Source organism: Eupeodes corollae, chromosome 2, assembly GCF_945859685.1.
Source record: "Eupeodes corollae chromosome 2, idEupCoro1.1, whole genome shotgun sequence".
Lineage (NCBI taxonomy): Eukaryota > Metazoa > Arthropoda > Insecta > Diptera > Syrphidae > Eupeodes > Eupeodes corollae.
This window is the reverse complement of record NC_079148.1, coordinates 42879101-42950454: the sequence shown is the minus strand read 5'-3', so window position 1 is coordinate 42950454 and position 71354 is coordinate 42879101. Positions and strand designations below refer to the sequence as shown.

The following is a 71354-nucleotide window of genomic DNA, read 5'->3' as shown; positions in this document are numbered from 1 at the left end:
GGATATTATCGTTGGAGTAAACAAATGTGCAAAACACATATAGTGGAGCTCTTAGTAGGAGCTTATAGTGTAGCATAGAAGTTGTCTTAGAACATATTTTGAGTTCTTGTTCAAGGCAAATTTTGAAAGCTGTAAAAAAATATTAAATTTTATTGAATTGTTTGTGCAAAGTTTATGTTTTATGAGAAAAGCTTACAGTGGGGTAGATTATTTTTTAAATTGATGTTAAAATGCATAAAAAGATCTCAGATATGAAGATCACTTTTTGACAAAATTATAACTAGGTAAAAGAGAACTAGGGCCTAGTGGGCGATTCATTTCATTGATGGAGGAGACCTACTTTTTTTATACCGAATACATTATAAGTGGCAAAAGCAGGGATTATACTTAAGACCTTTGGCATGACGAACTACTTATGGTTATGTAAAGGGTTAAAAGACTATTCCAGTGAATACATTTACGAGCAGGTACTACTTATAATAAACTGCCAGTCTTATTTATATACGCTGTATAGAAGCTGCTTAGACTTGCAATGTTTTTAAATAACACAAAGCTATATTTAAAATGGTTATGAAACATTAAATATAAACTATTCATCCGTGGAGACTTGATAAGTTTTTAAGGAAATTTCAATGAATATGATTTTGAGCCTCTTACAAAGTACCGACAAAGCTTTAATCACTAGAATTTCAGCAAGAATTTCGCAAACATTTGGTAGATTTTATATTCAGTCGAAATAATTGAGTTTTTTTCCAATTTCATAAAAGAATGGAATTAAACTCCAACTAACCAGTTTATATAGGGTCTTTCAATAAAAAAGCTTAATTTTGGTGTTTTGAAACGAGAATTTTTAGGTGATGGTATATTTTGGCCTCGTCTTTAGTAGGCAATCCTTATAAGTTAATTTTTAGATACCTTTTCGAACGACTTTGATAGCTCAATTCAAATAGCTGTCAAAAAAAGTAAAACCACTTTAAGCTGTTCAAACAAGCTAAACTAATAAAAGGGTTTACAGATACCCTATCTACCTGATATTTAATGTAGTCAAGTGGCTTTCATGATGGCTACAGCACCATACCTTTTTCACGAATTTTTCTATAACCCACTTGCAGATTTGCTGCTGAATATGTCTTTGATAACTTTACAAATTTCATTATTTTCCTTAATGTCTTGAATCAATTGTGGAGCATTGGAATACATCTTCTATATGTGCCCCAAAAAAAAGGAACCGTGACTGCAAAATGTTCATCATTTATAAAATTAATTTTAACGATTTCCATGCGTTTTGAAAATATGACAATTTCAAAAATTACAGCCACTCAAATCAAGTTTTGATTGGAGAACCCACTAAATATGAACTTACTTACTTACTTACTTACAGTGGCGCTACAATCCGGGGCTGACCTGGGCCTCAACCAACATGCGTCTCCAGCCAGCTCGGTCCCTAGCTAGCTGTCTCCAGTTTCGCACGCCAAGTTGGTTGAGGTCCTCTCCCACCTGGGTACGCCACCTGAGTCGCGGTCTTCCTCTACTGCGCCGTCCCTCGGGATTGGATTCGAAGACCTTCCGGGCTGGAGAGTTGATGTCCATTCGCTCTACATGACCTAGCCCTCTAAGCTGTTTGACTTTAATTCTGCTAACTAGGTCAGTGGCGCTGTACAGCCCGTACAGTTCGTCGTTATATCTTCTCCTTCATTCTCCATCTATGCGTACGGGACCAAAAATCACCCGAAGAATTTTTCTCTCGAAGAATCCTAAGACGCTCTCATCTTTCTTTGACAGGGTCCAGGCCTCAGCGCCATAAATGAGAACCGGGATGATGATGAGTGTCTTATAGATGGTGATTTTACATGCTCGAGAGAGGACTTTACTTCTTAACTGCCTTCTAAGTCCAAAGAAGCAGCGATTCACAAGAGTTATTCTTCGTTTGATTTCAGCGCTGGTGTCGTTGTCTGTGTTAATAGCGGTACCTAGGTAGACAAAGTTCTTAACTACCTCAAAGTTATAGCTGTCTGTAGTGACGTTTTGTTCAAGACGTCGTTGTTCAGTGTTCTTTTTTGATAACAGCATATACTTGGTCTTGCCCTCATTGACCACTAAACCCATCTTCTTCGCTTCCGTCGCAATGCTCAAAAACGCTCCACTGACATCACGCTTTGATCTTCCAATTATGTCAATATCATCTGCGTGTCCGAGTAATTGGATGGACCTTTGGAAGATTGTGCCTCTAGTGTTGACGGTTGAGTTTTGCACAATTCTTTCCAGAACGGTGTTGAAGAAGTCGCATGACAGTGTCTAAAACCTTTTTTGACATCAAATTCAGCGTGCATTCTGAATCGTCATTCTGCACAAACGGATAAGTTTGACAGGGATGCTGAAACTAGACATTGCTCTGTAGAGCTCTTCCCTATAGATGCTGCCATACGCGGCTTTAAAATCGATAAAGAGATGGTGGGTATCGATTTGAAGTTCCTGGGTTTTTTTCCAAGATCTACCGTAGTGTGAATATTTGGTCGATAGTGTACTTTCCTGGTCTGAAACCACACTGATAAGGACCAATTAGGTTGTTGACGAATGGCCATAATACGGCAGAGAGGATCTTATACGCAATGTTAAGGAGACTAATGCCTCTGTAGTTGGCGCAATTTAGAGGATCTCCTTTCTTATGTATACTATTCGGGTATACTATTCTGAGATTCCACTCATCGGGCATGCTTTCTTCCGACCATATTTTGCAGATGAGTTGGTGCATGCTCCCTACCAAGTCATCGCCTGCTGCTTTGAATAGTTCGGCAGCGATGCCGTCAGTTCCAGCAGCTTTGTTTGACTTCAGATAAGATATAGCTATCTTCACTTCGTCAAGGTCGGGTAGACGGAATTGTTGATCTGCGTCGCCGAGGTTGAGTGGTTCTATCTCCCTTACTGCGGAATTCAGTTCGTCATCGCCGTTATATAATTTGGAGAAGTGATCTTTCCATATTCTCAGCATCGACTGAGGTTCTACTACGATGTTCCCCTGATCGTCTTTACAGGCTTCGGTTCGTGGCTGGTACCCTTGGGAGGTTTTTTTACCTTTTGGTAATATTTACGAACCTCATTCCTGTTGTGATATCCCTCTATCTCCTCGATCGCGCGCTTCTCATGCTCTCCTTTTTCCCATCTAAGAAGCCGGTGTTCCTCTCTCCTTTTCTGCTCGTAGAGCTCGCGAGCAGCTCTAGTCCTTTTGTGCAGCGCCGTTTTGTATGCCTCTTGTTCCGCTGCGTGCGCTTGCCGGCATACGTCGTCAACCTAGCACATCAGAGGCGGCATCTCTGATGGCTGCAAGGCAATGTTGTCACTGGTTTTCATTGGACTCCTTAAGAGGTTATTAGAGACTCGATCGGAAAAGGACATGGCAGTCTCTTGCGATTGTAGCCGTCTAACGTCGAATCTTCTCACAGTACTTCCTTGTTTTGGCTTGGATCGGGATATCCGTAGCCGTACCTTGGCTACAACGAGAAAGTGGTCCAAGTCAATGTTGTCCTCTCGGAATGTTCGGATATCGTGTATACTGGAGAAGTGTCGTGCTTCGATCGCAATGTGGTCAATCTGGTTGACGGTTGATTGATCAAGAGATTTCCATGTCCCCTTGTGGATATTAAGATGTGTGACCTGCGTACTAGCTATGAACTGCTTATGGCAAACTTCACGTTGATGATTTAACGCTACTAGCCCTTCTGTAGGTTTAGCAAAAATATGGAGCAACTTTTGAACTTGTTTTTTTTAAATTGTGTTCATTTTATCGAATTTTTTAATAATACTTATTTAGTTCCTTTGACAAAAAAAAATATTATTGAGGTTATTATCATTAATTAACTATCATTTTATCCTCCAAACCTTCAAATCTGCAAGAAACTAATTTTAAGAATCTATGTCTAGTATGTCAATGCGGAGAACGCTTTATTTCTTAAATGTCTGTGAACAAGTATTTTTTGAGTTAGTTTTCCGTGACAAATTTTGAATGGGGTTTCCATAAGTAAATCTCAAATAAAAAAATAAATCAATTTATTTTGCCCCATGGAGTGCAAAAACAGGTGAATTTCGCGTTTTGACAGATCTAGATCAAGAATAAATAGATTTATCTTACCCATGAAAACCCGCATAAATCTCAAATTTGACACTAAAAACGCAATAATTGCATACTTATAGGAAATGAAAGTAATTTTAATTTTAAATACAGTCACTCAAACTTTAACCTAATACAGTTTGACAGGCATTACCTTCGCCGAATCCAGTTTTCGAACGCAGCCACTGAACAAAAACATAAACGTCAAAATCGTCATTTTCATTAAATTTCGCAAAAAGTGGTGTAAACGCTTCGAAATTCAACAAAAAAAAAGTCCGTAGTAGTTTTTCGTTTCTTTTTTTACGTTTTTAATATAGTTAATTATAAAGTTAAGAAGGTAAATACCATTGAAAATCTACAATCTCCCTTATGGGTTGCTCATCGAACAAAATGTGTTGTGATTTATCAACAAAAACCCGTCTGTCTGGATCGACCATCATCCGTCCCAACTTCTTTTTTGTTTTGGAAAATAAAAATAAAATCTAAATTCTTCCCCAAAATTTCCTTCATTTAAATGTTAAGTGATTAGAAAATCTACAAATTTTGAATCTTACAAAAAAAATCAATTAATTTTCTTTTTCGTTTTCGTTTGTGGTATTTCAATCAGACGAATGGGTCCTATGACATCACAACAGCACAATACAGCACACTGCCCATCATTTGAGTCATTCTTATTCGACGAATATAAATTATTGTACTCTACATTAACAACAACTTTTCTAACCTTTTGGTATGGATTTTCTTTTAAGATCATCAACCAGATAAATGGCTGCTGGAACAACACTTCAAAAAGCTATCGATTTGGTGACTAAAGCTACAGAGGAGGATCGCAATAAGAACTATGCTGAAGCATTACGCCTTTATGAGCATGGAGTGGAATACTTTTTGCATGCAATCAAATGTATGTGGTGGCAGAGGAGTTTTAATGGAATGTCTCTTTTTTATTCTTTTTGTTTTGTTTTTTTTTTTCTCTCTAGATGAAGCTCAAGGAGAGAAGGCAAAGGAATCGATTCGGGCTAAATGTCTTCAGTACTTAGATCGTGCCGAGAAACTAAAGGAATACCTTAAGAAGGGCAAAAAGCCCGTTAAGGAAGGTTTATCTGCTTCAAAGTAAGTAAATTCCTTTTTTCTTTAAAAGTTTAAAGGAATGAAAATGTTCACAACAGTCCACTTAGAATTAGGGCTAAGTGATTTAGAATTAAAACTGATAAGTCATAGATTTTTCATGTGTTGCTTACTTACTTACTTACTTACTTACTTAAGGTGGCGCTACACTCCGGGGCGGACCTGGGTCTCAACCAACATGCGTCTCCAGCCAGCTCGGTCCCTAGCTAGCTGTCTCCAGTTTACCACGCCAAGTTGGTTGAGGTCCTCTCCCACCTAGGTGCGCCACCTGAGTCGCTGTCTTCCTCTACTGCGCCGACCCTCTGGATTGGATTCGAAGACCTTCCGGGCTGGAGCGTTGATGTCCATCCGCTCTACATGACCTAGCCCTCTAAGCTATTTGACTTAAATCTGCTAACTAGGTCAGTGTCGCTGTACAGCCCGTACAGTTCGTCGTTATATCTTCTGCTCCATTCTCCATCTATGTGTACGGGACCAAAAATCACCCGAACAATTTTTCTCTCGAAGCATCCTAAGACGCTCTCATCTTTCTTTGACAGGGTCCAGGCCTCAGCGTCATAAATGAGAAACGGGATGATGGGTGTCTTATAGATGGTGATTTTACATGCTCGAGAGAGGACTTTACTTCTCAATTGCCTTCTAAGTCCAAAGAAGCAGCGATTTGCAAGAGTTATTCTTCGTTTGATTTCAGCGCCTAGGTAGACAAAGTCCTTAACTACCTCAAAATTATAGCTGTCCATGGTGTCTTTTTGTCCAAGACGTCGTCTTTCAGTGTCCTTTTTTGATGTTACTGTGTTGCTATCAACAATAAAAAATACTATCTTATTACAGCCCCGTCTAAGAAGATCATATCTAGCCATATCTTTCATAACCTTTCATGTGTGCGAGTTATGTTGTAAGGGATATAGGTGACCTTCAGTTTAAAGCCGAATTCGAACGGTTAATTTGACAAAGCACTTCTCGCGACAGGACTTATTCTTGGAGGATTTGTCAGTTCCTCGCAAAAGGCAGTACCCATGAAAAAGAAACTTTAGATGGCAGAGGCAGGGTTTGAACTCAAGCTCTCTGGCATGCACTAACCATCAAGTTATCTTAAAACCGAATGCTACTTTTAACGAATCCCAAATTCTTGGGCAAATATTTTAATTTGGATAAAATCTCTGAAACTTTTTTGTTGTAACTTAAAATACGAAGGTGCCTGTGATACCTGTGACACTTTCATAAACATCTCAAAATTCTCAGTATATCCATCACCAACCATCGCTTGTGAAACAGTAACATACGATTTGTATCCAAAAGCTGTTTAGGTTTTATAAGATGATACAAGTAGTCTCTGATTTGCCTATTATCTTTAAAACTTTATATGGCCAAAGCCTGATTATAACTCCCACTCTGGGCTGTTGCCCATAATTACCTTTGTAATTCTCTTTTCTACCCTTTTCCAACGTATTTTAAGGGATTTTTCTTTAGTGAAATTTGTCGCCTTAAATAATGCAACTGTAATACTCGCGCTTTCAGAAGTGCTCATCAATATACCACACGTGTGTCGTGTATGTGCCCTCAATCCCAACTCTGTTGTTTCTGTGAAAGATTGTAGGATGTATTACTACACTTTATCTATCCCTACCATTGCAATCTTCAAAAATTCAAAACCAATGTGCATCTTTTTGAGTATATAGCACAGAAAGGGCACTAAAGACCCTTTCACTGCGCAAGAAGAATTTCGTTATTTGCTCTAAATTTTAATTTGGCATTTATTACTTTGGAATTTCTGTAATGGATGGTCACAGTTTAAATAACACTTTTTATAATGCTTTGTGATTGAAAGGCGACACTCCCAGCTTTGCCATCAGTTCTTCCAGCTTACAAAATATTGAAAATATACAAAATTGTAATCAATATGCTGTATATAGGAAAGATCGTTGTTCAACGAAAACTGGTCTTAATAGAGGTGGTGGAATTATTATCGCCATTCAAACTAATTTTATTTCGAACCAAATTGAATTGTAATCAAGCAATAACGCCACTTGTTTTAATTAATTGTTAAAGTGCATCTTAGAAAAAATGTATATTTATAGATATCCGCTAGCTACATTCCACCTGGAAGCCCATTAGATTTATATAATATTCACACTGAAAATTGTCGTAATTTGTTTAATTCCTTAAATCCATCTGATCATATAATTTGTTTGGGGGATTATAATATCGGTGATGTAAACTGGAAATTTGATGCTGAAGATAAATGTTTAATTCCTTTTAACGTTAAAACTGAAATTGAGTGTTCTGTAATAGATTTTTACAGCCAGTTTAATTTATTGCAAAAAAATAATGTTCCTAATTTATTGAATCGCATACTAGATTTAGTATTTGTTGATAATGAGCTAAAAGTGAGCGTTGACAAAGCTCTTTCACCGGTGGTTCAAAATTCTCAGCATCATATTAGCCTAGTCATAGATTTTAAGCTCTTAGCCTATTTTCAAACCACTAATGATATCGACTATTTTTTTGATTATAAGCATGGTAATTTCGATGCAATGAATTTATTTTTAAATGCATTACCGTGGGAGTTCATAATAGAAAGCCAAGATCTGACCCAAGCGTTCGTATCTTTTAAAACTTATTTAAAACAAGCATCTGAAAGTTTTATTCCGAAAAAAAATAAGTAGAAAGAATTCCAACCCACCATGGTATAATGACAGACTTTCTAAGCTCAAAAATAAAAAAATTAAAGCATAAACGCTACAAAAAAGACAAAAATAATTTGGTTTTCATATATTTCTATGTACAATATATGCAGGTTCTGTGAAATAAGGTACTTATGGCTTTGATGATTGTGAGTTAAACGTCGGTGCTATCGAGGATTAGTTCATCTTAGACTTGGTACAATTCAGAATTAAAATAATTTATATTCCATGGCGCAAAATTTTAAACGATTATTAAAAATAACAAAATGGCTACTTTAACTTTGACATTTAGTAATTTGTTAAATCCATATGATTTCTGAGATTTTGACATTTCTAATTGATAGATCCATTCCGTTTAAATTTAGGTTTGTTTGCTTTGGTTCTTTTCACGATCTGTCATTGTTAAGACGTGTTAAAATGCACCGGTTTTTTGGTTACAAAAACCTTTATTGCGAAAACCAACCCATTGGCAGATGCTATAGAATTTATGAATTGCAATACAAATCGGTATTGCGAAAGTGAATTGATAAAATACCCTATTGTGAATACATCCATTTTATAAGTGTCAATGTGCATTTTATTTTCCTTGACGTTTGTTTTTTTTTTTTTTTTATGAATTTTGCATTTTAGATCGACCCATACTTTTCTGAAGTTCGTTCTGAAGAACCTAAGCTCTAAAATAACTCACAATTAGCTAAGCTAATTGAAAAGTATTGAGAGCAAAAATTATCCGAATCAGTTCAGACAATCTTAAGGTTTTGAAAATTAAACGCACTGTTATTATTTTTTTCTTCGGGGTAGGATCATTGATAAATTTCCTCCTGGTGATTTCTTGACTTTTTTAGAAAAAAGTATTTTCCCTTTAACGAGTATTAATAGACCTATCAAAATTGCATAGTATCATCTCATTCTAATACAATATTTGAGCGATCAGAGCAAAACTTTGAGCTGATTATATTCTATAAACCACTTGAGGAAATTTGCTACTTTCTTTCTTAACAATTCAAATCACAAAAAAAATAAGTGATGTTGACTTCGATCAGCGATTCGATCCTAAACAAATTGATTAAGCTCTGAACTACCTCCGAGCTTGAAAAAAAAAACATATTTTTTCAAAATCCCGTGGTCTGCTCAGATCTAAAAAAGGAAACTCACATTTCTGACATTTCAATTTAATATATCTGCTCTGTTTAAATTTAGGTTTGTTTGTTTTGTTTTGTGTCATGAACTGTCAATTACATATTCCTTTGGGAATACGACCATTTTATGAGTGTCAATATGCGTCGCAGAGAGATATAACAATAGTTTAATAATAATTTGTTTTGTTTGCCTAAAGTAGATTGGCGGCTGTCTTCAAAATCAATTTTAAATTTTTAGTTCAAATGAAAAAAAAAAATAAGTGACGTTGACGTCGATTAGCGATTCGCTTGTTCAAGCTCTGAATATTCAAATTTTGTGCTTCAACACATTTGATCTAAAAATTAAACATATTTGTTCAGATCTGCTGAGAGCTAAAAAAGGAAATGCCACATATGATTTCTGACATTTGAAATTAGTAGATTCCTTCCGTTTAGATTTAGGTTTGTTTCCTTTGTTTTTTTTTTCTATGAACTGTAACTTTTAAGACGTGTTCTAATACAGCGGTTTTAATCAAATGGTAACAATAATTATTTCACTAAAAAGAAAAAAAATAATATTTTAAAAAGCCCTTAGAATAGATCTTTTTTTATATTTAACGGGCACTCAAGGGGTTATTAATACCCTTAACATGTTTAAAGTTTAAACACAGTGTGAGCTTTAGGAAAATAAGGAAGGATCAAAAAGGAGATACCGATGCACATTGGCCTTAAAGTTTTGAATCACAAAATGATAGGGAAAAGCATTCCACATTCTCGATGTGCGGTTAAAAAAAAATCTCTATTCTTGAAAGTACGTCTGAAATTGAGCTCAAGTTTAAACTGCTGTGTATTCCTAGAAGTACGAGTATTGCTGCTGAATTGTTTGAAAGAGGGGGGGGGGGAATTCAACTGACTAATTTGACAGAACACTTTATAAAATATCGGTAGAGTAACGAAAGGCATGAAACATTGCGGCGGTGTTCGAGTGGCGTAATTTGTTCGATTGTAGTTCTATCGCCTATCATTTCAAAGCTCTTTTTTAGTATTGTGTGACATTTTAAATGGTTTTTATTTGCCATTGTAAACGGAGTCATTAGAGCTCCTTGTTGTATAGTGGATGAGAAAAATCGTTGGTTCCAAAAATAATAAAAGGTGTGAAATTGTTTGGAAACATAAGAGAGACAAATATTTTTATTCAAGTAGATAATTATTTTGTATTCAAAATTCATCATTGTACACAAATAGTTGCTAAATACAGGATCATTGAAACCTCTTTAATATTAATTCACGCTTATAAGACCTTTTAACATCTCTAGGCTATCAAAATTCATCAGACTGGAATAAGGTGTACATTCAATTATTGTCGTCGTCGTCGGTCTTGTCGGTGAGTAGGTAGGATTAAATATTAAATCCCTCATGTTGTTTATCAAATGGGAAAGGTATTCAATATTTCCCTAAACACACATCCCCGATAAAATGTACCTACATACGAGTATCTTAATTTGAATCGAAAACAACAAAAATACAAAAAGAGTTCATAACAATTCCCATGCACATAAAATCGCTCGTTCGATTCCATGAACTCCCAACACCCGCTGGTTTCAATACGATCCATCACAGAACTATCTTGTAATCAAAAAGTCTTTTGATGTCTTAAACATGGTAATTATGTTTCAACAGTTGAATCCAAAGTTAGGAAGGACAGCAAAACCTTTTGGAATTTTATTAACTCCAAAAGAAAATTTAGTGGTTTACCAAATTGTATGGAGTTTTCGGGTTCTATCTATCTATCTGCAATCTTTTTGCAGATTTTTTTTATTCTGTTTACGCAGTTACGTCTTCTAACGAGCTTCCTGAATTTACTCCATCTAATGTAGTTGATCTAGGAATTATTCAGTTAGAAATATCAGAAGTACTTGAAGCGTTAAATGGGATTAATGAAAACAAAGGACTTGGTCCAGATAGTATATCTCCCAAGATAATCAAAAAATGTGCAACGTCCCTCGCGTTACCTTTGTTGATAATTTTCAATAAGTCTCTGAAGACAGGTAAATTTTTAAATGAGTGGAAAACATCGTACATATCTCCGATTTTTAAGTCTGGAGCAAAGCAAAAAAAAAGTAATTACCGACCAATATGTAAGTTATCTATTATTCCTAAAATGTTTGAAAAAATTGTATGTGATAAGCTCACTTTTCTTACTAAACAAATAGTATCCGATTCTCAGTATGGATTTGTTTCCGGCAGATCTACAGCTACAAATCTCACTATTTTTTGTGATTTAGTTGTTAGTGGATTTGAAAGTGGTCTCCAGACCGACATCATCTTTACTGACTTTGCCAAGGCATTTGATAGAGTTAACCATGAAATATTATTATATAAATTGTCCAAACTTGGTATCCTTTCCATACTTTTAGAATGGATACGTTCGTATCTTACAGATCGAACCCAATTCGTTAAGATACACAGATATGTTTCAAAATGCATCCCTCAAGGATGTCACATTGGTCCTTTGTTCTTTAATTCGTTTATCAATGATATTCCTGACATTTTCCAGCTTTCCAGGTATTTATTATATGCTGACGACGTAAAAATATTCAGAACTATACATTCTCTAAATGATTGTTATTTATTGCAAGAAGATTTATGTGAACTTGCATCATGGTGAAATAAAAATCTCCTTTTCTTAAATGTAGCCAAATGTCAAAGCTTTATATGCTAAAGGAAAATTGCACTTATAGTATTTGATTACACTATCAATAATATAACATTAGATAAAGTAACTGAAAAGAAGGATTTAGGAGTCATATTTGATAGGAAGTTCACATTTAGTAGTCACATTGACTATATGGTTAATAAAGCATATAAAATGTTGGGTTTTCTAAAAAGGAACACTAGAGAATTCTCCGATTCATATGCTCTTAAATCTCTTTATATGGCTTTTGTGAGATCTACCCTGGAATACTGTTGCGTGGTTTGAATCCGTACTATGCAAATCATTCATTGAGAATTGAAAGGGTTCAGATAAGTTTCACAAGATATTGTTTTTTTTTTAAGCTAAATTGGAACATTATTATGCCCGCATATAATGTGAGATGTTTGCTTTTTGGTATGCAAACGCTTGAGGTCAGAAGAAAGTATTTTTCTATTATGATGATAAAGGATATGGTTAGGTTAGGTTGGGGTGGCTGTCCAGATATCATTGACACACGTAGACCTCAAGGGTCCATTGTGATACCACTAATGAGGTTACTCATGGGAGAGTAATGAATTTAAACAAACCATTTTGTACTTTTAATAAAGTTAGAGAGACGTTTTGTGTAAAAAGCGCTACAGTAGCCTTTTTGACTCTTTCATCAATATTTGCTTTCCAATTTGTCTAAAATGAGGCCTAAATATTTAGCTTGGTCGGAAAAGCTTAATGGGTTTCCTTTAATCTTGGGTGGGCTAATCTGAGGAATTTTATATCTTCTCGAAAAGAGTATTAATTCTGTTTTGTGTGGGTTGACGTCCAATCCACATTGCTTAGCCCATTTAGTTAGCCTGTTTAGGGCATTTTGTAGGAGTTCCGAGAGAACTTGGGGGTGCTTCCCAGATACGGATATCGCAACGTCGTCAGCATATGCAATCACCTTAAAACCCTCTGCTTCCAATGCTGTAAGTAGGTCGTTTACTACCATGTTTCATAAAAGAGGCGAAAGGACTCCACCTTGCGGAGTGCCTCGATTCACCGATCTGGTGGTAGTAAAACTTCTCATGTTAGAAATTATTGTCCTGCTTTTGAGCATGAGACTTATAAGATCTATGAGTGACTTCTCTAATTTCAGCTTATCCATTGCTGTTGTGATCGCCTGGTAACTGACGTTGTTGAAAGCTCCTTCAATATCTAGGAACGCTACCAGGTTATATTCTTTGTATTCGAGGGAATGTTCAATAGTACGTACCAGCGAGTGAAGTGCTGATTCTACTGATTTTTCCTTAGAGTAAGCATGTTGAGCTGTGGAAATGAGACATGGTTTTAAATTATGTCTGATATAAATTTCAATCAATCTTTCCAAGGTTTTAAGAAGGAAGGATGATAGGCTGATTGGTCGTAGATCTTTAGGGTTAACGTGTGAGGGTTTCCCTGCTTTGGGAATGAAGACTACTTTTGCCATTCTCCAGGCTTTGGGAATATATCTCAACCTTACACAGCTTGTCAGAATGATTTCCAATGGTGGAGTAATCATGTCTGAGCATTTTTGTAGTTCGGCCGGAATGATTCCATCTGGTCCTGGAGATTTATATGGATCAAAGCTGTCTATGGCCCATTGCAGTTTTTCCCGCGATATTAGATCAACTAAATCGCTTGTAGAAGCTTGAGACTCTGATGTTAAGTCGTTGAGTATGTTAGAACTACCTGGAAAGTGGGTGTCTAGTAACAGATTAAGAGATTCTTCATCTGTGATAGTCCACGTGCCTGTTTCTGTCTTTAAAGCACTAGGTATTGTTGGACTTTTTGAGAGAATTTTCCTGAGTCTTGAGGCTTCTGAAGTATTTTCTATTTTACCACAAAAATTTCTCCAAGAAGACCTCTTACTCTTTCTTAATTCTTTTTTATATTGCTTTAGAGCTTGTTTGTATAAGTCCCAGTCAGAAGGAGATCTAGTGTACTTAGATCTGTTGAAGAGTTTACGACAGCTCTTTCTGAATGGTTCTAGTTCTTTATGCCACCAATGAGGTTTCTTTTTACCCTTTAAAATGGTTACAGGGCATGAAGTTCTCATTGATTCATTTAAGGCTTCGGTGAGATGATTCACAGAAAGGTCTAGTTCATCTTTACTGGAGGAGCTTTTAAGAAGGTTGTGATTAAGCAGTTGTGCTAGTACCTCCCTATAACGCTCCCAGTTTGTATTCCGGTGATTTCGAAATCCCGTAGATGTATTTGCTACATCTTTGAGCTCAAACTGAATGTATTTGTGGTCAGAAAAGGAATTCTCTTTTGAGACATGCCAGTTTAAATATGATTTAATGATAAAGGATATAGTAAGTAGTCACATTATGTGTCCTTACTTGCTAGAGGCAATACAATTTTTTTTCCCAGTAGAGGCCTTCGTATAGGCTTTCATTTAAGGGGGTATTCTGGTCTAGAGACATGAATTTTATGTAATTTTTGAAGTGCTGTAGAAAAAAGCAAGCTACAATTTTACCATCAATTTTTTTATACATTATTTATTCACATTAGAAGCATACAAAAAAAATAAAAAAGTAAAAAAAAAAAAAAAATTCCGTTAGTTATCAGCTGATAGAGTAGTGCGTCTCAAAAATTTGGTGCGTGACCATACCCACGATTTTAACTCTCCTAGAAATCTGAAATCAAAAACTAAAAAAGATTATTAATCTACAATAATGTCGCAATGTCTGGAACTACGGAAAAGTTACAAACATTTTTTTTTACAAAATGGCGGCTGTCTAAAGAAAAATACAAAAAATTTACCATTTTTTTTAACATTATTCGATTTGTTAAAAATAGTAAAAATAAAAATTTGGGGATGGCCGTAGTTCCGGACGTAGACAAGTCCCTAAAGAAGACTTTCTTAAAATTTCAAGTAAATCGGTTCGGCAGAACCTGAGAAATCGTGGGTATCAGATTCAAAAAGACAGTTCTGAGAAAAACGCGTTTAAAGTACCCCATTATGTCTTTTGTTCTATTAGTTGCAGCCCAACCGATTTGGATGGCTGCTCAGCAAAATACTTATTTCTCCGAAAATAATTTGAATTTGGGAAAATCCTCTAGTAGACATATTCTTAAATAGTTAAACTATGAGAATATGAAAAGAAAAAAAAATCGATTTTTTTTAATTTCTAGACCAGAATACCCCCTTAAGGGAGACTTTTTCTAGAAGTAATTATGGTAGAATGATGCGTTGCATCAGAGAAACCAATGCCGAAATTGAAAAGAGAAACCAATGCCGAAATTGAAAAGATAGATATTTGTATGCACAGTTCACGAGAACCTTTTAAAAAACATGTAATGTTTATTTTGTTATTTCATTAATTATTGTGATATATATGTCAAATTTATGTTTTCTGTACTTATTTTAAACATTTATTATATCTCTAAGTTACTATTTTTCGTTATTTTTATTTATATTTATGTAATCTAAAAGAGAATGTTAATCTCAGATTGATTGATGAAATAAACTTAAAACTTAAAACCTTTTACGATGTTAACTATATGGACATTTCTAACATCAAATAGTTCAGTGTTGTTCTTACCGATTGGTATGTCCAGCAAGATGTCCCTATTATCGTCCCGGAAAATCGGATGAGCTTAAAAGGGTTGCCGATTTACAATATGGCTTCATATAGGTTGTTTTTTACAAAATCGATGAAATATTGGTCGAACACCAAATGAATCTCCAAAAAATAAGTTGATAAAGGTTCAGTGTTTAAAAATCATTGACAGCAACAAAACCATCTTTTGCTATTTTAAAAACTCATAGTTCATTGTAACCATCTTTTTTATTCTCTTTAAAGGGAAGACAAGGATAAAAAGAGTGATAGTGATTCAGATGGCGAAGATCCGGAGAAAAAGAAGTTACAAAGCAAGTTGGAAGGTGCCATTGTCATTGAAAAACCCCAAGTCAAATGGTCAGATGTTGCCGGTCTGGAAGCAGCCAAAGAAGCTCTCAAGGAAGCTGTAATTTTGCCCATTAAATTTCCACATTTATTCACTGGTAAAAGAATACCATGGAAAGGTATCTTGCTCTTCGGTCCACCTGGTACTGGTAAATCATATTTGGCTAAAGCTGTTGCCACCGAAGCAAATAATTCGACATTCTTTTCGGTGTCGAGTTCTGATTTAATGTCAAAATGGCTTGGTGAATCTGAAAAGTTGGTCAAGAATCTATTCGAATTAGCCCGCCAGCATAAGCCAAGCATTATATTTATCGATGAAGTTGATTCAATGTGTTCGGCACGTTCGGACAATGAGAACGACAGTGTGAGGAGAATTAAAACAGAATTTTTGGTTCAAATGCAAGGTGTTGGTAATGATACAGATGGAATTTTAGTTCTTGGAGCTACCAATATTCCTTGGGTATTAGACTCAGCTATTCGGAGGCGTTTTGAGAAGCGTATTTACATTCCGCTGCCAGAGGATCATGCTCGATTGGTTATGTTTAAAATTCATTTGGGTAATACGACACATGTGCTCACAGAAGATGATTTAAAAGTTCTTGCCAGCAAGACTGATGGGTAAGGTTCATTTATAATGATGATGATGATAATTTTAATGAGTTCATGTATTGCTTTTGTGCATTATAGATACTCAGGAGCGGATATATCAATTGTGGTTCGTGATGCTCTAATGGAACCTGTCCGAAAAGTTCAACAAGCTACTCATTTTAAGGTAATAAATAATATATTTTTATATTGGAAAGAATTCAGAAACAGAGTCAACACTTAAAGACTGCCAAATATTCCCATGTTAGCTGAGGAAGAAACTTAACAGTTGCAATAAAGAAAAAGTGCGGAATTATAAATTATATTTTGTTTGTTGTTACAGAGGGTTAGAGGCCCATCACCTCTTGATAAAAATCTTATTGTTGACGATTTGCTAACACCTTGCTCACCAGGTGATCAAGGAGCATTCGAAATGGCATGGATGGATGTCGAAAGTGATAAATTATTTGAACCTCCCGTCACAATGGTAAGACTAATATAATTCCATTTATCCAAAGAAAAATGTTTCTAAAAATTGTCTTTTTTTTGTTGTTGTCTAGCGTGACATGTTAAAATCACTATCTCGTACCAAACCAACCGTCAACGAAGATGATCTTAAGAAATTAGAAAAGTTCACAGAAGACTTCGGTCAAGAAGGATAGTTGGTTTTTCTCGTTTTGTTTGTTTAATTAAAAAAAAAACAGTCCCTCTTATTGACAACAATTGTTATCCATATAAAAATATCAAGAACAAAACAAAAAAAACTTTATCGAATTCAAAACATTAAAATTGTTACAAGAACTTTTTACAATTATACTTTGTCCACATTTTAATTTTGTCTTTTTTTTTCTTTTGTATTCAATTTTTAAAAAATGTAGGTTTTTTTGTATGATATCCACATTATATGCCGAACCATGCAAAGATTTTTTTTTTATTTTTTTAAGTTAAACAAGAAAGAAGATAGCATTGATTTTTTTAAAATTAAATTGCAGCCTGTTTGTGAGCTTCAAAATGAAAAACTTATGTTAAATTTATGTATTAAATAACAAAAAGAAAAATCACTTAATTTTAATATAAAAATATAATACATTTATCTATTTTCGAATTTACACCAGATTTTTTCTTTATCAAGTGACAAATTCTCATTTCAGTAATTCATTTTTACTTTTTTGTTGTTATTTAAAAAAAAATCTTCTGATGAATTTTTCAAGAAGTAATATAGAACCAGAACCTATTAATTTTCTATATAGAAGAAGAAGTAGCAGGAACATTTTAGATTTAGCGGTTTCTAGCATCACTTATAATAATGTGTTGCCCGATGATCGCCCCTATCACAGAGTCCCTCGTAGCGAGTCCCCTAAAAATTTGTTACGTTACGAATACGAATACATTTACATCATAAGCCCCGAACGAAAACATGTTTTTAACATCTTGGATCTTGATGACAAAGTGTTGGACTAATCTATTCAATTTACTTTTCTCCAGCTTGAGGTGTCCTTAGAAGGTGGGCCTAGGCTATTTAACTCTGTGTCTATGTCTAGTTTTGGCATCCCTGTCAAACTTATCCGTTTGTGCAGAATGACGATGGAGAATGCACGCTGCTTTATCAAGGTCGGAAAAGATCTTACCGATGCATTTGATGTCAAAAAAGGTTTTAGACAAGGCGATGCACTGTCATGCGACTTCTTCAACATCGTTCTGGAAAGAATTGTGCAAAACTCAACCATCAACACTAGAGGCACAATCTTCCAAAGATCCATCCAATTACTCGGATACGCAGATGATATTGACATAATTGGAAGATCAAAGCGTGATGTCAGTGGAGCGTTTTTGAGCATTGCGACGGAAGCGAAGAAGATGGGTTTAGTGGTCAATGAGAGCAAGACCAAGTATATGCTGTCATCAAAAAAGGACACTGAACGACGACGTATTGGACAAAACGTCACCATGGACAGCTATAACTTTGAGGTAGTTAAGGACTTTGTCTATTCGCTATTCCGCTATTAATGCAGACAACGACACCAGCGCTGAAATCAAACGAAGAATAACTCTTGCAAATCGCTACTAATTATAAACACAAATAGAATTCACTTTTAAAGAAGTATCTGTATTTTTTTTTTTTTTGAAAAAATATTTTTGTTTTCAAAATATATTTTTTAAACTTAAAACAATGTTTCTCAAACATAACATTTATTTCATATGGTAGTTTCTGCGAAAACAGCGTTTATTGGTGGAAAACTAATTAGAAACAAAGAGAAAAATCATATCTTATTATAAAATTTATAACTTTATAATATCATTTACCTTATATTTATCTTTAATACCTTGTTGCGAAACCTTTTTGCTTCAAAACTTCCCGACATCTTCGTTCCATTGATGAAATAAGCCGCCTGCACTGCTCTACGGGTATAGCCTTCCAAGCAGCTTATTATTATCTTTAATACTTTCGAAAGAACATCATTGTTGGAGTTATTTTTGAGAGAAACAGCTCTTTAAACATCTGCCCTAAGATGTTCTATCGGATGTTGGTCTGCACTTGATGAAGCCCATTCCAGAACTGTTATCGATTGGTCCCTAATGAACTGTTTCGTAATTCCAGCAGTGTGCTTGGGGTCGTTGTCTATTTATTTTAGTTTCGTCACTCTACACTATGTACTTTCATTCGTTTGTTGTCCAGTTGGCGTGTGATCTTGCGAACTCTATTCTAAGTCTACGTTACCTTGCGGTTACTTATAGTTTCTTCCAAGAAACACGACCATACAACCCAACTTACACCAATCTTCTTCTGATTGTGCGTGGCTCTATCGGGACATGCTTCCAAAGCTCAAAAATCGCTTTCCTAGTAGGAAGATCACAACTCTTTAATTTTCCCATTGCAATCACCTCCAAAATTTAAAAATTATTCTTTAAAAACGTTTGCAGACAATTCAGAATTGTCTACTTACCAATGCAAAATAAAAAGATTATTTATATTTCACCCAAATCAAATGTAATTTAACTGTTTCTAATTAGGTGACCAGTTGAAACGAACACTTTTTACACTCTACCTTGATTTTATTGTGTACTTTGCAAAGACTTATGCAGAAATGATGCTTTTTCAAACAATTATGTAATAACGCTTGCATTACACCGTTTTGGATACCGCTATTCTAGTCACACTTGATAAAGTGAATGTGGAAATGAGAAGCACGTAATGTTTCTAATTAGTTGTCCACAGCTGTAGGTAAACACTTTCACATTAAAACAATACTAAAACTTACATGATTCTTTTCATATATTTTATTTAATTTATTTTTGCACGCTTAATATTTTTTTTCGTTTTCAATTGAGCTCCGATCAAAATAACCGTTCGTAGAAAAAAGTGCCAAACTTCGTATTCATTCGGGGCTAGTGATACCACTTTTCACGAACTCCGAATTTCGTAGCAATTTTTATTTTGAGTACGACGGAAGCAATGATACTTTTTTCGGGGTTCGTACTACGAATCTATTACGACGGGGCCTGTGATAAGGCTGGATATTAATATAATTTGCAATAACTGCGTCGTTTTTTCAATCTAATTTTATTGATCTCAAAATAGATTATGCCAACACAATAAATTCAAATCCTTTGGTTGATGTTGGTAATTTGCAGTTATCTATAGACAATGTCTCACAAGTACTTTTATATCTTGAAAAAATAGTTTTTCTATTCCACCAGACAACATTCCACCAATTCTTTTAAAAACTAATATACTTGCTACTCCATTTCCTATAATATTTAACTTTTCTTTAAGTAATGGTAAGTTATTAGATGAATGTAAATACTCTATAATAAATCCGCTTCATAATTCAGGTACAAAAAGTTCGGTTGGAAATTAAAAACCAATTGCAAAACTGCAGTTAATTCCTAATGTTTTCAAAGCTGCAGTAAAAAATAAATTTATCAATGTATTCAAATTTTTGTCTATCACAGATGGTAATACACTATTTACACTGATTTTTCAAAGGCTTTCGATCAACATAGTGTCTTCTTAAGAAGAATAGAGACACGGTTGTGTTCATAAAAATAGTTGTGCTGGTCACATTGTATTAGATTGTCAATTATTTTAAGAACGGAAGAACGGAAATTCTTACAAAAAAAATTGACATTTTACTTGCATGTAACGGTCTTTCGTTTTCATATTACAGACTTTTAGCTTGAAGTTACTTTTCTACTTTTCCCGGTGAACACCCATTATTTCAAACTCTCTGGATATAGAGTGTTCATAAAAATAGCAGTGCTTTTGATTTTATAATTAAAAAGTGTTAAAAATTCAATTTTTTTATTTTTCAGTAAGTAAATATTTCACTTTTTAAACTTTTAAGTATTTGTATCATACTAGCATATAAAAAATTAATAAATATTAGCTCAAAAATAAACAATGGGACGGTGAAGACTTTGCACCGAAGAAATTCGAAAACTGCATTTGGAGGGACAACCTACCAAAATATTCAAGACATCCTAGGCTGCTCAGCAAAAATGGTCAGTTACGCCTTAAAATGGCAAAACAAACCGAAAACGCGAGGCCCAAAAAGAATGACTACTGAAAGAGCTGACAGACAAATTTCTCAGCTAGCAAAACAGATCCCTACCATAGGCTCTTGGAAGATAAGAAATGGACTTCAAGTGTCTGTTAGCGCTGTCACAATACGAAGCCGTCATTTATAAGCGAAGCTACCGGCCCAAAGTCCACGCAAGGTACCATTCTTGACGAAAAGGCCTGTGGCAAAGACAAAGGAGCTTGTAAAGCACATAAAGATTGGGCAAAAGAGAAATGGAGGAATGTTCTGTGAAGCGATGAAAGCAAAGTCGTCCTTTTTGGGTCCAAGGGTCTTCGAGATGCGAATAGCGAAGTCATAGTTTATGGAGCCCTCGTTTAGGGCTAGAGGAGCCAAGGATTCTTCATTGAGTACCACAATAGCGCTCCTATAAAGACCCTTCACTTCCTCTAGCCTGCTTATCTTCAAGCTATGAGTCGGAAGGGACGGGTTGCAAACTTTGACTATCTCGAGAATGTCCTCGATACCAGCAGGTTCGATCGGTATCCAAATGCGGGCTCTAGGTCTGCTAGGAATTTCTTCTACAGCGACCACCTCGAGCTTCGCACCTGGCCAAACTTCACCTAACCGGCTGACAGCAAGCTTGTACAGGTCACAAAACCTCTGGTCGCCACAAACCATGAGTTTGACATGGCCTTGATGCCAACCCCATCGCTTGTGGAAGGAAGTGGTCCTGGAAGCTTCCTCAAAATGCTCAAAAAGCCACCCGAGATTTTGCCCTTCGCGACGTCACTGAAACTGGATTGTTTCCTGATGCTGGTGTTGTGCACCCGAGGCCGTTTTGGTGTCAGTGCGGCCCCCTCAAGAGACCTTTCTCTTTTGGACGTAGAGTCCTTATTGGACCTTGTGGTTGCAAATAGGTATGCTTTTAGCCCATTCGACGTTAGCGGTTTGCTGCGGTGTCCTTTCAGCCCCAGATGATACACCAGAGGCCTTTTTGAGAGTTTTCCATTTCTGGAAGTATTCTCATTTGTAGTGGTAGGGCCATTTTTCACAACCATGCCAAGCTGCTGCAGGCATACCGGTCTCAATTGTTTTTTTATTTTTTTTTGTTGGATTTATTCATTTTGGTCCCACGAGATGCGAAGAAAAAAGGTCCATCTGCACAGAGATTCGCAAGGCTAGTTAATCCGGAGGTCGCCAGGTATCCGGATACTCCGTTAGAGACTGTGCTATTTTTGAATTTGGCCCCCAGCCAGGCTGATCATCGGTACGTGTCGTTTAAAACCTAAGATCCAGCCCAATAAAGATGAGTGGTGGTTGGGGAGGAAGAGAAAGGGTGAGGAGTCAGTTGATGTTAATTCATCATTCTGATGTGTAAGGAAAAGATTGGGATTCGGTAACAGCAATTCAGCTAGGTTACCTAGAGTGAGAAGGAGCATAGGAGATAGGACCGCTGCTCAGTGTTGCCGAATCTCATGATTTATCATGATTCTCATGATTTTTCACCCCATCTCATGATCTCATGAATTTATTGAAAATCTCATGATTTTTAAATCTTCCTTAAAAAAAGGTATTGGTGCCGTTGGAGTTGCAGCATTGATGGGAGTGAACTCATCAGTTCGCACGTATTTACAAGCTAATTTCCCAAACTTTTTATTATTATAATGAAGTGTATTAGTCAATCTTTTCATCTCTACGCTTCATTTGCATGTTACAATTTACCCTCAAGTATTAAAGACTTATGTTGAGATGTTTATAATTATATTCAGACCAGTCCTAAGAGAATTGCAGCATTTAAAACTTTTCAAGCTATTTTGAAGATGACATGACTACTTCTGACGAGGTCAGAAGTTTTTAACAACGTTACAAAAAGTGACAACTTACTGTCAGGCAAAATTATTCTAAATATGCTCAATAAAACTGTTACTTATATGTATTTATGTTTTCTTAGTTTTGTGCTACCGTTTTTTACTAAACTTAACAAATGCATGCAACACTGAAAGAATATTTTCAAAAGTTACATTATTCAAAACAAAAATCAGGAAATGACTTGAGAGGATGCAATAATTGGATTTGTTCATTCCAATGACCTTACTAAAATCAAAGTTGTTTTGATTACAAAGTCACAAAACCATTAATCGACAAATATTTTAGTAAAGTTTATAACCAATAGTAATGATAATGGCATATGTAAATATAATGATATGTAATTTATTTATTTTTTTCCTCTAAAATATTACTAAATGTTGATTTAAAACTTACTAAAATCAAATGAAAATTCATATGTATTTTTAATTTAAAATTTGTGTGGTAAATTATACGCTAATATTCATTATTGAGTGCCGAATGAAGAATAAGCAATCTCATGATTTTTTTTAGGATCTCATGATAAAAACTCATGATACATTTTTTTTTGAATCGGCAACACTGCCGCTGCTAGCTTTTTCGCCATTACAATGTGGCAGGTGGGATGGGAGTTGGTGACATAAACATAGGCTGGTATGCCTTGTTTATGTGGGAATAGATGATGATTTTGGGAAGGTAGAGGGATAAGAACGTCCTTTAGTTTGAGGACTCATCTGGAGAAAATTCTCGAGAATCATTGACCTTACTCAGCTTCTACAACTCGACAAGTTCGACGTTCAGAGTAGAAGAAGACCCCTATACATTTAGAATATTGTACTGTTATACAGCTCCTCTTTACCACATTCTCGAAACTTGAATCCGCGTAATTGTAATTTTTTAAAAGTTCCTTACTACCTACGCTAAGCATAATTATATTACAAGAGCTTGTATGGATTTTTATAAATATGATTTTGCAATTGAATTTAATGTTCATAGAATTATTTTTGAAGCATAAATTAGTAAATTTAGTATAATGCTCTATGTATGTTATGTTATGTTAGGTTATGCATCATAATTATAGGTCCAAATAAAGTGTGTAACTTTTAAGACGAATAAATGAATGAAGAGCACTTACCCATAATTTGTTTCGAAAAATAATCTTGCTGAACTTCATTTACTAAGTGTCCTAGATTGTTAAGAGTGGTGCCATTTTAAAGAGGCAGACACATTTTTTAACATTTAGTTTCAATCATCATGATATAGGTAGACATCCGTTGAAAACCCCGTTTCTTAAGAACAATCCTTAGAATGGAGCGTGGGAATTTCCCTATATGTTTGGATTTAAAACCGAATTTGTACGTAAGTTTATGCCTTTCAGCATATTAAAAACGTGTCCGTGGTACGAAATGGGCTAACAACCATAAATGATGTCTACACGTAACTTGGTTATAGTCTTTTTGTGGTTACATCAAATACTTTCAAAGTTTGTTATGGACTTTAAACATTTGAATTGTTATCCTTTTTTAAATTTATAACTACATTAAAGAAATATGCGGACGCTGCTTCGATCCAACGGTCAAGATTTAAAATCAAGAAACCAAACCAAAGGCCGACAGTAGTAACACGTGTACTTGAAACTTGGACACTCTGTAAAAAAAAAAACTTTTTGAAGTGGAGGACGAAGGGTGCATAGCAACCCGGGAGATAATGGGGGTGCCTTCAGTAACAGCAAAATAACTTTTTGCACGCTACACAAAATATAAACACAAATAAAGCAATCTTGACTAAGACCCACAGCGTGTGAGTGATAGAAAATATTAACTGGTAGTTACTCTTCATATCCAAAGACTTGCATGATGAGATGGTTGGAATTCTTTGTCGGAAATTACATGTTCCTTGCACACCTATTTCTATGTCTAGGGCACTCAGGTCTTTTATAAAATATAATGATTTTTATAAAAATGCATTTTATTTATGTTCAAATTATTTTTTATCGACAAGGTACCGAGCTAGAAATTTCACTTGGCAGTATTCGACACCAAGTAGTGTGGGACTCTTAACCACTAAAAACACCTCTTCATCAGGACCAATCTTGAAGGATCGACTTCCGATTTTTCTTTCTTAATTTTGTACAATCACTTTGGGGGAAGTTTAAATTAATACTTTCCCATGTTTTTTAGACCATAAGCTCATGGGACTTGGTTCCTCTTAATCTCCGAACATGGTTTCTTATATTCAAGACGGACTCCATTTCAGAATTAGTATGACTTTGCAGTCTCTGGTTGTGCGATATATCGTATTTTTTAACAACTTCTGTAACCATTTCTATTTGTAAGTCACGATGTAGATCGGTATTTCTTATGTACCAAGGTGCATTAACTATTCCACAAAGGACTTTGTTTTGGAATTTTTGGATGATTTCGGTATTTGTTTTCTTTGTACAACCCCAGGCTTTAGTACTTGATTATACAGCATTATTTTGTTTTTGTTTGATAAATCAGAGTTGTTACCAAGTAGGTAGTATTTTTTGATTTTTTTTCATTGAGTTTGATACGCCATTTTTCAGTTCAAGCTCTCACTGTGTCGACGGCATTTTGCTGCCTTAGAGACACATTTGTCGGCTACCAAAATTGCGGTATCATCTGGAATAGTAGCCATTATGGTGTGATTGCCAACTGGAATATCCCTTGTGTATAGTAAATACAGGGTAGGACCTAGGACACTTCCTTGTGGTACACCGGCTTCTGTTTTCTTCAATTCCGAGTATTCTTGATCGTACCTTACTCTAAACAATCGGTCTGAGATGTACGATATTAATATTTCAAAGTACTGCCTGGGAAGATCATTTTGCAGTTTGTACTCAAGTCCCTCATGCCAAACCTTGTCAAAAGCTTGAGAAACATCTAAGAAAATAGGTGAACATACTTGTTTTTCTTCTAATGCTTTTTCTATTACATCCGATATTCTATGAACTTGGTCTATCGTGGAATGTTTATTTCTAAAGCCAAACTCATGGTTTGGGATTAACCTTCTTTCTTCTATGATTTTGCTAAGTCTTTTCAGAAGCAGTTTTTCAAAAACTTTTGCCATAATTGGTATAAGCGATATTGGTCTGTAAGCCGTCACTTGTGTAGGTGGTTTACCTTGCTTTGGTATGACAATTACTTCAGCAATTTTCCAATGGTGCGGGACATACCGTTGCTTAAGGCATGCATTTATTATATATTGGAGTTTTCTGAAGGCTTTCAATGGCATTTCTTTCATAACCTGAGCAGTAATTAGATCGTAACCTGGTGATTTTTTATTTGGTAGTTGATGTAAGCACATACTTTTTATTTCTTTAAGTCTTACAATTGGTATTTCACTTTCATCTATCTTATCAACAAACTGTAAGTTATTTTCAGCCGCATTTGATGAATATGGCTTAAAAACATTCGCAAGATGTCCAGCGAAAAGGTTAGCTTTTTCTTTTGGGTTACCGATCCATTTCCCATCTTGAGATTTCAAGGGTTAGTTTTGTAACTGCGGTCTTTTCAGGCGCTTGGCTGCTTTCCATAGCGAAAAATCGGTTGAAGCATCAGTCGTTAAATTCCTTAGGAATGTACTGAGTGAATCATTTTTGAATTTGTAAATTTGTTTTTTAAGATTGTTGCTTATACGGTTAAATGTTGTTTTATCACCTGGAAATCTACTAGTTTGCCATTTTCTTCGAGCTCTTCTTTTCTCTATTATCAACTTTCTTATCTCTAAAGGTTATTTTATTTCATTTTTTCTTCTATTAGAAAATGTTGGAGTACTTTCTTCAGCGGCCTGTTTCACATCAGCAATAAATTGTTCCCCTTCATGGTCAATTTGCTCGATTGTATCCATGGGAGATCTTAAATTTATAAAACTTAAAAGCCTTTCTCTAAAATCATTCCAGTTTGTTTTCTTATTTACATCATAGTTTGATGATGGAAGAGAAAACAAGAAGATCCATGTTAGAATGCCAGGATAAGACTTGTACAATGGTTCATTGGCCATGGAAGTTTTCTCAGCTCTTCAACCGAAAATATTGTTGTATGGAACGGAAGAAGAACTCCGTATTATGGTTCAAATGCTTACCTGTAAACAGATAACAGTATCACATTGAAAATCAGTCCCATAGTAGCTTGAAAAATAAATTTAAAAGATTCAGAAATTTGGACATACTCTTTAATGAGTGTGTCATTGGCGTTTGAATGAAACTTTTCAAAATTAAAATGCATAAAGACTTATCTATGTACAACAATAAGCCAAAATAGGCTTACTAACTTGGATATACTTTCAATCCAGCACACCAAAAATTTAGATTTTAATGATACATTCGAAACATTCAGTGCAATGAAAGCTCAAAAGCACCTTTAAATATAATCTTTGTTAATATTTTTTCTCTTGCATTTTTTAGGGGTGTAAGTTTGCTACACCACCTGGGTGTCATTGTCTCTTAGTCTACCCCTGGACGTAGGAAATAAAAAAAAAAAAACAGATTTAAACATTTCTTTATATTTTATTCTTAGAAAAAAAAACTTAAACTATAACAACGCCGTATCAATCATCTTGTTCCATTGTATTAACGAGTGTAAGCATAGGTTCTTTGATATCATAAAAAGTTATCATTTCCTTTAAATTAATGTAAAAAAAACCGTAATTTTAGGAATGAAAACAACACACGAAAACATTAAACTTACTTTGCAAAGTTGCAAATTAACACTGCAAACAGATTGACTTGTATGTTGAACCAGATCTTTCTCATTTTTAATTGTTACACGCACATGTGGCAGATTATCATCACCAGTTTCAATCGCAACGATGCCATCGCGAGCGAGAAACGAAACTTGAAAAATATTCTCAACTGTATTCATAAAATTATTTGGATCTATGACAAGTTTATAAAATGGAACTGGATCTCGATTGTTCTCTTCAAAGGCCTTTTTAAATAACAAAAATGCTAACATAAGAATTTGTGTTAAAAATGTTCAAATTGCTTTTACATACCCGAACAATTTGTTTGTGTATAATTTTAACCTTTTTAGCTCCTTTGTCTTGTTTCTCTAGTTTGGTAACTTCTTCAGGTTCTCGTTGTTCTGCGTTCTAATCCATACAAAATAAAAAGAACACGAATTTAGAATTTATTTCTCAAATTGTAAACACACAAATTGTGAACTAACATTTTTGTTCTTTCTTCTTTGTTGTTTTTCTTTGTGAACTTTTTGTGTTTCGGTGACATTCAAATCAAATGATCCTAACATTGATGTTGAAACTTTACATGTTCGGCATATTCCAATAGCTACATCACTCAAAGCATTCCAATTATCATAATCGTCCTTGAAGACAAGGCCAGCCTGCATTGAATAAATAACTTATTATAGTTGGTAATTTGTCTCAAAATTTAAACAAATATTAATAGAATCATACAATAGCGTTTTGATATATGCCATCATTGAACTCAGTGCTAGCTTCCAGAACTTTGGCAACGGCCTGATGACTAAGCTTAAGAAGCTGAGCATCCATAACTATTTCAGTAGTATGCTCAGTTCGATCGCCAACATTTCCCTCTCCAATAATCTCATCGGATTCAATGATAATTTGTTTGAGTGCAGATATTGTTTCAACTGTGTCTTCGGCTTCAGCATTTGAACCTACAAATAAGTAGCATAAGTTCTACTAGAATTCACAAATATCATTGACAGCTGAATACTGAAGTGGTTCCAAGTAGCTACCAAAATCAATACAACACTCAACTCCGCTCTTCCTCAAACTACAAACATATATCAAGGCAAGCTAAATATTATTAGGATTTCTATGATCTAAACAAGCAAGTGGACTCGCGGTCAGAATTAATAATTTAGATGGCGCAACAGTCCGTAGAGAACCAGGGCCTAATGACTTACAACTCTCAACGATTCCTATGTGCGAGTAATTGCAGGGATGGAGGGGACCTACAGTTTATAAGCCGAATCCGAACGGCTAATTTTGAGAAAGTACTTTTTCATGAAAAGAATTACTCTTGCAGAATTTGTCAATTCCTCGCAAGAGGCAGTACCCGTGAGTAAAACTTTAGGTGGCACAGGCTGGGATCGAACCCAAGACAGTCCAACCACTAACCATCATGTCACGGGTACTACGTCGCGGTCAGAAGCTCGTGATTATAAAGGAAACAACACAATTATTGTTGTGTTGGAGAACCGATGTGCATATCAAAGAACCTTGTCAGGAAAAGGAAAATTACATGAATTTTCTTGTTAACTATTATTATTTGGAGTGCGCGTTTTTTATAATTTAGAAACTATTCTAATTTAACTAAGTTTAACTTAAAACAACAAAATATCTTAAAAAATAATACCAATCGCATTTCCCTTGTCTAAAAGATTTTTTAGACGAATTTTTCGATCAGTTGGTCCCGACCCCGAGCTATTTAATTCAGCCATTGTAATTGCTTATTTTATGTTGATTGAATAATTATTTCAGTTTTTATTTAAAACAAATTAAAAATTATCAACTGAAGAATTACAAAAAGATAAAAACAAATTTTAATTTTGAAGTTTATCCAAACGTCACTTCTCAAAAAAATTTTTATTTTAAAACATTTTCTATAAGGCGCTGAATGCTTTCAAAGTTTTTGTTTTTTTCCTCAAAGCTACTACACATTACCAAATGATAGTGCCCGGAATAAGGGAACTAGTACATTAAAGACTTTTGGAAAAAAGTACAAAGTGAGTTACAAAAAAAAATCTTGAGCTCGACATATTACATAAAATGTTACCCAAGTGATTTATTATTGGTTAGGCTCTTCTTATATCTCCGAGTTCTTGAACTTAGAACTTATTGCAAGAAGTGGTAAATTAGCCGAATTTGTGGCATATCGGCTATAACTTGAGTAATATTGGTTTTTAATGCAACTAGCGTTCAGGGGCCAGTCAACAAAATTGGCTATCATTCAGCCATATAATTTTGAACTGACTTTTAACCGTCTCCAATTTACATCTTTGAAGAAAAACGGAGCCATAACACCTTTCAACTATAGAGCACATCAGTCACTTTTGTCTGGATGCAATATGTCACTTCTTCGCGTGTGCTTTCTAAGCTCCATATTAGCTTATTTGTTTATTTAAATATGCACATCTATATAAATGTGCCTAACACTCAATAATCATATCTTCGGCATTGTTAAAGGTGAGCAGGAGTCAATTGTTTTTAAAGATACAAATGCAAAGTCTGCCATGATAAGGTGTACAGCACGTTAAATTGATGTGAACGGCAACAATTTAATAATTCGGATTCCTTTCGACTGAAAGATAACAGTAACGCTTCCATTCTTTTCAAAAAAATTCACAAATTTATCAAATGTGGTGGTCTTTTAAGATGACCATAATCATCTCGTAATTTCCAAAAAGTGACTACAGTCAGCTCACCACTACTGTAGTAGGTTTTAATAATTTTCAGGAGCTGTTTGGTTGCAAACTGATTTGTTATCCTAAACAGTAATCATTCAAATAATACTTGAAGGTATCAAATGCCTATTCAAAACCACGTTTTGAATGACCTTCCATTCTCAGTTCCTTTCATTTAATCTCCTTTTTCGTGATTGAAATAGATACCATATCTTTCAAAATCGTTTGTGACTAATATGAGTTACTTAACAAAAGGTCAAAGGCACTTTCGGACATTTTAAACTACCTCCAGAGTATTTGCTCATATGTGCCCAGCGTTCGTGAAATTCTGTTTAAATGCAGACGACTAGAAAATAGCCCTTAATTAAAATAGGTTGTTGTACGACCTTATGGTTTGCCAATTTCATTGAATTATTTCATTCGTATGCGAAAACGCGCCAAAGCATAATCTGTCAAAACACAAAACGCCAAAAAAAAGGTCAAAGCCAAAACCGGCCCGTGGCCCGTGTTTCTGTTTAGTTTTGTAAAAGTTTGATATTTAATTATTTTCAATAAAAAAGATCAGAAATTAATTACTCTAGATGAAACTTGTTAAACCCCATTGGGTTCATCATGATGGCAAGTCCCATAGAACCTAGACGAACGAAAGATGCCTAATAAAGGTTTTTTATGTAAAATTTTTCTTCCTGCAGATAAGCCCATATTTTCAGTTGACATTCACCAAGAGTGCCTCAAATTTGCCACTGGTGGGCAGGGGAATGATTCTGGTAGAGTTGTCATATGGAATCTACTTCCGATCCTATCGGAAAAAGCTGAATTGGATGATTCAGTGCCAAAAATATTGTGCCAAATGGACAGCCATTTATCGTGTGTCAACTGTGTAAGATGGTCCAAGAATGGACAACTTCTAGCCTCTGGTTCGGATGATAAACTTGTCATGCTCTGGAAAAAAGCCAAGGTATGTGTACGAAGTGTCCTGTTGTTCACGTAAGCCGATACGATTTTATATTTAGGGTTCAAGCGGTGTTTTCGGCACGGGTGGTATAACAAAAAACCCTGAGAGTTGGAAGTGCATTGCAACTTTAAGAGGTCACTCTGGAGATGTCTTGGATTTAGCTTGGTCTCCGCATGATCGATGGCTAGCAAGTTGCAGTGTTGACAATTCCATTATTGTGTGGGATGCCCAGGCGCTGCCCTCCATGGTGGCAATGCTCAAAGGGCACACTGGGCTTGTCAAAGGTGTAACCTGGGACCCAGTGGGAAAGTTTTTAGCTTCCCAAAGCGATGATCGAAGTGTAAAGATTTGGAAAACCAGTGACTGGACGTGTAGTAATACAATAACAGAACCCTTCGAAGAGTGTGGTGGAACCACGCATATTCTTCGATTGTCTTGGTCTCCTGATGGTCAATATTTGGTGTCAGCACATGCCATGAACGGTGGTGGTCCCACTGCTCAGATAATCGAACGTGAAGGTTGGAAATGTGACAAGGACTTTGTTGGCCATCGGAAAGCTGTCACGTGTGTGCGCTTTCATTCGTCAATACTTAAGCGGCAAGCTCCGAAAACCAATAAACCTCAGCAATATTGCTGCTTAGCAGTTGGATCACGCGACCGATCTTTATCGGTATGGATGACTGCTCTGCAGCGACCACTAGTCGTTATACATGACCTTTTTGAAGACAGCATCCTGGATTTATCATGGGGCGCTGAGAAGTGCATTTTACTGGCGTGCAGTGGAGATGGCACTGTAGCTTGTTTGCAATTCTCCGAAAAGGAACTAGGAACATCACTTTCGGAAGAAGATAAAGTAAGTTTGTTTCGCAAAATAATAAAATTTCTTCCATCATTTATCAAAAGACTACAGAGAAATATATATGTAATAAAACATAACATTTTAGAGATCGGTCTATTTTTAACGCTTTCAAGTTTAAAAATCATTAAAAATTGTTCCTTTTATTAGAATTTACTTTATCAAAGAATCTACGGAAAAGGAACATCTTTTGAAACAACCACTTCGGCTAGGGATACACTTATTGAAAATGCTGAACTACTAAATGCAGTACCGGAACAAGTTTTTCCGCCATCTTTTCCGATCGACCTTAAATCAGAAACTGTTAAAGAAACGATGAATCGTAATATAACATCAAACTCTGCTGGGACGATCTACCAAGCTAAGGCCATCAACAAACAAACTGAAACTCGAACAAAAGATGGAAAACGAAGAATCACTCCTGTTTTCATTCCCCTAAATCAGGAACCAGGGTAAGAAATAAACCAACCACAGAGTCTTGTTAAATCTCGAACGATTCTTGCTATTTTAAGTTAAATTTAAATAAATATTTAATTTTTTTTAAATATTAAATAGGGAAGTACCAGCAGCAGTTATAAACAGCAGTTCCCGTCCTAAAAATGATGCCATTGTAATTGACGAGAAGCAATTTATCAGCTATACGGATACTTCAGTAATGAAACCAATTATAACAGAAGCCGAGCAAACGTAAGTAACTGTTAAGGTTTTAATGTTTTTGTCTAAGAAAACTAACACATTTTTTGCTTAAAAAATAAAACAGACGTTTAGATAATCGATTAACAAAAAGTACACTAGCAATATCTCCTTCGCATGCTAGTCAAACTGTGCTGAAATCGTTTCCAGCTGTCTCAACATCGTCCAATTTAAACCCCAAATCTGCCATTTGCAATGGTCCTGGTTCACATCCAAATAAAAATGAACTTAATAAATCGGCTCAAGATTATAGAGTGCACGTGCAAAATGGAGCTCTTACAACATCAATGGGTCCTCTAACTAAAGTTATATGCTGGGCTGTCAATGGTAATGAAAAAATTTGGGAAATATTTGTTGGTAGGTTGATTTTATCATTGATTTTTCGATAAATTTTAATTTTGGTTTATTTTAAGGATCACATATCGCGTCATCTTGTTTATCTTCAAAGTACTTGATAGTGTGCAGTGTTGATGGAACTCTACGGATACTTTCACTAAATACAGGCAATACGGTGTTTCCCATAATAAACTTAGCTTCCACCGCAGTCCAGTGTGCTTTTGTAAGTGAAATTTTCTATTACAAGCCGAAGCTAATCAATTACGGCTAAAATCTTATGCTTTGGACGAAGAGTTTCTTTTTATGAACATTTGTATATCTTAACTAGTGCCCCCTTGGAAATTTGGTTGGCGTGATAACAGAATGCGGTTTACTTCGAATATGGGATATTGCATTAAAAAAAATTGTCATTTCAACAACCTGCACAGAAATATTTGGAAAACACGATCAAGTTGTTCAATTCAGCATCACAGAAAATGGAGTTCCTTTTGTCTTGTTTTCCAATGGAAATTCGTATACATATTCAAGCAGCATGGAATGCTGGATGGTATTAAACTCCAAGGATCCCGCAATACGGCATGGCTTAAGGACAGCAATACCAAAAGATTTTCAAAAGAACTTCCGATCTTATCCTCTTACAACTATACAATCCTCATCAAATAATTACACTCCTAATTCTTCAGAGATGTAAGTTCATCATTCAATTTGATGTTAATATTATACTTACACTATTTATAAAATGTATTATAGGAACAAAGATGACTGGCAATCAGGAGCTAAACTGCTTTTCATAGAAAACCAGATAAAGCTTTGTGAAGTTGTTAATTCGCCAAAAGAAATGCAACATTGGTATTCTTCGTTGGCATATCATCTGGCAACACACGGTGTAGAAAAACAAATAAGATTACTTCTCGATGAATTGTTGGGTACAAATTGTGCACAATCGAGTGAAGAAGATCTTCAAATTTTGGCAAGTTTTCATTTTTATTTTTGAATTCTTTAATAATTGACTTATACATATATTTTTTTCGGTTACAGGGAATTCCTAAAAAACATCTTTTAGATACTGTCCTAAATGTTCTCAAACTACATCCAAAATGGCAACGTCTTTATATGGAGTATCGAGAACTTATAGATTGTAAGAACGATAATATCAACAAGCTTTGGAATTAGTATTTTTTTATATAAGAACACAATATAATTATAAGTCACAAAACAATATTTGTTTTTAAATGTGATAAAAACTCAAATACATTAAATTCATAATTTAAATTTGGAATGATTTATCTTATTAACGATTATCATTTTTATTATTAACGGAAACATTCAATATTGATAAATTGGCTCACAAAGAAAAAGTACTCGCATATAAAAATCCATAACATTTTTAATTAATTTGAATCAAACATAGACTAAATGCCACAAATAAAGGAATAGTCACCGTCTAGCTTTCACAGCGTTCACTTGTGTTGACTTTCCTAGTGCAGTGGTTATCTCTAACCTTTTTTCTTTTCTGATATATACATCTGCCTCTTTCCCTTCACAGGGCTTATAAACTTTCTTTGACACCGCGTGCTTTAATTTTTGGTGCGAGGTTAAATTTCCATATCAATTAAAATGGCCCCGGGGCCAGGAAGAAAAAAAACCGGGAATAGATTCGATTTGTTGGCGGAGCCCCCGAATTCGGAGCCCAGTGCAAAAAGAATAAAAAACTCTTCGCTAACTGATTTCCCTCTACTTCCAGACATTTCAAACCTTAAGAACCCTAAATTTATTATAATCTCTCCTAAAGAAGAACAACAACCCCTGTCATCAATAAGTGTGTTTATCCTTAACAAAGCAATTGACGCTGTGAGTAAGGACTATGAAAATATCTCCCAGCTTAGAGATGGGAATATTTTGATCCTCACCAAATCACAGTCAATCGCAGATAAATTCCTTAGAATTTCTAATCTTGGCCAGATCCCTGTAACAGTGAAACTTCATGCCAATCTAAATTCCTCAAAAGGAGTTGTGTATGCACCTTGTTTAATTAACATTAAAGAAGAAGAAATAATAAGTAAATTAAAACCTCAAGGTGTAATCGAGGTATATAAATTCCAAAAAATACCGAAAGCGGCCTACGTCCTTCGGGACTTATGCTTTTCACTTTCGATCGCTATCAATATCCTCCGACAATCGATATAGCTTGGTATAAAACAAAAGTTCTGGAGTATATCCCCAACCCCATGAGATGTAAGAGTTGTCAGATTTTGGGACACACAGCAAAGAGATGTAATAATAGCAAACAATGTGAAGTTTGCAGCCTACCACCTCATGAACCCACCGAATGCACTCGAACTATGTGTGCCAATTGCTCTGAAGCCCACCCTTCTTCATCCAAAACCTGTCCAAAATATCTCCAAAACAAGGAGATCTTAACAATCAAAACCAGAAACAAGTGCAGTATGGGAGAAGCTAAACGCACTTATAGTCAAATGTACCCAACTCAACCAATCTTAAGAACCCAAACGTACTCATTAAGAGCCAGAGAAAGTCTCAAGATTTCTGAAAAAACTCTTCCGTCTATAGAAACTCATTATCTAGATGCTAATAAAGCAAAAGACAATCACAACATTAATACATCCACCAACAACTACAAAACAACCGTCCAAAGAAATTCATCCCCAAAACCACCAAAAATGCCTACATCCGAGGCACACAAAATTCTCCAATTTCAATTATATCAAACAATTTAATACAAAAAGAATCATATTTTATATCTACATCAGATACAGATGACAATGAATAATAATTCAACTCTTTTTCCGTATAGGAGGTCGTGGACATCTCTGACAGGGGAGAGGACAGGGACTCCAGGCGCACAGCCCCCATGCCCCCCTCCGGTCAGAGAAGCCCAAGGCCATCAATAATTGACCAACAACAAATTTTGCCAACAACGAATACATTTCAAAAAAATAATAATCCAACAACCAATATGAACAAGAAACTTAATATAAAAATTCTTCAATGGAATATCCAAGGATATTTCAATAATCTTCCACACTTGGATATTCTTATTCAAAAATATAATCGCGAAGTAATCGCTCTACAAGAAACTAAAGTTCTTGTAGAAAAAGCACCATCAAAATACAAAAACTACATTGCTTACTTTAATAATAAGCCACACGAGCGAAATAAAGATGGCACAGCTATTCTCATAAAATCAAATATACCTCATACGTACACAAGTGGAATACTTACCCAAACTCTGAAAATTAACCTACCTAACCCTCTAACGCTGCAAAATATCTACAGACAATCTGATGAAATCGTATCACAGCAAGAGTATCTTGGTCTAGCCACAAACCACCTTCCACAAAGCATTGTATTAGGTGACTTTAATGCCAATAACTTAATGTGGGGCTCCCCACATACCAATAGTGCGGGAACAATTGTAGCTGAATGGTTACAAAGTTCTGACTTAGTTCTGTTGAACGATGGGTCACCAACGCATTTCTCTACAAGAAACACACTTACTGCCATTGACTTGACAATTGTATCACCATCAATTGCAACTGATGCCACTTGGAAAACCCATAACTCGTTGGAAGGTAGTGACCACTTTCCAATAATAATTGATACAGGATCACCGTACACCCTTAGAAAAAAATTTCAATCCCGCTTCGTAGAAACAAAAGCTGACTGGCTCAAATTTTCACAAAATGCAGGCCAAATTTCAAGCGTTGTGCCTAGGTCTGAAAACATTAACAAAGAAGCAGCAAACTTAAGAAAAATAATTAGACAATCTGCAGCCACTTCAATTCCCTCTTCTCACCCACCATGCAACGACAAACAACCTATTTGGTTTAACATGCAAATAAAAAATCTCACCCTAGAGAAAAGAAGCGCTCTAAAAAGCAATCCCAATTCCACTAATATTATTTCATATAGACGTTTGGCTGCAAAAATCAAACAAATAGTGCGTATAGCTAAAAGAGACGCATGGACAAATTTCTTGGCGTCCATCAATCCAAATATGGATTCCAAAACTCTTTGGAATAGAGTTAAAATTATAAACGGAAATCACTCTCGGTGTAGCATCACCTCCGTCAAACAAGCTTCAACATTAGTAACTGATCAAAGCGAGATCGCACAACTCTTTGCAAACAAATGGGCTGAGCACAGTTCCGATATAAATTTCTCCCATAATATCCTACATCAAAAAAACACGTTTTCAATGGACTTTTCTTCAACCGCTTTGAGTCCAGCTATTACTCTAACAGAGCTTATAGAATCACTACGTTCTACCAAAGGCTCCACGCCTGGTTCTGATAAAATAACATTTAAGATGTTAAAAAATTTGCCAGCTGAGGTCATGGCAAGGTTGGTCAACCTATATAATAATATTTTGAAAAACGGTACATTCCCGCATGAATGGAAAAAAGCTATTCTGATCCCTATACCAAAACCAAACACGGACTCACAAGCCATCGAAAATTACCGCCCAATTTTTCTCCTCTCCATTCTATCCAAATTATTTGAAAAAATAATTGGTAATAGACTCAAATGGACACTTGAAAAATGTCTCAACAGTGGACAACACGGTTTTAGACCATGTAGAGGCACACATACTTTGCTGCATATGCTTGACCAAGCAGTACATACAGAGACCATTCGGTCCTCTTGTCCATGGACTTAGAAAAGGCTTTTGAAAAAGTAACTTATTTTGGAGTAATACAACAACTCCACGACTGGGGAATCCATTCAAACTATTTGAAGGTGATCTATTCCTTCATGTCTAACAGAAGAATAAAGGTACGTGTCAATGGCTACTGTTCATTAGACAACACAATCGAAAACGGTGTTCCACAAGGATCTCCAATTTCAACAATGTTGTACAATACTTACGTAAATTCGCTTTTAAATGAATTGAACACTGATGGTGATCCACAAATCAAATCAACTTTAACATTCGCCGACAACATTTTCGTTTTAAGTTCTGGTAGCCCAGAAGAAGTTGCCCATGCGCTCAATCAAATTATACAGAAAGCACAAACTTGGTGCACAAATACTGGAGCTAAACTACCTATTGAAAAAATGGAAGTTCTGCATATATGCAGAAAAAGATCTTGTCCGAACAGAATTATCAATCTTAACAACTCTGCTTTTCCCCTTAAAGAAAAATTAAGAATTCTTGGTCTGATTTGCTCGAAAACTTGGAAATGGCATGCACACGCGAAGTTTGTAGCTGACAAGCTCAACAAATCCTTGAATCTACTCAAAATTATCTGCCAAAAACACAAAGGACCGCACCAGAACACATCTATAAATATAGCACAAGCCCTCATACGGGGTGCCACACAACATAGCCTTCTATCTATTCACACTGGACAAAAGGGAACGATCAGATGATCCAAATCAAAATGAATGCACTACTACGAAAGTCTATTGGAGCTCTACCATCTACACCTATTGATGCTTTATTGGCAGAAACAAACACACCATTTTTTTAGAAACGAAACAAATTACACAAACCAAAATTGTTATACAAAGCCTCATAGACTGCAAACATCCGCTACACGAAATATGCAGATCTGGTTGCACAGTTTCCAAAAAAACGAAAATAAAAAGTGCACTCTATAATTCTATCCGATACCTCACATTTACTAATATCACTATACCAGAAATAGTTAATTACGACGTCGATTCAACACCTTGGATTTTCCCAAAAAGCACCATTGACATATCTCTAGCCAAAATGCTGAAGGAACGAACACCTCATCTACAGAAAAAAAATTGCTGAAAAAATAACTACAGGACAATTTAATTGCATACTATACACAGACGCCTCGACAGCAGAAGAAACAACAAGTTATTGTGTATATAGATACGACAATAAATGTGACAAGATCCTCTCACAAAAACTTACAACCCCAAACCAAAGTCCTTTTGTTGGAGAGGTAATGGCATTGGTTGAAGCATTCCAAATTGCCAACAGATACAACCGCTATTTGCAGTGACTCTTTGAGTGCAATACGCAAAATACTCAACAACAAAAACAAAACACCAATATTTCATCTTCTACGTTCAATTATCCGCTCCAACTTCCCTAGAATTCACTTAATATGGTCCCCAGGACACACAGGAATCCCAGGAAACGAAAAGGCAGACTTTGCAGCTCGTGAAACCATCAAAATGCCTTTGGAATATATAACACCCCCGTTTGCATCTTCAATGTTCAAAATTGTCTCTGACAATATACGACGAGAAGCAGAAATACGTTGGAATAACTCCCATTCCTTTTTAAGACAACATAAGACAACCTTAGGACAAGTGACCTACAACGAGTCATTGAACCGATTACAATCAGTGCAGCTCTCTCGGATAAGGCTAGGTCATACCTTGTTCAACAAAGTTTATCTTTATAAAAACGAACCTACACCACTTTGCAGCTTCTGTCAGGAAACTCAAACCTTAGACCATGTTCTTCAAAGATGCCCATTAACAAGAACACACTTTGCAAACAACATCCCACCAAAAACTCCTAGATACAAATATTCATCCAGATAACTCACTGCTTCTCCCGCTACTAAACAAACATAAACTTAATCAAATTTAACCTATTTAAATACATTTCAAAATCAACTTTTCTACTCAAAACGATCAACTAACTAAGGAATATGATGCTCGGTTGGCATTGGCACCCAAGCATGTAATTTTAGCCTTGTGATGGATCAATCAAGTTGTTGTTTTGGTATTTAAACCTTACTTAGAGTCATCGTAAATAAAATGTTAATCGAAATTTTTCCCAGCGACAAAATCTAGAAACGCTTATACTTTTGCATTGTTTCTTGTAAATTGAACTTTGGCATATGAATGAGATTTCTTAATGCTAAAAATTAAGACACTCCGCCTTTTAAAATTGATTTCTGACGCAAATCAGTTGGAAGTACGTGTTAAAACTAAATTTATTTTAGTTTCTTCTTTGGAAAATTGAAATTCAACTGTTCTTGCAATAGTGCTTTTTATGGGGTCTCAGAATTTGAATACTTCTATTTTATTCATGAACATGGTATTGTAACCGTATTTAATCGGTTTCATTTTTTTAAATTATCCATTTCATCCAAATTATTAATGTTTTTGAAAAAGTTGGAGAGAATTCCTTGTGGCCTTTGCAAGTTTTTTAATGTTTCGCAATAAACGTATTTGCAAATGATGTTTAAATTTTCTCAATGCTTAATTAAATTTGGCTCAAATCGTTTTCTTCTTGAGTAAAATTATATTAAAAAACAAATTAACTGAATGTGATGAGTTGCGACGTACTTAATAAAACATTGGTTTGGCATACAAAAACTCGTTACTAGTGAGAAAACAAGAATTATGTTTTTGACTTGCTGTAGATTTAAGCCTTTCTCTTCTTGTTCAGCATAATTATGACTGCAAAAAGATCCCACTAAGTAATATCGCTTATTGTACAAGTTAATACTTACTTAAGGTGGCGCTACAGTCCTGTGTGAACTAGGGGCCTCACCCTCTACTGCGCTGTCCTGTGGGTGTGGATTCGAAGACTTTCCGGGCCAGAGCATTGGTTTCCATGCGCTCTTCGTGACCCAGCCATCTTAGTCGTTGGACTTTTACACTTTTGGCTAAGTCCAAGTCACTGTACAGCTCGTCGTTCCATCTTCTCCTACACTCCCCTTAGATGCATACGGGACCGTAGATCACACGAAGAACTTTTCTCTCGAAACGACCCAAGGTGCTTTCATCCGCTTTTGTCATAGTCCATGCTTCTGCACCATATAGCAGGACGGGGATGATAAGGGTCTTATATAGCAACACTTTGGTCCCTCGAGAGAGGACTTTAAAACTCAATTGCTTTCTTAGTCCAAAGAACGGTTAGCAGGAGTTATTCTTCGTTTGATCTCAGCGCTGGTGTTGTTTTCTGCGTTTACAGAGGAGCCTAGACGAAGTCCTTGACTACCTCAAAGTTACGTCTGTCGATTGTGACAATTTGACCAAGACGTCGGTGTTGTATGTCCTTTCTTGACGACAGTATGTACTTTGTTTTGCCCTCATTAACCGTTAAACCCATTTTTGCCGCCTCTGCCTCAATACTCACAAAAGCCCCATTGACATCACGCTGAGTTCTTCCGATTATGTCAATGTCATCAGCATATGCCAGTAAGTAATTGGACATACTTTTGAAAGATAGTGCCTCTAGCGTTGACGTGTGAGCTCTGCACTATTGTTTCAAGCACGATGTTAAAAAAAATCACATGACAGCGCATCACCTTGTCTAAAACCTTTTTTGACATCGAAAGGTTCTGTTAAGTTGTCTCCAACCTTTATGGAGCAGCTTAAATTCTCCATGGTCATCCTGCACAAACGGACGAGTTTGGCGGGGATGCCAAGATTGGACATGGATCTATACAGCACGTCCCTGTAGATGCTGTCATATTCGGCCTAGTGTTCCTGGGTTTTTTCCAGGATCTGTAGCAATGTGAATATTTGATCAACTGTGGACTTTCCTATCAGGTTGTTAACGATAGGCAGTTTAGAGGGTCCCCTTTTTTCAGGATCGGGCAAACAATACTGGGGTTCCATTCATCGGGCATACTTTCTTCCGACCATATCTTACAGATAAGTTGGTGCATGCTCCTAACCAACTTATCTCCAGCTGCTTTAAAGAGCTCGGCATTCAAGCCATCTGCTCCAGCGGCTTTATTAGACTTCAACTTAGATATGGCAATCTTTACTTCGTCTAAGTCGGGAGGACGGGATTGTTGGCTTTCGTCGTCTATATTGAATGTATCATCCTGCCTGACAGCGGAATTCAGTTCGTCGTCGCCGTTATACAGTCTACAGAAGTGGTCCTTCCATATCCTCAGCATCGACTGCGGTTCCACTATGATGTTTCCACTTTCGTCTTTGCAGCCTTCGGTTCTAGGCTTATGTACCTGTGAATTTCGTTTCACCTGTTCATAAAACTTTCGAACTTCATTCCTGCTTTTACACCTCTCAATATCTTCGACCACACGCTTCTCATGCCCTCTCTTTTTCCTTCTGAGAAGTCGGCGTTCCTCTCGCCTCTTCTGTTCATAGAGCTCATGAGCAGCTCTCGTCCTTTTATGCAGCGCCGCTTTGCGTGCCTGTTGTTTGGCTGCATTTGCCTGCCGACATTCCTCATCAAACCAGGGGTTCCTTGTTGGTGGCTGTTTGAAACCCAGCACATCAGAGGCTGCTTCTCTGATTACATCTTGGCAATGTTGCCACTGGTTTTTAATACATTGTGTTGGTGGCAGAGAACTTCGAGAGAGGTTTCTTGTAACTCGGTCGGAAAAGGATTTGGTGGTCTCTGGCGATTGTATCCGTTCGACGTTGTACCTTCTACCAGCACCTCTCTGTTTTGCCTTGGGTCTGGAAATCTGAAGTGCTACCTTGACTACAACGAGGTAGTGGTCCGAGTTGATATTAGGCTTATGTTGGCGAGTTTAGCCTTGATGCGGATTGTGGTGGTGCGCTCGCTCACACTGTTTAAACTCATGATTTTTTGCCTGAGTCTAGTTCCAACAACAAATCCACACCCAAATAGACGCTGTCTTTGTTGTCGGTGGGAGTCACCGTAGTATATATCGCAGTCTTTAAGTTTGCGTTTGCCCGGTCCATCCCATCGCACTTCTTGGATGGCGGTAATATCTGCCTTGCATCAGTTTAGGGCTTCCACTAATTGTTCGGCTGCACGTGGTCTGTTAAGGGACCTAACATTCCACGTACTGATCCGAAGTTCGTTGTCCTCTTATGGGCGTGGGTTGTCAACAGTGAATCCGTCCGTATCCGAGGCTTGTTGGTGATTCGCAACTAAAGGTATTTTTTACGTGGCCAGGAAGTCACCTCGACGGACGGCACAACCCCCAACCTGGATGGCCAGATCCTTAGTATAACTCCAAGGAAGGGGAGCCGGATAAACCGCTCCTTACAGGCCTGGGCTCCGAATATGTCGAAGAAGCCCTATAAGGTGTTCACTAAGTAGTTCAACCTTAATGGAACTGTAGACGCCACCGTTGATTTCATCTCGGGAATTCCTCCGCTGCATTCTGGATAAGGAGAGGTGCCTTAGTGGAAACACGTCTACCCCCCTCTCTCGTTTGCTGCCCCCAATAACTTATCAATTGGGTTGGAACCCAATCTCCAGTTGAGGTGCTCGGCACCCGATGTTCACCACGGGGAGGTGAGAGTAGGAGTTGATAGACAGAGGTTGGTTTTGAGAAAAACCTCTGGACGCTTGTGTCCTCATGAATGTCTACCATTTGATATACATACAAGCTAATGCGTTGAGTATAAATATCTTGGAATAAACATTGACAGTAAAATGGACTGGAACATTCACACTCAAGCATTAAAGAAATGCCTACTTTCAACCACTTATATTTTGTTTCATTTAAAAAAACTATGTTGTAGAAAATGTATGGAAACTATTTATTATGGATTAGTACAATCGAAACTACAATACGGTATGTTGGGATGGTTGTTAAAAAAAACTTTGGCAACCTCTTTTGGTAACGCAAAAGAATTTAATTAGAACCATTTGGAAGAAAGGAAAATATTAACATAGCTTTCCATTGTTTGTAAACTCTGGTATTCTTCCTCTCAAACACCTTTATTTTTATAGAATTTTAAAAATATTTTTTGTGAGAAGTGGCTATCTTTTAAATCCCAATATACCAGCTTACGCTTTACGCAGTAACGAAAGAAACCTTGCCATTATTCCAGCGTTCAATGCTATTCAATTTTAAATTTTTTTCCTCTAGACTTTAAAGCTAACTGCCTTTTGAATTACGAAGCATTCGTTTAACAAAAACATAAAACATGGCTTTTTAGCTTTGATCTCAATGAAATCAATAACATTACACTGAAAAACAGCATGTTTGTTGTATGAAAGTTCTTAAATGAATCTGAATAGTTTTTCCACGCTGATTTCAAAAATATATGCTGTTTTCATGTGGCAGCTCTAGTTTTGGAGTTATGAAGGGACAGGATTTTTCATTGAAAATGCACATAATTTAAGTTTAAAAAAGTTACTAAACATATTTTTACCGAATAAAATGTTCGTTTTTTGGATTTTCTTGAGTGAAATGTATTAGGAGAACTATTTTGAATGCTTCATCAATAATCAGCCATTATATGTTCATTCCAGTAACCCTGATACCTTTCCTCCATAGTGCGAATATCCTGGTGAAAGCGCTTTCCCGGTCCTCGCTTAGGTCGCCGAGATTTTCAGGAAAATAGTCTATATGGCTGTGATAACTTGATACTCATAGCAACCACTCAACTTGCTGAATGTAGTCCTCAGACTTCTTATTACCCAAAAACTTCCTCACTACCCAAACAAACTCTTCCCATGCACATTTCTCGACAGCTGTCATATGGTTGATGAAATTTGCATCATCTATCAACTGCCTGATTTGTGGGCCATCGAAAATACCACTCTTGATTTTCTCACTACTCAATTTTGGAAACACTTTTACAATGTAGTTGAAACATTCACCATCTTTGTTTAGAGCTTTTACGAACTGTTTTATCAACCCCAGTTTTATTTGCAATCGGGAAGCTAAAATTTTTGATGCCGTTTTAGACAGTCTAAGGTCCCTGCTCAACTCATTTAGATCATCTTGATTTAGTGGTCGGGGACTACCGTAGCAATCGAAATCACTGTTGCTTCCATTGCCGTCGTTTTCGCTTTGTTCGCTGCCCTGGTCTGAATTTTCCGAAGATTTACATGGTTGATGTGGTGTTGATGTATCACTAATACTCAAGACTGGTCTTACTTAGAGCTGGATGGTTGGATGGTTCACGCCAAATCATAGGAGCTTTGTACTTAAAAGTGGGTCTTTTTTGTTTGCCCACAGTCGCAAAGATTCAACACAACTTTAACATACCAGACTTGGTATCCAAGGTTAAGCATTTAATGGCAACGGAAACCCAAAGTAGTAGAAGTATGCCTTTTTCACAAAGTCCGACACATTTAAACGAAATTTTAGGACCATATCCTCTAATATCAACAATCAGGGTTATTTAAACACGTCCTTCTTGAGAAAAACATAATGACATTTTTAAAGGAACTACTTAAGTTACACCGCTATAAATAGAAACTATCGGTAGCGGTATCTTACTAACTAGAGCTGTTACAAAAAATCTGAGAGTAGATTTAAAATCAGCGCACCCAAATTAGTAAACAACTGTAAAAAATTGTCATGCAACACAAAAAACGGTTGATTTTGTTTTTCTGTGTTATCAGGATTCTTATCTAATGTTTAGTTCACTCTTTTTTCCCTTCAATAATTTAAGTACTTTTTTTATATATGTATATCTCTTTAGGTGTTCATCCTTCAACACTTCTTAATGTAAAATTATGTCAAATCCTTTTATATCTTGAATTTCGTTCGTACTTTTGATTCTTCTCTTTGGCAACAGATTGTACCTTCTTCTTATTTACCAAATGGAAAACACTTAAGTATGATAATTTAATATTAGTTAAATAAATTGTATTATAAGTTATGTTAAGTTCATTTTGTTATGTTTAAATTTAAAATGTATCATATATTTAATATTCTATTTTGGTAATAAGAAGAAAATAAAATGAATACAAAAAAAAATATAATGAGTCCGGCGGTGATGTTTATACCCATTTTCGAATTTTTTAGATACAACCCTAATCTGCTATCCTATTCGATCGAATTTTTCAATTTATGTGAATGTTTAAAAAAAAACTGGCTGAGATTATTCCTTTAAATTTGTGATCCATTAAAAAGAACAATTTTTCTATTTTAAAAGAACTTTAATTGTTAAAATTTGGTTTATAATGAATGGGCAAGTTAAAGCGACATAAGGGACTTGAAAGTCAGGCAAGTTTTGATTGGCCAGCTGCCAAAAAATTGACTTCCAATCAAGGCAACTTCATTGGAAAGTTGACTGGAAAGTTAATCAATAAAAATCTCCTTAAATATCAAGTCAAGTGAACTTATGTCACAATGACAATTGATTAGGTTTTTTAATTCAACTGAAAGCTGAACTTTATTACCCCATGAATTTTTTATTTTCTGCACAATTTCATTTAATCATTTTTGTAAAAGGGTTACTTGTGAAATTGGAAGAGAAATAAGTAATATTTATCTACAATAAAAAAATAAAAATCGTAATGGATTTGTAGCTTGCCTGAGGAGTGTTTTGCAGACAATAATGTTTTTTATAGTTTTTGTGCAATGAACTGAAGCTAGAGGTTAGCGGAGTAGAGTTCCAAGCTCAAAAATGTATGTACGTTCAGAGAATGCAAATGAAGTCCCTAATGTTGTCTGAACCTGCCTAATGTTTTACTTTTGGTGGATAGCAGAATATATATTTTCATGTGAACGTCTAGCACAATATAGTTGATATCTTTCTTTTTCAAAGCTTAATTTTCAAAAAGAAATGCAACCACAAAGTCCAAATAATTAATGATTGGGATCGATGCAGCAGTTAACCGCAAGTAGTGGTTCTAAAGTTCCCTAAAATGCCGCATTAATAGTTTTTTTTATACGTATTAAAAGATTGAGAGAATATAGAAAGCTGCAAGAAGGACCAAAAATACATATAGCATAATGTTGTTGTAAGTGTTTTTTAATACAGAAGGTAAAACATTTTGAAAAATACGATCAAATAGAGCCAGAACATAACCTACTAGCCTTAGAACATTTCAATCATTCAAACACGATTTGGATTTAACCGACATATGGGAACTATCTATCGCCTGCTAATTTGTCCTCTACTAATTAATAATTTTTGACAATTCATGTTTTTGTCTCATGTTGAATAAGCCAATTCAATTGAAATAGGATTGTCATCAACTTTCACAATATATTGGATCTTGTTTTGTTCTCGGACACATTTAATGTTGTAAATCTAACCAAAACCCTGTTAGTCGAAGAAAACCAACATCACCCAGAGTTAGACTTATCACTTAAATTTGTGTAATATTTGTAGTTTCTCCAATAAAAACCTAGAGCTAGATCTATCAAAACACAAATTTACCCTTTTTTGCATTCCATGGGACAAAATAAATTGATTTATTTTTGATCAAATCTGGATTTTTCGGCAGATTTACCCCTCTTTGCACATTATAAATATATGTATACTAAAACCATTGGCTAGCTGCCAAAAAATTGCCTTCCAATTAAGGCAACATTATTGGAAAGTTAGTCAAGTCAACTTATGTCAAACTGACAATTGATGATTTTTTTTTCATTAAACTAAATGCTGAACTTTATTACTCTATGATTTATTTATTTGCTGCACAATATCATTTAATGTTTTGTATAACAGGTTTCTTTGTCAAATTGAAAAAGAAAGAAGTGATGGACGTATAGTTTGTCTAAGTAGTGTTTTGTAGTCAATAATGCTTTTTGATAGTTTTTGTACGATAAACTAAAGGAAGAAGTTAGTGAAGTAAAGTTTTAATTCTGCAATGCGTAAATGCGTGCGTTTTTAGACTTTTGGGAAAGTCCTCGACTTTCTAAATTTAAATATGCATGTACATGGTTAACAAAGTGGTACCTTCTTATATTTAAAAAAAAGAAGAGTATCCTATTCTCTTCACATTATTTTTAATGGATGTCTCAGATCACTAATTTTTCCAGAACTTTGGAAAATTTCTTACATATAGCCAATCCATAAAAAGAGTTGTAGAAATGAGATACAAAACTATTTTTTTTTAATGCAATAATCTCCGTTATTCCTAAGCTATTTTAAGCCCATTATTTGTAAATTACTATCTTTTAATTGTAAATCTATAATTTGGAACAGTCAACTCAACATGGCTTTGTTAAAAATAATTTAATAATTTTGCCTTTTTGTCTATATTCATTCGAAAAACGAAAACATGTTGGCTGTATCTTCAAAGCCTTCAGTAAGGCCTATGTTAAATTGTTTAACTGGAATTGATAACAACAAATAAAATTACTTAATAGGTTTTTAGATTATTTTCACCATGTCAATGGTTATTTTATTTTTAGTAATTTATTTCTTTTATATAACGGCATGTTTAAAAACTTATTACATTTTGTTTTTTGTTTTTTTATTGTTGGAAAAAAATAATATTATGTTCGAGAGTCGTTTATTGTAAGCGAAAATAATATATATTTATTTATATAGATTTTTTTTGTTGTCGTGAATATGCCAAACATTTATTTATTGGTATGAAGTATGCATTTTTTTTGTGTTGTTTTAGTTTTAATTAAACACAACTAACAAAGAGAACACGTCTTTCTTTTTTTTTAAATTTAAGTGTTTTTTTTTTGTATTTTATACCTTATTTATACCCAAATTTAAGAACAATCATTTGACCAACATTAAAAAAGTATTTAAATAATTTTTAAATACACATAACAATTCTGTAACAAAATACACATCAATTGTGTGAATTGTCAGTTTGTTGGAGTTTCGTACAGGAGGTGATAGAAAACAGTATGCATTTTTTTGCAGAGTTATATCCAATCGTTCATTCATTGTTAATATAACTACTTTATCCAAAGCTATTCAGCGTTTCGAGTTAATGTATAGTGACGCATAATTTATACGAAAGGAATAACGAATTTAAAACATTAATATTTATAAAGACCTTTTCATGCTATTTGATTCGATTGTAAATGTAAATGTTTCATTATAATTAATTAAAAAGTAAGCATAAGACGTACAATAGAATAAGTAGCATACCGCTAGCAAATAGCAGGTAACCAACAAGAAAGGTCAAGCAGTAAATGTCTGAGTACAAAAACTGTATTGGCCAACCATTTAGCATAGCACACCTCTTAAAATGGACTATTTCATTATAGTTTGTTGAGCTAAATGAAATCCAACAAACTATAAAATTAAGCAGCTTATGTCATTGTTGTAATAAATTTTGTAAAAAATGTGTTCATAGATTATTTTTTTCCATTACAACAAGAAATTTATAAAACTTTAAAAATGCAAAAAATAATAAGATGTAAATTACTTCAAAGCAATGTAATGCAATAGTTTATTCATTTATTTAAAACAAATTATAATTTTTCTTTAAGCCTTCAACTCGTAGACAGCAACAAAACAAAGGATATATCATATTATAATTACTTTTTTTTTGTTTTCTTCGTCTAAATTATTATCTTAAACTAAAAAGGCATTTTTAAAAACAAAAAGCATACAAAACAAACCATCAAGATGTGAAGATATTTTCAAAGAAAATAAAAAAAAAAGGTTTCCCATCACCTCCTGTTATTTAAGCCATCCATCTTTAGAGTTATTAATCGATTTCTGTGATTTTATGAAATAATTAGCCATAAGTTGTATCTTAATAGCATTTTGTGTATTCTTTTGTTTTGTTTTTATTCTTTCTTTTCTTAAGCTATTTTTATGAAGAACTCAATCACTGGATTTGTTGTATTTTGAATTATAATCTAAATAGATGGTTTTCTTTTTATTTTATTCAGTTGAATTTTATTTTTTTATTTTCATCACTGTTTTGAATTGATTTGTTGTTGCTGTTGTGTTTGTCTAAAAATTATGTATTTTTAGGCATTCATTTACTTTTTTTTTATTTTTGATAGGTATTAATTATTTTTTTGTAGTTTTTTTTTTGTTTGTATGTTGTTTTAATTTTTCTTTTACTCATTGATAATAACATAAAATTTTAACTCCATTGATTCAGAGCAAATATTTGCCCAGAAATATGCCAAAGATTGCTGTTACAATGGAGAGCGCTATGTAAAACAATGGAATTTGTTTCTCCACCGTCGGTGAATATGGTTCGTCCATTCTTTGCTGCGACGTTGTGTATTTTATGCGCATAAGATGATTCTGTATTTAAAAATGAATTTATAATTTGTTTGTAATAAACGAAAATGAAAATAAATTGTGTTACCTTAAGAGTAAGATTTTCTTCCCTTAATTCACTTCCTTCATTTTTAAGTTGCCTTATTTCTGATAAGAGTTGTTCTGTCTTATTATCATTTTGCTTTATAAAATGAACAAACAAATTATTATTATTAATACAGTTGGATTTCTAAACAAGTTAGTATAGAATTAAGCTAGGACATACCTTCTCCTCACTTGCTGGAATAGGTGATGCTTCGTTAGTCACCACTTCTTTTGGAGCTGCTAAAGAGATATTAAGTTTAAAATGGTATTTTAAAATTCGAGGTTTTTGTCTTATGCAGCATAAGCTGTATATTATCTTAAAAATTAGGGCTTAAAAAACTAAAGAACCATTTGATTTTATATCAATAATAGGGTACGATACATAAAATACCCTTGAAGAAAGGATTGTCTTATAAACAGTAAGATACGTGTTTTAAAAATAAAATAGATTTGTTCACATTCAGGAGATACAGATCTGGACACTTTTTCTACCATGAATAATTAAAGTAACACAAATGTTGTTTTTTCAAAGTTATACAGCATCTATTTATATACATACGCATATGCGTACCTAATCTAGTTCTGATTTTTCTTTGAGTTGTTTATGATGTTAGCCTTATTATTAATCCAGCTTTCTGACTCCGAGCAATGGAGGCAATATGGCAAAAATATAAGAAATGTCAGCGGTTTATTCGTTTTTTATTTAATTTTAGCCCAAAGAACATTTTCTAAAGCTACTTAATTACATTTTGTTGGAATATTTAAGGGTTTCCAACTTAAAGCTGTTCAAAAAATCAATTAAGTGCTATTTTAACAAAAACTTGACGAATTGGTAATAAAAGCATGGTACTAGCTAAGAAAGCAATTTAGTGGAAAAGTCCTCTTTCGAAGGTCCAAATGTCGCTATATAAGACCCTTATCATCCCCGTCCTGCTATACGGTGCAGAAGCATGGACTATGACAAAAGCGGATCAAAGCACCTTGGGTCGCTTCGAGAGAAAAGTTCTTCGTGAGATCTACGGTCCCGTATGCATCGAAGGGGGTGGGAGTGGGTACAGCGACGTAGACTTAGCCAGAAGGGTAAAAGTCCAACGACTAAGATGTCTGGGTCAGGTAGAGCGCACGGAAACCAATGCCCCGGCCCGGAAAGTCTTCGAATCCACACCCACAGGACAGCGCAGTAGATGAAGACCGCAAATCAGGTGGCGCGCACAAGTGGAAAGTGACCTTAACCAACTTGGAGTGCGAAACTGGAGACATCTAGGTAGGGACCGAGCTAGATGGAGATGTTTGTTGGGTGAGGCCCTAGTTCACACAGGACTATAGCGCAACCTTAAGTTAGTAAGTTGGTACTAGCGATATATTTGTATGTCAATATTCAATAAAAGTGTTTCTGCGGATTAGTCATGAAGGCTTAACAGGCAGAAAGAGTTACTTTGTGACCAGGAAGATCTATTTTTTCTAAAAGTAAATAGTATACAAAATCAAAGATTAGAAAATATCGCTTAAACCTGGATTAGATTCTTAAATGATAAATTCCTTCTGTTCTTAGGGAGCTGTCGAAATACTGTTTTTCAGAATAATGTGTGATACAAATTTTGTATATCATAATTCTCTATGTTTAAAATTCTCTATTTCAAAACACTTAGGGCCCTATTATGACTCGCGAGTCGAACGTTCGACTCAAGTCGAACGATTTTGCGAATTGCCTAAGTCGTGGTATTATGAAAGGCGAACTTCGACGTTCGCTTTTGAAAACAATATTACCAACTTTAAGAAGTGAAATATGTAACGTCATGACTCGGTGAAACGTCAAAGACTGAAAATTATTGTTGATGATATATTGTTTACAATTTGGAAAAAATAAAATAAATAAAACAAAATATGATAAGCAGTGTTCATTTATTTTTTTTTGAAGATGAAGATGAAAACGAAAGAGCGGAGAAAGTATTGGTGTGTAGATGAAGAAGAAGTTTAAGGGACAACTCCAACCCACTTCAACTTCCAGATAATTTGTAAGAATAAAATCGTGAATTCTATTTCAGTTTAATTCAATTGTTCTTTTTATAGGTTTGTGTCATATTTTCGCGTTAATAAGTATGCATTTGGTTATATTTTAAACATCATTACACCAGGATTTAAAACTACTTAAAGTTCTGCAATTCCACCATATATAAAAGTTTCAGTAGTTCTAAGTGAAGTTACTTATTACTTTTTTACTTATTACTTTTTTGAAAGGGCCAGATTACCCGGAATATGGGGCTGTGTAGATGGGACTCACATTGGAATAATCGCTCCTGTTCAGCTACAACATCAATTTTTAAACAGAAAAGGATTTTATAGTTTGAATGTTAGTGGTGGTTAGTTAGATACATAGAGATTGATTCTTATTCTTCCGATTCTGACAGATAAAAGCGAACGTTCGCTAGTGGTAATAGAGCGAGATTTCAATTCGCTATTTTTTTGACATTTTAGGCGAATGTCAACTAGGCGATTCGCAAACGGTAATACCAAATAGTCACATTTATTAAATTTTTCTTGCGACTCGCAAGTCATAATAGGGCCCTAAAACTCTTTACAAAAATGCTGTCTTAAGAAATGTATGTCATAACACTGTATCTCAGAATTTCTTATCACAAAATACTGCAACCTCATAAATTGTATTTTTGATAGTTGTCTTGTTAGTACTTGATTTAATGTATTAATTTTTGTTTTGAAAATCAGTACAAATATTGGATTAAAATTAAATTAAAATGCATATATAAATGATAAATGTTTTAAGAATTCTGTACTCAAGAATGCTTTAAGTATTAAAAACATTATCTTAAGGGGGTATTCTGGTCTAGAAATTAAAAAAAATCGATTTTTTTCCTTTTCATATTTTCATAGTTTAACTATTTAAAAATATGTCTACGAGAGGATTTTCCCAAATTCAAATTATTTTCGGAGAAATAAGTACTTTGCTGAGCAGCCGTCCAAATCGGTTGGGCTGCAACTAATAGAACAAAAGACATAATGGGGTACTTTAAACGCGTTTTTCTCAGAACTGTCTTTTTGAATCTGATACCCCCGATTTCTCAGGTTCTGCCGAACCGATTTAATTGAAATTTTAAGAGAGTCTTCTTTAGGGACTTGTCTACGTCCGGAACTACGGCCATCCCCAAATTTTCATTTTTACCATTTTTAACAAATCGAAGAATGTTCAAAAAAATGGTAAATTTTTTGTATTTTTCTTTAGACAGCCGCCATTTTGTAAAAAAAAATGTTTGTAACTTTTCCGTAGTTCCAGACATTGCGACATTATTGTAGATTAATAATCTTTTTTAGTTTTTGATTTCAGATTTCAAGGAGAGTTAAAATCGTGGGTATTGTCACGCACCAAATTTTTGAGACGCACCACTCCATCAGCTGATAACTAACGGAATTTTTATTTTTTTTTTTACTTTTTTATTTTTTTTTGTATGCTTCTAATGTGAATAAATAATGTATACAAAAATTGATGGTAATATTGTTGCTTGCTTTTTTCTACAGCACTTTTTTTACAGCACTTCAAAAATTACCTAAAATTCATGTCTCTAGACCAGAATACCCCCTTAACGATTTTTCTATTTCAGACTATCAGCCTTATCGGCAATTCCTTAGGAAATATTTCTCTTAGAAACGAGAAAAAAAATATTCGAAAATAATGTTCGAAAAGTTTGACATTTCATTTTAAAGAAAAAACAAAGAAGTTAGCTTTGATACAAAATAATTACATTTGTTAAACATTAAATTAAATATTTATAAAAATGCAAAGAATAGCAGTTTTGTTGTTATTAGAGGAAGAAGAGTCAAGAAGGAGAAATGAGCCGAGAGCCATACGACGCAATTTGAGAGCATTCTAATCCTTTGGAGCTTCCCCTAGCACTGTATTTTGAAAAAACAATTTGTTTAAATCATCACATTTGTTATTGTATCCTTTATCCACAGATTTCACAATTATTATAGAGTAAGTAAGCCGTTGTTCAAATATTTGGTCGAAAAACTGTCTGATTTTTACCTCATGCAAAGAAACCTGGCGCTGTTCCTCCTTATATAAAAATAAGTGCATGTTTGCGCTTCTTTGCCAAAGGAGGAGGAGTGGGGAAGAATCATGAAGTTGGGTTGGCTCAATCTTCATTTTCTGAAGTCCTTTAAGTTGTCTTGTGTTTTTTTGAGAGTGAAATGTGCCCGGTATGGATTAAAACACCGACGACCGAAGAAGAAAAAAGAAAAATCAGTATGAATTTGTACGGGAAACATAAAATAGGCTGTGTAGACGGCACTCATATCAAAATAATTGATCCTCCAGATAATAAACATTTGTATTTCAACCGAAAAGGATATTTCAGCTTAAATGTCTTACTTGTAAGTGTTCTTGTTTCTTGTTTTTTTTTTATATGTTTATGATTTTATAGTTTTGTTTATTTTTTATAGAGATAACTCACATATCAACAGATAACTTTCCGGATTCCCTTGCAAAATTGTAACGGAATATTTCTCGAGAAAGCGAAGGAAATTTCCCATAAAAAAATAGTTCACGATAGGTAAATATTTCTCGCGGAATTTTTTCCTAATTTCGAAATTAGTTTACGATAGCTATTTTTCGAATTTGAGAAAAATTTCTCGAGAAATGCGATTCACGATAGCCCTGTATTTGTAGCATTTTTTAATAAAGAATTTTGTCCTAGAGTATTTTGACATATAGTATTTTGAATACAATATTATGGCCCATACAGTATTTACAATCCAACCCCTGTTCAAAGTTAGCGATTTAAATTTAAATTACAATAAAATGTTTTATTCAAATGTGTTATCAATTTCAATCAAAATTAAACAAAACAATTCTAAAAATATCGATTTTGGAAACAATATAATTTCGTGTGTTCCATTCTTTTTTTTAACTTTTTTCTTATCAATAATATATGTACATTTTTCCTCAAGCCATGAACGCAAAATCATGAACAACTTCCCAACAAATCAGAACTGTCGGAATTAACGCAAGAATTGCTTTTATTCAAATAACAAAGTTACTGTTTGATTTTAGTAATTAAAAGAAAATTGGTTTGATCACAAAAAATGTAAAATTCTGAAAAATTTTCAGGTTTATTTAAACCATTACACATTTGCATTAAAAGGTTTATAATAGGAAAATAATATCATAAATCGACTAAGTATTAAAAATAAGTTCGGACGAATAAATCATTTCTCATAATATCGATAAAATAATAAAACATAATTCAAAATTGTAAAACTGAACGGAAAGGTTGAATTTGAATAATTTGGATTCAAATAACAATGGACTTTTAAAACAAAATAAAAATATTTTGTTATACTTGAAACGCTAAGGGAGTTTTTTTTCTTCTCAAGATTAAACGCCCTACGATTTCGGCGAATTAAGTGAGTTTCAAGCAGGGCTCAAATATACTCGCTATTTATTGTTCTTTTGATGAACTCTAGTTTAATTTTAGTTAATCTATTATGTTTTGTAAAATGTAACAACTGAAGATGATTAAAAAAAAAAAGTAAGAATCTTTAAAATATAAAATATTAACATGATAACATTTAAAAAAAAAAAAATTACCAGAATTATCTGCTTCTGATGCCTCGGCTGGCATTTCAAATACACACTTTAGTTTAGCGTCCATCAAGTTGTCAGGTTCAACCTCTTTCCACTAAAACATACAAATAAAAAAAAAATCAATTTACGTTAAGTACTTGTATGTAAAAACTTAAATTTTATAATTTATTACCAGTTTTCCAAAGTCATCAACACCCTCCGGAACGACTAAGCTCTGAACCATGAACTTATGTTTGTTCTTTTCATTTGGATCGTAAACAAATGCCTGTAAACAAACTTAAAAAACACGGATAAAATTATAAACATCATGGACATAACTATGAAAAAGTATTTACTTATGTTAAATATACTTACTTTCAACTCTAATAGTAGTGTGTGGCGTAACATGGCCAAAGTTTGGACGAACACAATATTTTTTTGGAGCTGTTGTTTTGATTTTGAAAAGAACTAAATCTTCTGTTGGATTAGTCAGTTTCATTACAGAGATAACTGGTTTCGTAAATGGCCCTGCAAACAAAAAATCGAAAAATTTAAAAATATAAAAAATACGAAACGTTTACTGGTTTTAAACATTTATAGTTGATTAAAAGTTTACTGGAATAAAGTTAAACAATTATAATTGAGGTAAAAGTATCTAGTCAAACAAAACATTAGTCAAGGAGATACACGAGAAATCTTGTCTTTGAAAACTTCTAAAACAACGGAAGCTGTTGCTGTTGAAGCCAGCTCGGGTTTTGATTAGGATAAAAGGTCTACCAACACGGTTGCAACGGTGTTTTGAGAAAGTTCGACTATGAACAACTTCATTTCAAAGAAATAATTTTTCTATTCCAACCATTAACAAACCACCCCCCCCCCCCCCCCAGTCCAACGATAAATAACGATAGGCGGGTTCTGTGCAGAAGCATCCAAGCTACTCGCGTGTTCTAAGAAGCTACTACGCTAAATCATTCTGTATCGATTCAGTTTTATCAAAACGGCGCACTACAGCGCTAATTGCATCTCAGGCTAGGTTGCCTTGAGATCGCCATTTCTACCTATCGAATCAGTTGCGGGACAGATAATGCCAAACGGCTTGGGCATGACAAGTCCATCCAAACTTATGAAGAAAACTAAATGCAAGTTAAGTTCCAATCAAAATAACAGACTGAAATCACAGAGTTTTTCAAAGTGACAGGCGATGCCTTTACCATCGCCGATGTCAATGTGGATGTAAAAACTCAATAACCGAACAAATATTCATTCAACACAGTCTAACTTGTGAATTTTGGGCAGAATGGCAAAAATCAAAAAAGATCTAATTGATGTTGCCTTCAATAAAGCTTAAGCAGTACTAAAGAATTGGTATAACAGGTAGTCCCGTCGGAATAAATTCGGACTACAAATGGCAACACAAAAGTGTCACAGCTTTCAACCAAATAAAAATATTTGTTTCAAAATTTGTTGTACAGTTGTTCAGTTACGAATAAAGCTGCGATTGTGAATATTCCCCAAATATTTGTAATCACAATACAAAATTGAGCGAAAACGATTGTTGGAATTGCTCTCCACAAAACTCACCCAAGATGTCCTAAATCTGTTTAAATGAAATATGACCTTTTCCTTTTATTAAGATTAATTCATTTCTGCCACAACTCACGCATTATCCATACTCAAAATGTGAAAAGAGTACATTAAATTTATGCACGTTCACAGCCTACAATATTACTGCTTCAAGTTCAAATGTTTTTGATGACACTAATTTATGGATTTCCCGGCATTAGCGAAACACCTCCCTTTTAGCCGACAATTGACTTCATGTTCATGACTTGGACTATATTTTGCTCCAAAAAGACGGGGCAACAATAAACACGGTTTGGTGAAGTCAATTGGCTACTAAGATTGCATAAAACAATGTTTACGCAAATAAGATCTCAACTCTCGACGCATTAAAAACAATAATACTGAAGTTATGGACAACACACCACTCTAAGTGTGCGGAAATGTTTAAAAATATCTTCAACAATTTACTTCCGAGGCTAACATTTGAATGATATTGATTTTCAAACTTAAGAGCAAAGTTCAAACTTTACAATACAACAAAATTTTCCTAAACCATGTATCGCTGCCTTTTATGAAGCTTTAATTTTGAAACCGATAAAAATAAGCAACCAATAACTATTAAGTTGATTAACAATGTATTTTTTGTTAGAAGAAATAATCTTTTAGTATTTAAAATAGAACAAAGATCTTAAGTTCTAATCAACCATTTACTAAAAATGTCCGAGCCTTAAAATTGCTCTTTAAACGTCTTAATTAATTTTGTCTAGGTCGTAAATTGATAAGATCTTAAGCCGCATAGTTTCGATCTGTATGCTATGAAATTTTTCAACATTACATTACATTCGGTTTTAATTTTTGAAACAAAACAACATTTTTTTGTTAACCCAAATGTCTATGTTATGCGAAGTAACTATGGCTTTCTATTAAATGAAGCCTTATAACTTACAACACATAAGAACACTACTAGTTATAAAAGCTGAAAACCCATCAGAAATTCGAGCAATATGATTTCAAGTCAACTCAACGAATGATTTATATTTACAACTCCCAACTTATATAGACTGAAGTTTTCTTGTTTTTCTTTTATTTAAACAATAAACAAAGAAAATTTAGGCAATGTTTCTGCTCCACATTTCAGGTTTAGTATACTTACACACACAATGCATACCCTACTTCTTGTGTGGTGTCCTTTCACAGGAAAAAGTCTTCACCAAAAATGTATGTCAAACGTAATAACATTGCATAGCGGCTCACTCCGAACCCAAAGCACAAAGGTGCACAAGTGAGGTCAATAGAAATTTATAAAAAAAAACTCTATGTTTTTTTAGGAATTGAAATATTTGTAGTTGCCTTATGTTGATAGCAATAATCCATTTTATGATGCGTATAACCAAAACCAACCCACACTAGATTCATTCATTTATCGAAGCGAAAAATCGATTTTTCTTTAGCAACAATAAAACGAATGTATGAGAAATTGGGCGACTGTCACCGTCGTGGCGAGGCGATACGTTGCAGAATTGCACATTTTTTTTCTTTTATATTCATATTTATTATTTTTTTCCTTGGTTCCACACTTTCGTTTCACCAAAAAAAATATTCCCTTAGCCATCGAGAGGAGGCTGACTATCGGAATACATGTTTTAAGAAAAATTGGGTTTTCGATTGAGCCCAAATCAGCACATTTGCTGCAACCATTTTATTCGTTCATATCATTAATATTACTCACTTTTAGCGAATTGGGCGATTGCATTATTTAATTATAAATTATTGAACTTTGACAGTCAAAGAAAATATTATATGGCAATGGGACCCAAGAATTTTCTCTTCAAACTATAATCCATAATTAAATATGACACAAACTAATTTTAACCCTAAATATTCAGTCATAAATATGGAAATACTGAATATTTTGATGAGTATCTATTTTTTTATGTTGGTTCAATGAAAGAAAATATTACGTACCACGGAATCGCAATTCATTAGGTGGGTCAATTACTAAAAGTTCCTTTTTATTATTAAGCATTTTGGGGCTTTTCTCGTCTTTTTTTCTTTTCTTTCCTTTTTATGAAGTTCTTGGTGTTATTTTCTCTGCAGATTGGTTTGTTTATTTGTATTGTTTTCTCGTTGTTATATTTAGCGTTGTGGCCGTTGATTTAAATTAATTTCAACTCTGGATTTGAGGAGAACAGTTTTGCAAAATAGTACTTTTAAGTTTTTTTTTCAAATCTGAAAATTTACTCCGGCCTTCCGTTCTATGCTCCAGCTTTTTGGCAAGAAATCCAACGCATGCGTCATATTTTAGAAGAAATTTCGATTTCGATAAAGTAGTGACGTAAAAAAAACAACATGGAGTTTCGAAAACCTGTGATAGTGATGCCAGTATTTAATTTTAATTCTGTCAGGGCCAAACCGACTACCGAGCAAATTGCATCTTGTGATTCGACTCGATCAAGTCATTTGGTGTTGGATAGTTGAAAAATTAATCAATGAAGGTGAAAATGCAAAGCTGAGTCATTGGACTTTAATAAAAAATCGTATAGCTTTTTCACACCAAACACAAAAACTGAGTTTTCGACAAAAAAGTTTTCAAAAACCCAAAAATCGTTGACTAAGGCTAGGCGCACACATGCAACTTTTTCGAAACCAAATAGTTCGATAGTTAGTTGCCCAAACATCGCGCACATAAGCAACTCCATAAGTAATCAACGAAATACACCAATACACAGGAAGCATTTGATGAATAATTCGCAGTTTTCTGTAAAAGATAAAAATATTCCAGAAGAAATAAAACACAACCAGTCGTCTTGAAGTTCGTTATAAAAAGGCACAGTTTTAATTTCAAAATTCAATAATACCAAATAGCTTAAATAATGTTTTTACAAAAATGATACCAAAACAACAGCATTTATTCACCTTATCTCTCTTTCTTGTATTTACAGACAATTATTGAACGATTTAGTTGAATGTCCGTGCAGTTACATATAATTCCTTGTGGCACAAACTAAGGAATTGGTTCGAGGTGATCGTTTAGTTTGTGTCAAAACACAAACTAAAAAGTTGCTCGAATGGGCGATAGAATGATTTCTGAATGTGCGCTGACTCTCATATAAGTCTATAATTCTCAGTTTAGAAACCAAATAGTTTAGAAACTAAAAGTTGCAAGTGTGCGCCTAGTCTTACATGTTTTCATTTGTATTGATTCAATATTTGGATGTAAAAATTATTCCTACAATTATTATTTGTGAAATTTAAATGAATTCTGACTAATTGAAATTTATTTTAGTAAGTTAAATAAAAGTTTAACAACACAAGAAAATTGTATTAAACTTTTTCCATTATCTCAAGCATCTAACATAAGAAAAAAACGTCGTTTTGGGAACGTGAAATACTGGCAAACGATGATAAGTATTTCATATCGGAATGAGCCAAAAAAAAACTTTTAATATACTCTCCTATTCTGCAATGAACTTATGGATGAGAAAGCAGGCATCAGCTGTTTTGTTTGCATTTAGTGAACATTGAATGTTTTCAAAGGTGTGTTTGTTTAGAGCATCTTTTAATTGCTAATAGTTTCGCTGCTTTATACAAAACTTGTATGTGAAAAACTTGTGGTTTGATGATGATGATGCTAAAATCGATAAATTCGAAAAAACTGGATTTTGGGATTTGTGTGAAAAGCCTATTAAAATTAAAATCTGAACTTTTCACATCAAACACATGTAAAAATAGTTTATTTTGACAGTTGATTTGTTCCAGTGATGCCATATCTAAAATTTTTGATAATGTTATTGATAGTTTTTATTTATTTTAGAATTTATTTTCAAATTATTCATACATATTAAATCTTCATTAAATTTAATGGATTGCTGCCTTCTTCAGGGGAACTTTATTAATACAAAAAAATATACAAATGATCTTAGTTAAATCAATGGGATACTTCGATCATTTGTATAATTTGTTTGTGTTAATAAAGTTCTCCTGAAGAAGTCAGCAATCCTTGTTACTTAATTGTTTCGTTGCAAAAAAAAACTACAGAGAAAAACTATATTTCCACTAATCACAATAATTACACAAATTGGTCAGTAAACTAACTCAAATAAATTTAAGGCAGGGGCTTATTAAATAATAAAAAAGGTGTTATGACTGCTTTAAATGCAGAATGAACTTTGCATGTACCCAATCCCGCACCTATCCCAAATCTTCTCAATCAAGAGGTTGCTTGCGGCAGGGTGCCCTCTCTTACATACCTATCTGTCTGAACTCTGTACTATCTGTTAAAAAAATTACAAATCCTTAAACGAAAAATTTAAGGCAGGGGCTTATTAAATAATAAAAAAGGTGTAATGGCTGCTTTAAATGCAAAATGAACTTTGCATGTACACAATCCCGCACCCGTTGCTTGCCGTAGGGTGTCCTCTCTTACATACTTATCTGTCTGTACTCTGTACTACCTGTTAAAAAAAAATTACAAATCATTAAAGGAAAACATTTGCTTTTGACCTTAACGGTGTTTCTTCGCCCTTATATTTTAAACCTGTTCTGTCAAGACCCCTACCTGACTGCTAGAAACAGAACTATACTCGTTCTGCGGTTATGGAAAGATGCCAATAGAACTATATAAATGCGAATACCGAAATCTCTGACACCTTAGAAATAATATAAACTGGACAACTCCTCAGTTTCATCCCTGAAATCAATTTATAACTACGAACAGGTCGTAGCTGGATTCAAACTTTCGACATTCCATGTAAATTGATCTCTCAACAAAATATAAAACATGACAGTTGATTTGAAAACTTAAATTCAAAACAAATGTCTAACAATTTAAAAAAAAAGTCTTGACGACAAATAGGCGCGTTTTTTTCTTTTTCAAACAATCGCTTTATAAAATTTTATTTTTTATTTATAATTTTAAGTTGCAATGCCTCGAAGGCAATCAGGTCATGCCACTGGACCTGGACCTAAATCAAAAACAAAAAGTAAAACTAAACAAGCAGCCATTGCCTTTCTCGGCGATAGTAGTGCTTCAGAAGGGTCGGAAGCAGAAAGTTTTCAATCGGTAGAATTGGAAGCTGATCGTACAGATTATGGCTTCAACTATACCAATAGTAGCCCTCACCATTCCAGACAAGTATCTCAAAGACGGGCAACACCTGTAGCAGTTGAATCGCCTGCCAGAGAAGCCAGGTCATCGCCTCTAACAAGATCCAGTTTTATACCTCGAAATACCAATAGGTCATCCACAAATTCTAGAAGTCGGAAGCAAATGAATCCAGTGAGACGAGAGCAGATGTTGTGGAAACAAATTAAACAACTCCAACAGAAAACTGGTATAATTGCAAGCATAGAAAATGTTCCTAAATAAATACTAACTGCAAAATGTTTTGTGATTCTAGATAATTTAACACCAAAGGCTCCCTTTGGGCGACTCATCCGCGAACTATTGATACAGGAATCTACTAGTGCCCATAAAATCACTGTTGCGGCATTGGAAGCCTTACAAACATCAGCTGAGATCTATATTACGAGTTTATTTTCCGATTCTTACCTCTGCACATTACATCGTGGTCGAGTCACACTGGGGGTGCAGGACCTCCGTTTGGTAAGGTTCCTCAGAGGAACATCTGACACAGGAAATAAATAGTTAGAATTAAAGGAAATATAAAAGCTTGGTTTAAGAATATTTAAAGAAACATAATTATATAGTTGTATGTTTGTTATATAGGTATGTAGTTCAAGTTAAGAAAATGTCAACATTGCTTTGATTGTTTTTTATTTTTACCTTTGAGCGGTTGGATTTACTTGTTTAACTTTATTGTATGTATATTCCAGTCAATTGTATGTAGACATATTATCCTTAAGAATCTTATGTAAAGTAAAAATGTAAATCTTAATAAAAATGACTACTACCAATACTTGTGTGTGTCTATAAGTCTGTTGGGTTTATATAACGACTTTAATGAAAGTAGAATAACCTTATTTATCTGTTAAAACAACAAAGTCGACTTACATACAGTGGTGTGAAAAATAATAGGTGTGTGCTGAAAAATCTTCAAAAACACATACAAATTGTAAACGGAAACACAGACGCGTGAAATTAACATAATTTATTTATTTGTATCCAGTTTCAAATTATTTAACAAAAAACAATTCCGTTTAGTCCGCAGACGAATTTTAAAAAATGTGTGATGTGCAAAAAATAGGTGTAAGAACTTGAACCCCAAAGTAATCTGAAAATAAAAGAAAATCTATGAAATTTTCAAGGATTTTCGTAATGTATAATGTACTTCATACTTAATATTTTTTTCCAAATCCATTATTATTAAGAACACTTTGACACCTTCTTGGAATTGAGTCCACCAATTTTTGCCACCTGTCAATAGGAATAGACTCCCAAGCTTTTTTTTTACTGATTGCCATAATTCTTCTTTCGAGGTATGTTTTTTTTTGGCCCAGAGCCCTTTTTACATCACTCCACAAGTTCTCTTATCTTATTCCTCATAAACCACGTCCTTGCTGACTTCGACGTATGCTTATGGTCATTATCTTGTTGGAATGACCACCTAAGAAGGGGCATTTCTTCCTCAGAATAATAGAATATTTATGTACCATGCTGATTGCATAATGTCCTTAATCCAGAATTTTGGACCAACACCAAACCAGGAAAAGCATCTCCATACCATCACACTTACGCCTCCATGTTTGACTGTCTTAACTCTATAATGTGGTGCAAATTCTTTTAGTTTTAGTCATACAAACTTTTTACCACCATCTGCACCAAATAAATTAATTTTTGACTCGTCAGACCAAAAGATGTTTCGCCATTTTTCTTTGCTCCATAGAAGATGCTGCTGCGCAAAGTGTTTTCGTCTTTTTCTATGTCGAATAGTTAATATTGGGCATTTTCTCGGCCTTCTAGAGGGTAGTTTGTTTTCCAGCAACCTTCTCCTAATTGTTAAAATAAATAAATTGGGTGGAGCAACAGTCCGTTGTGGACCAGGGCCTAGTGACTTACAACTCTCAACCATTTCTGTGTGCGAGTATTGTTGTCAGGAATGGAAGGGACCTACAATTTTAGGCCGAATCCAAACGGCTAATTTGAGAAAGCACTTTTTCATGACAAGAATTACTCTTGAAGGAATTGTCAATTCCTCGCAAGAGGCAGTACCCGCGAAAATTAATTTTTTAAATTAACGTGACACAGGCAGGAATTGAACTCAAGACCCCTTGCATGACAGTACAAAGCACTTTTTTTTTTTTTTTTTTTTCTAATTCATTTTTATTTATTCAATCTTAAACCTATCTTAAAGCTAGACAAAAATTCATAAAACTAGCCTAATTATCCATAACTTACAACTAACTTAATGGTCCCATACGGACACTCTAAGTTAAACTATAACACTTAAAACTAATACCTTTCGGCCCTAAGATCTATTTTACTTCATTTAAATTTTATTTCATTTATTTTTGTATTTATTAGAAAATTTGAACAAAAAACTAATATCAATATCCTTTTTTTATTTATTTTTACTTACAAACTACTTAAAGTTAGGTCCTTAAATAAAACTTAAAACTAACTTAAACTACCTATTCTACCTATAAACTACTTAAAACTAGAACAACCACAGCAGCAAATCTAACGTTTTTTGTTTTTATATTTTACTGTCTTTTTTGTATGTTTTTTTTTTTTTTTTTTATTCCATGTTTTTTTTTTTTTTCTTTGATTTTTTTGTTTTTAATTTTCTTTTGTTTTTTTTTTGTTTTTTTTTTCTTTTTATTTTTTAATTTTTTTTTGTATTTTTTTTTTTGTGCCACCATGCCTATTCTACTTAAAACTAAACCCTAAAACTATAAAACAAGTATGTAAGCCGGCCAAGGCTTAAACCCCATCCCGACTACCCATTATCAAGTGCCGATTGAAGCCACCAAAACTGGTTCTCCTGCTTCACCCTATCAGTTCGGTCCCGTTCGGACACAGCCCTACTGAACCGAAGGAGCTCTGCTCCGCCTTGTGCCATGACGTCCCGATTGTACAGGAGTCGCCTATCCACGGTTCTTCGTCTGACGTGGTAGATTAACGGGACTGCCAATCTATCCTGTATCAGACCGCATTTGTCTAAAAAGAGGAATGCCTCTGGTGGAATGAAGCCGCTCAAGCGTGCACTCTCTAAATACTCGTCGTTCGGATAGAACGCCCCGAAAATTAAATTGTTGGTCGAAGACATAGCTCTTGCAATGTGACCTCGAACGAGTTTTATCACGAAATTGTCAATTCTGTTGATTCGAGCCCCGTTGTACAGGACCTCGTTGGAATAATAATGCACATAAGAAGATTCGGCTGTTCGATATAAGCCGGTACAGCGTCGTAAACACTGCCGCTCGAACACCCGAAACTTCTCCATCTGGGAAGGGGCAACGTTGAACCACACAGGACAACCATACACGATCATTGGCCGTATGAGGGCCATGTAGCAAATTACCTTCACTCTGGGGTCAAGCCGACTGCTAAAAAACAGCCGTTTCGTCAGAGCGAAGGCTCCTCTGGCCCTGGTCAGAGCAGCATTTATATGTCTGTCGAAATATAAATACTGATCTAACCAGATACCGAGGTACTTCACTACACTTTTGCTCGCTAATGGCTGCCCGTGAAGATCAACGATGACCATCTTGCGCCAGTTCTTACACGTATCCCTCGTGGCCCTAGCCAACGGAGTCCGGAACAGAATTGTCTCTGACTTCTGGACATTTATTTTCAGTTTCCAGTCGTCGCAATATCGCTGAATCTTGTCGAAATCACGCTGCAAGAGAATTCTAATAACCTCAACCTTTCGGGCCGTTCTGTACGCAATTAGATCGTCGGCGTACGCAATTGCCTTTGTAAGACTACCTATCAGATCGCTGGTGTAAATGCTGAAGAGAATCGGCGAATTCACCGCTCCCTGTTGAAGACCATTTTTAATTGAGAATGTTGTGGTAGAAGTTACATTGCCACTTTTGACAACAAACTTTCTACCGTTAAGCATATCATAAAGTATATACAACAATGGCTTGCTTATGCCAAGCCTGCTCAGTTTTAGGTAAAGACCCTCTAACCATACGGTGTCAAAGGCCTTTTCCAAATCAACCAGGACAGCACCTGTGCATTGTTGTTTTGATTTAATCCATTGGATATCAGAAACGAGTTTAGACGCAGCATGAATTGTGTCATGACCCGCCTTGAACCCGAACTGTTTATCCGGAATTATTTTGTTGTCCGCAGCCCACTTAGTCAGAGCCCTATTAATGATCTTTTCGAAAACTTTGCTGATGCTCGGAAGAAGACTTATCGACCGAAGATTTGACGGGTTGGAGTTGTCCTTTCCCTTTTTCGGAAGAGGATGAACCACAGCGGTCTTCCAATGCACTGGATAATATGCATTATTCAGTGCATTGTTGAAGAGTGTGGTGTAAATGTCAATTGCTTCCGTCGGTAAATGTCTTAGTACAACGGTTCAGTTCAGTTCAGTTTTCTTTATTGAGACTTAAAATTCACAAATTATTTTTGATTACAATATTTTTTAATTATGCTGCCGACTTCATTAATATGTCTGGCTTATACAAAGTGTTTAATAAAAGAATAGTTTAAACCTTTTTAAATTACAATATATGCATACATATTTCAAGAATGTATTTCATTAATATATTCATGTGTTTGCTCCCGACACACGTTCACTAGTGGCTCACAAGCGGCCAAACTTAAAACTAATGACTAGAACTTAAAACTAAATAACAAAAGATGCATTCCATATGCAAGGCTACGATTATAAAGAATTTTATTTTCTATCAGGTTTTTATTTTTAAGTTTGAAATAAATATAGTAAGAGCAGTTACTTAGTTCGAGATATAATTTAATATATTAGAACAAGAGACTTTTGATTTATTCAAACAAATACAAATAATAGAAAAATTAATTTAATTTTATTTAATTCATAGGCTATATGAACCAACTATAATTTTATTAAAAAGATATACAATATTCTTTTTTTTTTTTTTTTTTAATATACAAAATTAAAACAATTTTATCCTCGAAGGACGTTCAATGTGGCTTTCTCATAAAAAGGTAAAGTAAGTACATCATTCATCTGAGGTTCTATTAAATTTCGGGATCTATTATGTAAAAGGTCGAATGGAGATTGATAATACTCGAAGTATGAGCTTTCATTGGTAATATTTTTGTCCCATAATCCTTTTATAAGTGGATTTGGATGATTTATACAAGATTCTAATCTCGTTTTTAATAATGTTGTCATATAAATCATCAAAGGTTTCACTTTTGTTAAATTATACAATGTATAGTTAGAAAACCATTTTTTATTAGGTCTACGATATTTTCCACTACAAAATCGTAAGATTGTTCTTTCAAACTTTTCTAATTCTTTTGCTGCCGTTGGAGAAATAGAGAACCAGGTACTAAAACCATACGAGATTATAGGTCTTATCAATGCTTTATACATTAGAATTTTAGTACTTTGGGATAGATGCTTTGAAGAAAGTAATTTTTTTAAAATAGCAGTAGCCATTTTCGCTTTGTTTAATACATTCCCCGCATGTTTGTTAAATTTTAACATATTTTGATAGTGGATCCCTAAGTACTTTGTTTCTGTTTTTAATGGAACTATCTTATCGTCAATACGCAAGGATAACTCCTTGCTTTCTTTAACAGCCTTTCGGTGCCCTTTTCCATAGGAGTTCCTGAAACAGGTTAGCCCACATTTTTCAGTATTTATTTTTAATCCCCAAGATTTAAAATACGAGAGTAAACTAGGTAAAGCACTTTGTAATTTTTCTAGTGCATTGTTTGGCCTTATAGCAGCAGCAAAAAGTTTTGTGTCGTCTGCGTACAGAAGTGCTTCAGGCTCGGATTCAGGGTTGCAAAAAGGCATGTCATATAAAAATACATTAAATAATTTTGGTCCAAGTAATGTTCCTTGAGCAACTCCTAAGAGTACTGGGAAAGGATCTGAAAACTCCGATCCAATGACAATCGACGCGGTTCTTGAATTAAGAAAACTGGTGATCAATCTAATGAGGTACTTAGGACAGTTCAATCTTATTAACTTAAAGATAAGACCTTTATGCCAAATAGAGTCAAATGCTGCCTCTAAATCAATATCCAGGACAATTGTGCATTTTTTTTGTCTCAGATTGTGAATAATTTTATCATTAAGCACTAAAAGGCAATGCTCAGTTGAGTGATTTTTCTTAAACCCAAATTGGGTGTTTGGTATAATATTTGAAGTATCGAGGAAACTATCAAGAGATTCTGCTATGACTTTTTCAAACAGTTTTCCTATGTTGGAAAGAAGAGATATTGGTCGAAAATCTTTTATATTTTTGGCGTTATTTTTTTTAGCTATAGGCATAATTTTGGATTGTTTCCATGCAGTTGGAAAGTATCCGTTGTTTATACAATGATTAAAGAGACAAGTTAAAGTGAGATCAAGGGAAATCGGACATTTCCTTAATACATAGTTTGAAATTTTGTCAAGACCAAATGACTTTTTGTTATTCAAATTCATTCTAAATGTATTGACTTTTTGATATGTAGTGAAAGGTAAGGAAACTTGGTTACATGCTGTGTTTGATGGTGTGAATGTCGTTAAAGGGTTTTCTAAATGAGTGTTACAAAATTCATCTACTTTTGAAAATACTTCATTGTTTAAATTAACATCAAAAGACGGCGTTCGGTCTGCAAAACCATTAGCGTACATGGCCCTGAATGCACTAAGTTTAGCTTCAATATCAACCAGTTCCTGTCCATCGAAATTCAAAACCTCCTTGACAATATCTGACCCGAAGACTTTTCTTCCTGTAATTTTATCAATTTCCTTGAAAGCATGGGGAGAAGGTCTAATTTTGTTCAGACGTATTCTGAACTCTTGGTCAAGATCATGTTTTACTCTCTCTTTTATTATTTTACTAAGACACTGTATTTGCGAGTGAAGTTGTTGATACTCTGAGTTGCGTCTATTTAAATGCTTATGAAAGATCCTCTTGAGTTTTCTTAACCAAATGTTACGAATTTTCAAAAGATTTTTTGTAAGATCGGAAATATTTTTGTATTTAACGTCTCTTTTATTTCGAATAGTTGAGTTATTTTCAATACAAGAAACTATATTTTTATTTATATTGTCTAAAATTACATCAACTTCTGCATTTGTAATGTTTTTATCTATGGGTGCTGTCACTCTTGAGATCCTGTTGTGAAGTTGCATTCTAAACACATCCCAATCAGTTCTTTCGAAGCTGGTATACGATTGAGATGGTATCAATACCGGGTAAACATCAAAAATATTAAGATTTATTTCTATACCATAATGATTTGAGAACGTAGGGAATGTTTTGCAAAGCCTATTATTAGTATTATTTTGGGTTTGCGAAAGCGAACTAGATGTAAGGAAATAGTCCAATATTGATGAGGACTGCGGATAGGTTGGGCTAAAGGGAGAAATTAAATCAAGGTCTAGATATGGCCCATTACTATACCATTTGTATATAATGTTGCCATTTGGATTGCTCACTGAGTCTCCCCAGGATGGATGGCGGGCATTAAAGTCACCACCTATAATTGTGGCATCGAAAGTCTTAATAATGTCATTTAGCCTATCTAATTCCATAGAAAGCCCTTGTCCTGCGTTTGTTGGTATATAAATACTTCCAATAAGGATACGTTTAGTGATACCAGAATTATTTTTACACATTAATACACCCAAACAAGCTGAAAATATGTCACTGTGGAAAGGAAACGAGTTAAACTTTAATTTTTCATCAATAACGATAGCAGTTCCTCTGCCATCGTCATTGCGTATGATGCTAAATCCTTCAAATGAAGGTTTATGTCTAGAGTTCAAAACAGTTTCACATAAAAAACAAATTTGTGGTTTGCGACTTTTTAGAAGGCTTACTAACGCTAATCTTCTTTCATTTGATATAATGGAATTTGCATTAATCGAGATTGTTTTAAGTTTCAGGGTGGAATCCATTATATAACAATTGATGCCACAAATTCAAGATATGCAAACATCTTGTCTTCCTTGTTCTGTAGTTTCTGGTACTTTGGCCAGAATTCTCTTATTTTGTATAAAAGATCTTTAAAAGAGATATTAAATAAGTTCTTAGCTTCATCTAGAAATTCAGTAATATTGTTTGGTTGAGGATTTTTTTCTCTAAGAGGGGGATTTATCATTTCAGATAATGACGGCTGTTTTTTTGGAATACTCTTTGGATTTCTCGCCATGTCGGCGAAAGAGATATTTTTGTCTGTAAATGTTTGAATTGAGTTTATGACTTGATTTCTAGCTCTATTTGCTATAAACTTTGCATGCTCAACATTAATTTGTTGCTTCTCTTTGTACCTCATATACGCTTCACACTCAAGAGAGTTAGCTGAATGGTCTTTTAGACAATTTGCACATTTGAGTGGGGGGATTGGTTCGTTTTTCTCTTTGAGTTCTTTAAAAGTTTTAATACACACATCAGAATCATGAAACTCGCTGCACAGAACACATCGACTATTATAAGAGCAACAATCGCCTGTGTGTCCAAATCTCTGGCAACGATAACAACGGATTACCGATCTGTTAAACTTTTTCTCCCAATATACTCGTTGACGAAGAAGAGACCTAATTTTCAACAAATCTTTAAGAGACTCTCCAACTTCTAGTTGAACAACAAACATGTTTAATTTGAGACCTTGCTCTTTGGTTTTATTAGTGGTAAATTGTGAAATTTTACTTACTTTAACATTTGGCACGGCTTGGTTCAAAGCCTTTCGAATCGAATCGGGATCTGTGTCGCCGTCAATACCTTTTAGCAAAATAGATGCCCGTTTAGTTTCTTTAGGTGAAAATGAGAAAGCCCCAATGCCGGTGCCTCTGAGTTTTTCAATTACTAACTTATGTACATCTACGTTATCTACATATACTTTGGTTTTTCTGTAACCTAAATTTACGAATTTATATCTTAGATCACTAGCTTTACATTCGAGAGCAGCAACATTAAGTAGATCGGAAATTAAAGCACAATTTGCACCAAAAATAAAAATTGGAGGGCAAAAGTTTTTATTGCTTAGTAAAAGATTTGATGAGTGCTGGGAAGCCTCTGCTTCTGTTGATTGATTGTTGTTGTGGCTGGTGTTGGTTGAATCAGTGACGTTTGTTTTCGCGCCTTTTTTAAGTTGTTGATCAGGGAGAACTGCGGATGCCTGTTCCATACCCGATAATGCATAGAAGGTGTTGTTTGATAATTTATTAGAAACTTCTAAATTGTCATCATTTAATTTCCTTTTTTTGCCATAACTTTTGGCAGCATGTTTTAAATTCGATAGCACTGTGGTCCAGTTTCTGTCCATGGGATCTTGATCAATATCACTTAACATTTCCGAGCTTGCGCCGGCAGCGGTTTTATTT

General features: G+C 34.7%; 5 protein-coding genes and 1 long non-coding RNA gene across 7 annotated transcripts; 4 read left to right on the top strand and 2 right to left on the bottom strand.

Annotated features, from left to right (window-relative positions):
• The first annotated feature begins 4282 nt into the window (after positions 1-4282).
• Positions 4283-17347, top strand: LOC129947101 (vacuolar protein sorting-associated protein 4). Its single transcript, XM_056057533.1, has 7 exons — positions 4283-4442; positions 4855-5006; positions 5083-5215; positions 15552-16271; positions 16341-16425; positions 16582-16725; positions 16799-17347. Exons 2-7 carry the CDS (start codon positions 4871-4873, stop codon positions 16898-16900), a joined length of 1320 nt encoding a protein of 439 aa, XP_055913508.1. The 5' UTR covers positions 4283-4442; positions 4855-4870; the 3' UTR covers positions 16901-17347.
• A 9764-nt stretch (positions 17348-27111) lies between these two features.
• LOC129946707 (EP300-interacting inhibitor of differentiation 3) lies at positions 27112-29190 on the bottom strand. The gene is made up of 6 exons (XM_056056990.1): positions 28971-29190; positions 28043-28266; positions 27796-27969; positions 27623-27718; positions 27316-27555; positions 27112-27247 (listed from the first exon to the last, which is right to left on the bottom strand). Exons 1-6 carry the CDS (start codon positions 29053-29055, stop codon positions 27176-27178), a joined length of 891 nt encoding a protein of 296 aa, XP_055912965.1. The 5' UTR covers positions 29056-29190; the 3' UTR covers positions 27112-27175.
• Positions 29191-30477: 1287 nt separating this feature from the next.
• On the top strand, positions 30478-34218 carry LOC129947722 (protein HIRA homolog). The gene is made up of 10 exons (XM_056058384.1): positions 30478-30636; positions 30711-30976; positions 31032-31826; positions 31980-32281; positions 32385-32516; positions 32590-32879; positions 32936-33081; positions 33187-33545; positions 33609-33828; positions 33897-34218. Exons 1-10 carry the CDS (start codon positions 30600-30602, stop codon positions 34029-34031), a joined length of 2682 nt encoding a protein of 893 aa, XP_055914359.1. The 5' UTR covers positions 30478-30599; the 3' UTR covers positions 34032-34218.
• Positions 34219-48860: 14642 nt separating this feature from the next.
• LOC129944720 (vesicle-associated membrane protein-associated protein A) lies at positions 48861-59196 on the bottom strand. 2 transcript variants are annotated; one of them, XM_056054357.1, is made up of 7 exons: positions 58870-59196; positions 55717-55869; positions 55535-55638; positions 55366-55456; positions 49945-50003; positions 49768-49860; positions 48861-49703 (listed from the first exon to the last, which is right to left on the bottom strand). In XM_056054357.1, the coding sequence occupies exons 1-7, from the start codon at positions 58928-58930 to the stop codon at positions 49551-49553; spliced, it is 714 nt and encodes a 237-aa protein (XP_055910332.1). In that variant the 5' UTR covers positions 58931-59196; the 3' UTR covers positions 48861-49550. The 2 variants fall into 2 exon arrangements, with proteins under 2 accessions (XP_055910332.1, XP_055910333.1); XM_056054358.1 differs by having other exon boundaries at positions 49945-50000.
• Positions 53360-54369, top strand: LOC129944721 (uncharacterized). Its single transcript, XR_008781482.1, has 3 exons — positions 53360-53671; positions 53733-54149; positions 54219-54369. It is a non-coding gene; the product is annotated as an uncharacterized LOC129944721 (long non-coding RNA).
• Positions 59197-61712: 2516 nt separating the features above from the next.
• On the top strand, positions 61713-62687 carry LOC129947093 (histone H3-like centromeric protein A). Its single transcript, XM_056057527.1, has 2 exons — positions 61713-62237; positions 62304-62687. Exons 1-2 carry the CDS (start codon positions 61829-61831, stop codon positions 62549-62551), a joined length of 657 nt encoding a protein of 218 aa, XP_055913502.1. The 5' UTR covers positions 61713-61828; the 3' UTR covers positions 62552-62687.
• The last annotated feature ends 8667 nt before the right edge of the window (positions 62688-71354 follow it).

Bases quoted from the DNA above. Each gene is read 5' to 3' on its own strand.
- LOC129947093 (XM_056057527.1), top strand. From the start codon at position 61,829: ATGCCTCGAAGGCAATCAGGTCATGCCACTGGACCTGGACCTAAATCA. The intron at 62,238-62,303 runs GTATAATTGCAA...TTGTGATTCTAG, and splicing joins ACAACTCCAACAGAAAACTG to ATAATTTAACACCAAAGGCT.
- LOC129947101 (XM_056057533.1), top strand. From the start codon at position 4,871: ATGGCTGCTGGAACAACACTTCAAAAAGCTATCGATTTGGTGACTAAA. The intron at 16,272-16,340 runs GTAAGGTTCATT...TGTGCATTATAG, and splicing joins CTTGCCAGCAAGACTGATGG to ATACTCAGGAGCGGATATAT. The intron at 16,726-16,798 runs GTAAGACTAATA...GTTGTTGTCTAG, and splicing joins TTGAACCTCCCGTCACAATG to CGTGACATGTTAAAATCACT.
- LOC129946707 (XM_056056990.1), bottom strand. From the start codon at position 29,055: ATGGCTGAATTAAATAGCTCGGGGTCGGGACCAACTGATCGAAAAATT. The intron at 28,267-28,970 runs GTATTATTTTTT...ACTTATTTGTAG, and splicing joins AGACAAGGGAAATGCGATTG to GTTCAAATGCTGAAGCCGAA. The intron at 27,248-27,315 runs GTAAGTTTAATG...ATTAATTTAAAG, and splicing joins TTAATTTGCAACTTTGCAAA to GAAATGATAACTTTTTATGA.
- LOC129944720 (XM_056054357.1), bottom strand. From the start codon at position 58,930: ATGCTTAATAATAAAAAGGAACTTTTAGTAATTGACCCACCTAATGAA. The intron at 49,861-49,944 runs GTATGTCCTAGC...CATTTTATAAAG, and splicing joins TTCCAGCAAGTGAGGAGAAG to CAAAATGATAATAAGACAGA. The intron at 49,704-49,767 runs GTAACACAATTT...TTTTAAATACAG, and splicing joins AAGAAAATCTTACTCTTAAG to AATCATCTTATGCGCATAAA.
- LOC129947722 (XM_056058384.1), top strand. From the start codon at position 30,600: ATGAAACTTGTTAAACCCCATTGGGTTCATCATGATG. The intron at 30,637-30,710 runs GCAAGTCCCATA...TTCTTCCTGCAG, and splicing joins CCATTGGGTTCATCATGATG to ATAAGCCCATATTTTCAGTT. The intron at 32,282-32,384 runs GTAAGAAATAAA...AATATTAAATAG, and splicing joins CCCCTAAATCAGGAACCAGG to GGAAGTACCAGCAGCAGTTA.